This window comes from Bidens hawaiensis, unplaced genomic scaffold, assembly GCF_021521415.1.
Source record: "Bidens hawaiensis isolate Kalapana, Puna unplaced genomic scaffold, B.hawaiensis_p1.1 tig00056739_1, whole genome shotgun sequence".
Lineage (NCBI taxonomy): Eukaryota > Viridiplantae > Streptophyta > Magnoliopsida > Asterales > Asteraceae > Bidens > Bidens hawaiensis.
This window is the reverse complement of record NW_027500212.1, coordinates 5993-78081: the sequence shown is the minus strand read 5'-3', so window position 1 is coordinate 78081 and position 72089 is coordinate 5993. Positions and strand designations below refer to the sequence as shown.

General features: G+C 36.9%; 2 protein-coding genes and 1 pseudogene across 4 annotated transcripts in view; 2 read left to right on the top strand and 1 right to left on the bottom strand.

Moving 5' to 3' along the window:
* Nucleotides 1–13659, top strand: part of LOC143601558 (uncharacterized) — an 18171-nt gene extending 4512 nt beyond the window's left edge. Inside the window, exons 2-8 of the mRNA XM_077078944.1 lie at nt 8469–8618; nt 10155–10331; nt 10448–10536; nt 12456–12520; nt 12694–12796; nt 12943–13062; nt 13419–13659. Coding sequence (XP_076935059.1) covers nt 8492–8618; nt 10155–10331; nt 10448–10536; nt 12456–12520; nt 12694–12796; nt 12943–13062; nt 13419–13541 — 804 coding nt within the window. The 5' untranslated portion in view covers nt 8469–8491 and the 3' untranslated portion in view covers nt 13542–13659. The remainder of the gene's footprint in view (nt 1–8468; nt 8619–10154; nt 10332–10447; nt 10537–12455; nt 12521–12693; nt 12797–12942; nt 13063–13418) is intronic.
* An 18603-nt stretch (nt 13660–32262) lies between these two features.
* On the top strand, nt 32263–38213 carry LOC143601561 (uncharacterized). The gene is made up of 5 exons (XM_077078945.1): nt 32263–32594; nt 33397–33502; nt 34669–34792; nt 35297–36220; nt 37641–38213. Exons 1-5 carry the CDS (start codon nt 32399–32401, stop codon nt 38031–38033), a joined length of 1743 nt encoding a protein of 580 aa, XP_076935060.1. The 5' UTR covers nt 32263–32398; the 3' UTR covers nt 38034–38213.
* Nucleotides 38214–41032: 2819 nt separating this feature from the next.
* Nucleotides 41033–44991, bottom strand: LOC143601559 (receptor-like protein kinase FERONIA pseudogene; annotated as a pseudogene). 2 transcript variants are annotated; one of them, XR_013147677.1, is made up of 2 exons: nt 44904–44991; nt 41033–43832 (listed from the first exon to the last, which is right to left on the bottom strand). The product of XR_013147677.1 is annotated as a receptor-like protein kinase FERONIA pseudogene, transcript variant X1 (transcript). The 2 variants fall into 2 exon arrangements; XR_013147678.1 differs by lacking the exon at nt 44904–44991 and adding an exon at nt 44738–44854.
* Between the last annotated feature and the right edge of the window lie 27098 nt (nt 44992–72089).

The following is a 72089-nucleotide window of genomic DNA, read 5'->3' as shown; positions in this document are numbered from 1 at the left end:
GCTTAATGACCACCTTTTTGCTGGGTCTGCGTTTTTTGTTGCCTCCTAAGAGCTTCGTAATGATTATATAAAGGTACGTGATGCCCTTGCGGAGGCCAAGCAAGAGGCTAAGATTTCTGCTTGGAATCTTTCTGATGCCCGAGAGAAAGCTGAGAAACTCCAAGCAGAACTTAGCGAGAACCGGGCAAGTTCCAACGCTGCTTTTGTGAAGCGCGGGCTTGAGCTGCAAGCTGCGCGGGAGAAACTGCAAGTGGCAGAGGCAGATGCGGCCAAGTACGCGCGTCGAGCGCGTGACCTGGAGTTGGCAGTGGAGGCGCATGACCAAACTATTGCGCAGGTTAATATTGAAAAATCTTTATTGGAGAGTGAGGTTGCGCGCCTGAAGAAAGAGCTCGATGCTGCGTGAGCGGAAAAGAATGAAGCCTTGGCGGCAGCAGCGTCTGACAAAGAAGAGCTAAAACAAGCCAAGGAAGCTGTTAAGTTGTTAAACTCTCAAATCCCTGCTCTTGAGACGTCTGTTTCTTCCCTCGCGCAGGACCGTCAATGGCTGATTTCACAGGGTGTGACTCGTTGTGCTTATGCCATGAAATACTCATACGAGTTTCAGACCCTTGTGATGGACTGTAATGCGGCGTCGCGCTTGGTGGGTCGGGCTGAGGGGTTTAAGGATGGTTATGAATATGGCATGCTAAAGAAGAATCCATCCGACTACCCTTATCAGCTCGACGCTGTCTGCGCTGACATGGCTGAGGTGGGGGAGAAGTACTTGAATACTCCAATTCCCATCCTTGAGCAGGTATTTTAACCTTAATGAGTTTACTTGACTTATTTTCATAATCTTTTGTACTTATACTGTTCCTTGTGACTTGCAGATAGCCGCGCTTGCTGACCAGCCCGATCTTGGCGCTTTAAAGAAATTACTTGATGAATGTGAAGGGACTGGTGGCAATGATGATGGCGCGGGCAACGCTACCTCTGCCAGCGGCTCTGGCGTGGCCAAAGGACCTACCCCTGACGCTATCATGACAGAAAACGACTATATTCAAGACGAACAGCTTGATTATGGTAAGTTTGGAGATGACGAGGAGCGGGCTGCGCCAGATGCTGAGGGAGGAAATAATGATGAGGAAGATGAAGAGGCTGATATTAACATAGAGACTTGAAAAACCCTTCTTGTTTTTTTTTTTTTTTTGTGTTTGTAGTTTTTACCTCATCATTTGTAAATTTGTAAACTTCTATGTTTCGGAATGAAATTTTGTTTTTCCCTTATTCGCATCTTGCGCATTCCCAATTCATCTCTTTATATTGCATGTGTGTGCTTGTTGAATATAAGGTATGCTTACACATTGAAACTTGAACAAGGTTGTAAGGAAATTATTTTTACTTAATCCTTAACAGTTGTCATATTTCAAGTTATTTTGCGATATTCTGAATATGCTGACACGTGCCTTGGCATTTCATTATTCCTCTTTTTGCGCGACGTTATCGTGCATTTATTATAGGGAATTATGAATGAGTTTTTTAGCCTTTACGTGTCAGTATGTGTTACTCTGCCTATATCCATTATAATCCCATGCGCGGCCCCGACCTGAGACCTTAACAACTATGCTTTGGCATGTGCTTTGCCTTAGTTGTGCTTAGGTATTTTTATGGTCCAGCTGCGCAATACGTAGGATGGATGCTATGAGTAATTTGAGCTAAGGCTCATATTATTGGGCTAAGGCCCTGACGTTTTAGAGTTAAAACTCGTTAACGTGTCTGAGCTTGAAGCTCGCGCATGTATGTTTTACTTCGTTTTATTTTTAGTTTGATGTCAATACAATGTTGTCATATTGCTCAAAATTAATAAAGGGAAGTGTGAAACATGTATGCAAAAGGTAATAGAACGCATATTAAGAAAAAATAGAGCGTATCATTATTCATAATGGCTTAAAAAGCCTTGATTACAAACTTGACAACTTTTACATGAAACATTTTCTAAGTTGTGCTGCATTCCATGTGCGCGGGATCTTCTTTCCATTTAAATCTTTTAAAGCGTATGCGCCTTTTCCCAATTCTTCCGAGACTTGATAAGGTCCCTCCCAGTTGGGAGACATCTTTCCCGGGGGTATTGCGCGACTAGCTTCATTGTTCCGAATGACAAAATCATTCTTCTTGAAGTGGCATTCTTTCACGCGCTGATTGTAGTATTTTTCTAGCTTTTTCTTGTATTTGGCTTCACTGATGATAGCCGCCTCTCTGCGTCCCTCAAGTAAATTGAGATCCAACCTCCTTTCTTGCTCGTTATCCGTCTTACTCATCATGAGCACTCTATAGGATGGGCATCCAATCTCTGCTGGAATCATAGCCTCCGTTCCATAGGTTAGGCTGAACGGGGACTCGCCATTGCTGGTTTTGCTTAATGTCCTGTGCGCCCACAGGACATTAGGTAACTCCTCGACCCATGCATGGGACTCTCCCTCCAACCTTTTCTTCAGCCCATTCATCAAGCTTTGGTTTGCGCGTTCCACTTGGCCATTCCCTTGAGGGTTGTATACTGAAGTGAAGACCTGATTGATGTGCAATTCCTTGAACCAACTGGATATCTTCCTGTCAGTGAATTGTTTGCCATTGTCGCTCACGATTTCCATGGGCAGGCCAAAACGGCATACGATGTGGCTCCAAATAAATTGCTTCATTGCCTCGGCTGTGATTTTTGCCAGTGGCTCGGCTTCAACCCATTTTGTGAAATAGTCTACTGCCACTACCAAAAACTTTACTCGCCCTAGCGCTTGTGGTAAGGGACCCACAATATCGATTGCCCACTTATGGAAAGGCCATGCAGAGGTCACCGGAATCAAGTTGTTCTTTGGCCGCTTGGTATTTGGGGCATAGCTCTGACACGCTTTGCATTTTTGGATCTCTTTTAACGCGTCCAAGTACATGCATGGCCAATAGTAACCTGCGTTCATTGCCTTGGCGGTCACCATGCGCGGGCCAACATGTATTCCACAGATTCCTTCGTGTATCTCTCTGATCACATAGCTTGCTTCCTCAGCGTCTAGGCATTTCATGAGTGGTCCAAGATAAGAGCGTCGATATAACGTACCATCGAGCATTTCGTAGTTCTGCGACTTGTGTCTTATCTTCCTCGCCTGTGCGCGATCGTCTGGTACCTTTCCCTCCTTCAAGAATTCCATTATTGGAGTTATCCATGATGAAGGTGTTGTATGAATTACAAGAACAGACTTCGCTCCCACTGACGGGTTGCTCATTACTTCCACCCTGACATCTTTGCCAAAATGATCGAAGCTGGTTGATGCCATCTTGCTTAGCGCGTCGGCAGACTTATTTTCACTGCGCGGAATGTGTATGATTCTGAAAAAGTCAAATTGTTCGGTGAGTTTCTTCGCCTGCTCTAGATACAGAGGCATGGTGTTCTCCTTGGCATCATAAAGGCCATTGACTTGTGCTGCTACCAGGTATGAATCTACATGAGCCTCTAGCTTTTTAACTCCGAACTTGTGCGCGATGCGCAAACCAGCCAGCATGGCTTCATACTCAGCTTCATTGTTGGTGCTCTTGAAATCCAACCTGATTGCGTAAGTATACTCATGATTTTCTGGATCCACCAGTTTGAGGCCTGCGCCGGACCCTTCGTTGTTTGAAGCTCCATCAGTGAATAATCTCCAAACGTTTTCTTCATTATTGGCTTGCGGAGGGTCTACTTCGCGCTGAGCCTCTTCGACTTTTCCTTCTGGGATTTCTGCGATGAAATCAGCTAAGACTTGTCCCTTGATTGCTGGACGAGGCTTATAGGTGATCGTGTGCTCCCCTAATTCCAGCGCCCATTTTGTCAGCCTTCCTGAGAGCGCGGGACGTCGCAAGGCTTGCTGGATGTTGTAATTAGTCAGGACTTCAATAGGATGACCATTGAAATATCAGTGAAGCTTGCGCGACACATGAGTTAGTGATAAAACTAACTTTTCTATGATGGTGTAGCGCGTCTCAGGATCTGTCAGCACCCGACTTACATAATAAATTGGTGTTTGGATTCCCTTGCGATCCACCAATAATACTGCGCCAATGGCGCGCTCTCCTGCTGACAGGTACAACGTTAAAGTTTCACCAGGTAGTGGAGCTGTGAGCGCAGGCAGATTTATCAGACATTCTTTTATCTCACTGAAAGCTTGCTCGGCCTCAGGCGTCCACTTGAATTGGCTTTTCTTTAAGCAATTTTTCAATGTGTTAATGAATGGGGTAGATTTGCTTGCATGGTTTGCTAGGAACCTGTTAATTGATACCAATCTACCATTCAACTTTTGAACTTCCTTCATGGTGGATGGTGAGGGCATGCCGAGGATAGCCTCCACCTTCTCTGGGTTCACCTTGAAACCATCCTTGGTGACCATTACGCCGAGAAATTTCCCTTCTTCCACGCCGAATGTGCATTTGCTCGGGTTGAGCTTCATGTTTACTTCCTTTAGGCACCGAAGGGTTTCTTCGATGTCTTTGAGCATTTGTTTTTCCTCCCTGCTTTTAATCACCAAATCATCCACGTAGACTTCTAAGTTTTTTCCAATCTGCTCGTTGAAAATTGCATCCATGAGTCTTTGGTAAGTGGCTCCTGCATTCTTCAAACCAAAGGGCATTTTTGTGTAACAGAAAACACCCTTGTCAGTTCTGAAAGCAGTCTTGTCTTCATCCTGTGGTGCCATTTAAATTTGGTGATAGCCCTTATAGGCATCCAGGAAACATTTGAGCTTAAATGGCACCACAGAGTCCACCTTCATGTCAATGTTTGGGAGGGGGTAACAATCTTTTGGACACACCTTGTTGAGGTCCTTGAAATCAATGCACATTCTCCATGACCCATTGATCTTCTTTACCATCACAGGATTGGCTACCCATGTTTGATATCGTATTGGGCGAATGATATTCGCGCGCAGTAGATCTTCTACTTGCTCATTCATGGCCTTTGTCTTCTCGTCTCCCATGACTCTTTTCTTTTGAGCAATTGGCTCCACGGACTTGAATGTGTTGAGAGAGTGCTGCGCCAGGTCTCGCGGAACCCCAGTCATATCAGAATGTTGCCACGCGAAGACTGACATATACGTTGTGAGCAATCTTTTCATTCTCACTCTTGTGTCATCTGATATCGTAGCTCCGATTGTGATTGTTTGTTCTGGGAATTTTGGGTTGAGAATCCATTCCTCTTGCGCGTTGTTTGCCACTGGAAGCTTCATTCTCCCCTCTCTAGGTATACTTATTACTGCGCATAAATGATCTCGGTACACAAATGTTACTCCTGTTGGTGTTGGGAACCCCAACGCGCCATGCGCTGGTGACGGTATGGCGTTGAATTGGGCAATCGTTCCTCTACCCAAGATCATACTATGGCATGAAGTGGTGGGCAAGACCAGGAAGTTGACAATTTCAGCTCGCTTGTGCTTCTCATCCCCCATAGTTAGTTCGAATTGTATCTGACCTAGGGGGTGAATAATTTCGTTTGAGACACCCGAGATTGGTGCACTCACAACTTCGAGCCTTGCTTGGTCTGCTGGATCCAACTTCCTGAAACATTGCTCATACATGATGTCTGACTCACTACCGGTGTCCACCAGGACTCTTGACACCTCATAATGGGCGATGTGTGCAGTGATGACTAGAGGACTGCTGATAGACGGGCCTCCTCTGATTCTTGGAAAAATTACTTGTTGCTCGCGCCAATCCCCTTGGATTTGCGCGCAGATTCCTCGATCCTTGCCCTTGCCTTCTTCCTTCAGCTACACAGATTCTTTTGAATTTTTTACTGGCTGAGGCTCCGTCTGGCTGTTCGTTCTCTGGTCTTGGATTTTTTACTAGGTGAGCCAACTTGCCTGATTTCACATCTTTTTCGATCGCATCATTCAAATGATGGCATGCATCGGTGTTGTGCCCTGTGGATTTGTGAAACTCACAATATTTGCCACTGTTCGGTGGTCCCTTATGGAGTAATGGCCTGGGGTTTTTAAACTGGACATTCTCTGTACTTAACACTTGCGAAGGCGTTTTGGTGAGGGGAGTCCATATTCTTGGTAGAGGTCTGTTAGGCTCTCTGCCGCCTTCCTTCTTGTCACCTTCTCCGCGATTAAGAATGTCTTTTTGGGTTTGGGGTGAACTTTGTTGCGCTTGCTTTTCTGCAGGAGAATAATTGGTTTGTTGCAACCTGGACCATACGGAGTTTTGTTTGCCCCTCCTTTCATTGTTGCGTGGTGCTTCTGTTTGATGCCCTTTATCTCTTGCTCTGTCTTGGGCAATTTGTTTTTCATTTCGCGCGAAGACTCGCGATGCTTCCAAAAGCTTAACCCAAGTAGTTTGCATGCCTTCTCTGCTCACGAGAGCTCTGCGGAGTTGATCACTGCGCGCACCTTGTATAAAGGCCACGCGCAAGAGTTGTTCAGTGATGCCTCCAATTGCAAGAGATTCCTGATTGAAACGAGTTATGTAGTCTTCAATGGTTTCATCATTCCTGCGTACGCAGTGCATGATGTCATCGGGGTCGCGCGTGTGTCTGCGCTGCTGTACAAAGTGAGCCTGGAACTTTTCCGATAGCTCTTCGAACCCATCGATTTGTCCTGTCGGCAAGCTTTCGAACCAGACACGCGCTGCACCCGTGAGGCAGCGAGCAAACATGTGACACCATGTTGGCATCGTCCAGCTTTCTAAGTTTCCAGTGTTATAAAAACCTTGTAAGAAATCATCTGGATCTGTTGTACCATCGTACTTTCCTAAACCACTTGGCATCTTGGTTTTGTGTTGAATGGGAGCCTTCGCAATGCGCTCAGCGAATTTTGAATGTTTTACCAAGATGGCTTGCCTATATGGTGTGGTTACGTCCACTTGCCCTTTCGCTTGTGGGTTGTATGGTGTGTATAAATCCATATCAGCTTTGGCTCCAGGTGCTATGTGCATGTGTGCGCGAAGCTGTGAACCTCCTGCATGAGTATCTCGCGTCTTCTTCATGTTGTGCACCTCTTCCTCATCACTAATACCAGCTTGTTCGGTGTGAACAGAATGACCGTCTTCCAGCGCGCGCGTCTTTTTTGTTGTTCCCTGCATGGTTTGTTTATCAAATGCGAGCCTTTGTGTTAAATCGGCTAACTTTTTGTGTTTTACCAACTCATTGTATTTGTCCATTAAACGCCGTTGTTCGTTTATGAGCCATTCTTTAGGGTCATTGGTTTCAACTTCCGGGCCCATTGGTCCTTTTTGTTTTGTACCAGTCAGATTTTGGAACGTGAGATCGTCTGGGGGAGTTTCAGTTTGACAATGAGGTGTTGTGTTGAAGGGATGGTTATTGGTGGTGCGCGCAGTGTCACGCGGCGCCCTAAGAACCTGATGTCCCTCATTAACATCCTCAAGCTCATTATCCTCCAGAACTTGATCGTTGTTTCGAACACCGGAAACCATGGTAAAGATTTTCAGAGAGAAAATTGATGAAATAGTGGTTTTGTTGCCGTTGTAACAGGTGATGGCGCCAATGAAGAAGCGTGTATCGACTTACTTGTATACGATCAACGTTCCTCGGGTACGAGTGTGCTATATCACCGATGGTTTCCCGAGATACGAGTTCTTCCACCTACGAAACGAACAGCACCGTGAGCTTACCCTTCAGAAAGGGACAGAGGGGTCCTCTTTGGGGTAACCCTCCGGTGTGAGAATCAGATATTGTAGAAAAGGATAATCAGGATGTGAAAATGAGTAAAGGACTTAGAATATATTTTCTTGCCTGCCCCCAACTGTGGAGGCGGCCTAGTATTTATAGTGCTAGGGTTTCCAATGATTTGGCTCAGACCCAATTAGGGCCTTTTTAGCCTCCCCCTATTGCTTCGCGCCACATGTATTTAGGACACCTGGTGCTCTTTCATTGATTATTCTCTGACCAAGGTATTTCACCTGACCCATGTGCCATCACGTGGTAGCACATGGGCTTTGCTGAGTTGTCCACCTTTCATTGGCAGCTGTCAACCTCAGCACATTCTTTATTCCTTAAAAGATACCTTCTGGAAGGTTGTCTGATGAGCACAATCACGGTTGTCCTTATCCTGATTTGGATTAGATTATTGTCTCATATGCGCCTATCCTGGGGATGCGCGGGGTCTTCTCTTATTCTCACACTGAGTGTGCGCGCTGTGTGCATATGCGATATGCGCCACGCACAGGTGTTTCGTGCGCTTGCGCATAGGTTTCGGCTTTGTGTCTTCGTGACATCTTGATTTCAAGCTTCTTATCCGTACTTTATGGGTTAACCCGCCCCGCTCGATGTTGGGGCGGGTGCATACCCCTTCAAAACTGAACGGGTTTCAAAAACTAAAAACTGAAGTTTTTTAAGTTCGATTTTTACCCAAAATCAATCCATACCGAACAATACACACCTCAGCATCATATCTTTTAGTACAAGTCATGACTGTGTTATTGTTGTACTGTGTTGACGTTTTGGTCAACAGGGTTTGTGTGGGACCGTCAATGAATGGTGATTAACTCCAAAGGCAGAATGTATACCCAAAGGGTGGAACCAAAGCTGGCTCTGATTCAAGTGGAGCTGCCACTTGAGGCTTTTTCTTTGGGCTTTGAGCCCAACAAGAATTCTTACATGGGTATGGTTTACTTTTATTTGACTGTTTATTACATTTAAACAGTCCAAATTTTGGACACTATATGCGCTTAGACGGCTCATATAGGTGTAAAATTTTGTTCTTTTATGATGGAGGGTGTTAGATTTTTGAACCCTATACGGCTCGTATAAGGATTATATGACCCGTATAGACTGGAAAAATTGTCATCTGTACATTAGTTAGTCATGTGAGGGCTCTACGACTCGTGTAGGCGTGTAGCCCATATACGAACCGTATAGAGTGTTAACACACCATGGGGTGGTGTTTGAATATAACGACCCTACAAGAATCCATATGTTTTGATACGTTTGCTTGCTTATTATACAAACCGGTAAAACCGATCATAATTGAAATAAATAACTGGACTGAAATAATGGAATCGGTAGAGAAGCCAATGGTTTTGGTATGAGTTTTTTTATAACAAACTTTTATGTTTCGGTTATGGTTATTTGCGTATAAATAACCAAATAAATCAACCCATGGCCGCTCAGAGTGGTTGTTTACGAGGGTAAATAACTTTTTTGATATTTTTAAAATATAAAATTACCGTGTCATTGAAAAGGAGGAAAGCATAGAGCGGAATATTTTCTTGATGGGCTATATGGAAATTGAGTGTGATGTGGTGCTGATGTGACATTTATACCAAATTGGCCTCTCAACTTTAAAAATGTTTGGATTTACTTAATAAAGTTTAATATATAACTTTTTTCCTTTCTAATTCATAACTATGGTCTAAAATGAAAAAAAAATATTATATATCACGTACAAGACAACAAGGTTGAATACTTAGCACAATGTATTTTATAGCGCTTTAGTTACATATTACTAGTCGTGTCATAATCTTGAAAGTGTAAATTTATAGCCGTTGTAGTTTGTATGTACCGGTGCTATGATTTAACGTAATTTGTTTGAAACAGCAAGTCCTAAACTAAACATTTTTGGCCATCCGGGATAAATTTTGGATCCGCCACTGAATAAACCAAACAAACCTTAAAACCAACCTTTATAATTTCTTTAATAATATCATAAATGCCGAAAAAGTAGTGTTATAAATTTTTATATTAAAATATGAATGTTAGTTTATTTTCCAAATTCAAAAGATTGTTGTTATTTTATTTGACCAAGATATATTAAAAGCCTGCGGTTAGCCAACGGTTAATCGAATTAACCTAACCATCATTCTAATAACCGAATTTACGAACCGTTTATAATAGAAACCGATCATTTATAAAAATCTAAAAACCAAAACTTCGGTTATAACGGCCCTAACCAAACCGACCCATGCTCACCCGAGGTGGCAATTCGACATATTTACCATATAAGAGTTTGTTTGGATTATCTTGACATATTTCATATTTCTAAGGTGGAGTACTTTTTTAGAAAATAATTTAGCTTAAATAGTAAATTAAAATAAAATGACTAGTTTGTTTTGTATTCAAATGTATAAAAAGTTAAAAACATGCAACAATTTGTAGGCAGAAAGTTTGTTGTTGCATTCACCTGGTTTTGTTCTTCTAGTGGTACGTGCTCTGGGTATGGCCGAGCTCAAGGTCTCATTGGCTAAGCCAGCTTTACGGTTTGATGGAGTCTCGGTCTGGGAATGGTCAGGCTCGGCCTTGGATGAGGGGGACGAGGCTGCTAAATGGTTTACCGAGTACCTCGGGAAACCTAGCCGCTTGGTGCGTTTTAATGAAGGTACAAATGTACATTCCATCACATGTTTACACTAAGCTTTTTTCATTAATATTGTATATTGTACAAGCATACATACAATACAAGATATATTAATTTGTTACGCTTTTTATGTATAGAGTCGGAGACTAGACCCGTTGACCCTCACTATGCTACCGGATTCAATGTGAAATTTCCGGATGGTTTTCCCTTCCTTTTAATCTCCGAGGTCAGTCCGTTTTTAGACTCTTTGACATGTGTAATTATTAGACTAGAGTATGTTAACATGACATATTTATAATTGGAAAATTGGTTTTAAATAATCCCAACTATGCCTCATTGGCAAATAACAGTCCTAACTTAACACTTGGCCGGTGACGGTCCCAACTAAAGGTGTATTTGTTTCCAACGGTCCGCGACTAACGAAATGTTAACTCCGCTAGTCTTATGCTTATGTGGCACGTATAGCTGTCAAAAATTGATTATATGGCAGCTTACGTGTCATTTGTCTTTTTATATTATATATAATATTATATCATACATTAAAAATTTATTTAACCCAACCTCCAGTTAGAAAAAATTAACAGTCCCGGCCTCTCATCACCCCCTTCTGCCACCACAACTTCATCTCCGGCAAGCCACTATCACCACCTTCGCTATAAAGCATATTGAGTTTATTCATTAAACCTAGCCCAAAATTTGGATTAACCTTACACCAGGTTTAGTTTCTTAAACCCAAAGCGAGTCTGCTAACGATTCATTGGAAAAGATGTAGAAGTATTTCAGAACATTGAAGCCTATACGTTCGCATTTCACATAAATACTGCAAGTAATCGAAGCTCTCCGGATCTATAAAACCTAATTTAGATCTCAGATCTATGATAGAAACCTGCAACTCGATTTTCCGGTGACGTAGATTCGAAAATACGGTGATTAATTGCAGATTTTAAGAGGGGGAAAAGCGGTTATGGTTCCGCCCCGCGTCTGGTGGCTCCACGGTGATGACAGTGATGGTCGGAGGAGTCAGATAGGCGACAACCACCTTAGGTTTCCCATCAGTTCGAAGTGGCCGAAAAATTAATAAATGGTGGTGGTGGGTTGAAGATGGAGATGATGGTGGCTGTGTGTTGGAATTTTTTTTCGAAATGGTGTATATTTACAAAAAAAAGGAAAACGGGGAAAGTAAAAAAAAAAGGTAAACGGTGTATCATTTCCTGCCACCAGAGGATTAGGAACAATGCGGATTAGGATCCTCCATTGGCAGGCGAGGTTCAATCATTGGGGCCTATTCCTTCCACGCCAATGGAGGATTAAGAGCAGCAACTTACAAACCCCGTTTGTGTTCCGTTATAAAACTTAGCCGACGCCTAAACTTAGCCAACTTGTCCTCGAAGCTGCCATTTGGCGACACCGAACACGTTTCACCTGCCATGTGGCGAGGCGACTGTCACCTTGGAGGATGTTAACGTTTTATGGGGTTACCCATAGAGGGCGAGGCGTTAGCTGGGTTCGAGGAATCGTCCGACTACAACGAACGGAGGCACATGTGCTATACTTATTTGGGTTTTAATACAAAAGAATCTGATTATAAAAATCAATTTGACTAAGTTTAGGCGTCGGCTAAGTTTTATAACGGAACACAAACGGGGTTTGTAAGTTGCTGCTCTTAATCCTCTGGTGGCAGGAAAGGATACACCGTTTACCTTTTTTTTTTTTTTACTTTGCCCGTTTTCCTTTTTTTTTAAATATACACCATTTTGAAAAAAAATTCCTGTATGTTGAAGATGGGTACAGGAGATGAAGTTGTGGTTAATTTTTTTAAATATATTTATAAATACTTAAAAAAAGATACACATGCCACGTAAGCCACAATTTTTGACAGCTATGCGTGCCACATAAGCATAAGACTAACGGAGTTAAAATCCCGTTAGTCGCAGACCGTTGAAAACAAATACATCTTTAGATGGGACCGTCACCAACCAAGTGTTAAGTTGGGACTGTTATTTGCCAATGAGGCATAGTTTGGATTATTTAAAACCAATTTTCCGTTAACATTTGGCTGTTATAGTTTGTGACACGCTACGAATAATTTAGTCTAATAGGAATTGGTTGTAAACTTGATTTATGAATCTCTTTCGAGTCCTGCAGGCTTCTTTGGATGCGGTGAACAAACAACTAAAGGAACCAGTAAAGATTAACCGATTTAGACCCAAGTACGTGTTTTACACATTAACTTAGAGGTCGCAGTTTTGACTAATGTACCCAAATTTTTTTTCCATTTTTGTTGTATTTTTATCTCTAACGAGTCAAACAGATATAAAGACACGCAAAGCGTTTTCAAATGCTTAAAACTGTGTAAATTGATGAAAGCTTTTGGACTATGCAGCTTCTTAGTGAATGGTTGTGAATCATTTGCTGAAGACCTTTGGAAACAAATTAAAATTAACGAGTCGACTTTTCAAGGTGTGATGCTTTGTCCGCGGTGTAAGGTATTGCAATCATACTTTTGTTACATAACTAGTCTAGTTAAGTAGTTAGCAAGGTATTAGTAGGGCCCGTCGGGTTCTCGTCATCACTAAACATAATAAAAAAAAAACGTGTCGCATTAATAGTATTCCTTTTTTTTTCTTTTTAGGTACCCACCATCAATCAAGAGGACGCGACACGAGGAAGTGAACCAACCGAAACCATGATGAAGTTCCGGTCTTCTGAAGCCTTGGAAGTCGACACATCGACCACCAAATATAAGGGACAGGTCAGTAACCTAACATCTTCGGGTTCCATATCGCGCACGAACATGAACACGAACCCGTCTATGGCTAACACCCAAACATGCTTATTATTGAGAAACTACACAAAACTCAATTACAATCTCTAATACCCAAAACACTGTATTTATAATTTAACATGTCACGTTAGACTACGACCAGGATTGCTATATAATTATCTCTTAACCAACCTAACTCGTATAGGATACTATTACTTGGACATGATAATTATCACTAACAATTAAATCTAAACACATTTTTTTTTGAATTATCCGCTCTAAAGATCATAACGAAATTCCTAACACGCGTGTGACAAATAACTTATTTTATGTGTGTTTTGTAGCCTTATCTTGGGCAGATGTTGGTGTGTGAGGATAATAAGACTAACAAGGGGAAGATTGTGAGTGTTGGAGATGTTATTGAAGTTGAAAGAGTATTTCCTTCATATGCAAATGTTGCAGTTTAAGGTTTAAACCTTAAACTTACTTTAATGCTTGTGGCTTTACAACTAATCAATAATATGTAAAGTCTACTAGTTGTAGTTGTCATTTGAGTTGGAAACATGAGATTGTTACAATCTTAAGATTATTGGATTTTTAAGTTCAGTTTAATCTTGATAAACAAATAATCATGAATAAGTTTTTAAATATATTAGTTATCATTATTGATGAATAATTAGCTACACTAAATTAATATTATATTATAGGCATGTTAAAAGAACAGTTGTAATGTCAGTTAAGTATTTATATAAAATTGTTCTGTGTGAGCTTTTTTTAAGACAATAGTTTTTAGATTATATGTATTTTTCACTTATATTATGAATATACTTTGAATATTTATTTATGTAAACTAAAAACATATTTTACATCCAACAATGTTACATAAACAAAAAAAAGGTCTTTACATATAAAAAAATAGTGGTTAGTGATGATAAGTATTTTCATGTAGGAACAAACATTTTTCAACAAATACCGGTACCTTATCATACCAAATCAATACCGACTGAATAACATCGGTACCAATGATGGTATTCATTTTTGTAGTATTCGGTATGAGTCGATTTTGGTATATTTCAATTCCAATTTCGAACCAGTACCGTGTCACCATAATCGGTACAATATATAATCATTGTTTTTGCTCAAATTTGGTTTTGATATATTGGTACCAGAACAGAACCATAGAACATCGGTACTGACACTAGTATTCATTTTTATGGTATTCTGTTTCAGTATGTCTCAGTTTTACTATGTTTTTCACTACCAACTCCGAACCAAAACCGTACCACCATAACTAGTACGCTGTTCAGTTTGTATTTTTACTCACTTCCGATTTTGGTATTTTTGATACCGTACTAGTAGCGATCTTTTCCCTATTTCCATGGCTGATTCTCAACGATACGTTAATATTTAATGTTTTTAGACTCTCTAGTTGTAATCGGTAGAGAAAACAAGTCTTTTGATGACCCGATGATAACAGGTTTTTTGTTGATGCATCGCATGAGAATCATAGTGGTTAATCTTAGGGGTGTGCATGAAACCGAAAAAACCGATTCGAAACCGGAAAAACTGAAAAAACTAAACTGAGTTAGAAACCGACGGTTCGGTTTTGAGTTTTATTAAAAACCGCAATGTTGGTTTTGGTGCGGTTTTGTGTTTTGAGAATACCCGAAAAAACCGAACCGAAACAACCAAAAAACTGAAAAAAAACCCGTAATAACCAAACCGAACCAAACCGTAATCATTAAAACCGAACTGGCCTATAACTATTTGTTTATTTCTTTATGTGATTAATGATAATACAACAAATAATATTGCTTTATTAAAAGTGCATCATTTATGTCGAATTACTCTTTGGTTGAATATTATATATATATATATATATATATATATATATATATATATATATATATATATATTTGAACGGTGACTTTCATAGTGGTTGAATAATCAGCCATAGCTCTCGGAGAGAGCCCCAACCGCCCCACTCGGGCCAAGACTATGTTGTCTTAACCGGGCCCACGCTTGGCTTCCGAGTTTGGCTAGGCGTTCCACGAGAAAATTTCGAGCCCCCTGCCACTTGACAGGAGTTGTCCGCCCACAAGAGCAAGCTCTCTGGGAAGGGACACTCTAATAGAAAACTCGTGTCGCCATCAAGATTCGAACTTGAGAGGCCAACCGGTATCAAGCTCTTACCCATCATTTGGCTGGCCACTTGAGCTAGCCCAAGTGGTTATTGAATTTATGACATTTTTATTTATAATTTTGAATGTAGGCATCTTTTTTAGCTCTTAATATTCTATACACAAGTAATCAATATTTTGTTAATCATTATTCTTTTTTAAAATACGAAGCCCAATTCAATATCTTGGGTCAAACTTTTTTGGCCCAAAATACGTGTAGAAAAAACGAATTCAAAACAGAATTGAACCTGAAAACCGAAAACCATAAAAACCGAAAACAAACTATTTTGAAAAATTGAAAAACCAAAAGTTTAGTTTTCGGTCCGGTTTTAGCCCAAAACCACACCGAACCGCACTATGCAAACCCCTAACCCTAGTTAATTTTTTTTGTAAGTAAGATATTTTAAGTAATAATTTGGGTACACAAATAAAGGCAACGGGCCATGTGAAATTGGGTTGAAGGTCTGGCCCATCTCTGTAAAGAAGAATGTGTGGTCTGATTCACGGTGTGCGTCATGTGCCTTCATCCTCATCAACACTTATATATCTTTCATGTACACGTGATAAGTGTCACATTTTTATATTTTTATTTTTTTTGTATATACAAGCCACTAACTCACTAAATTAGAGTTGTATGAAACCGAAAAACTTATTTAAAACCGAAACCATTGAACCAAAATAAAAATTAACAGTTTGGTTTTAGGTTTTTTTGAAACCGAACCGTACATATATATTTTATTGTTTATTTTAAAGTTTAAATAGTTTATAATAGTTTAATATACAATTTAACCAATCAATTTAGCTCATGTATAATAACTAATTAATTATTTTTGGCCAACGTTTTCTTTTAGGGTCAAATTTTCAAGCGCAAAAGACAAAACCGACACGAAACAAACCAGAAACCAAATAATCTATAACCGGCATCTCAGATTTCGGTTCGATTTTAGCTCAAAATCGAACTGAACCGAACAATACACACCACTAGCTAGCTTAACTAATATTTTTATATAGGGTATAACCAACGAATAATAAAAAAAAGATTATCATTTAACAATTATTATTGAAATTTATGACACACACCCAATAATAAACAATGATAAGAACACACAATTTAGTATGTGAATTAGGGTTATGAAAAATATATGTAACTCACAGGGTTTAAATATCTGTTAAGGATCTAATCAAATTTATGTGTTGTACTTGTCATGTGTATATGGTCGTCCAAGATGTGACATGAGGAGACATGTTTGTCGAATGAAGTTAGCTAGATAAGATGAACAATTTAAGAGGTAGAAAATGATGGGTAAATTACCATACCCTCACATTCGAGGTATTCAGAGTTTGAGTGCTAAATTGCTAATCACGTCTTTCGATGGGTTGACATGTTTAATCGTAGAACCATGACATGACTCACATGTTTGTTTGTTTGTTTAAGAGACTTACTTCTAACACGAGCGCAATCAAAATCGTGAAACCAGGACACAACCCACTAATCTGAACGCATCAAATGGGGTTACTAATTGTAAACGAGTTGTAATCAAGTTGTAAATGTGTTAAACGAGATGACAACATAATAAATGGATCAAAGAAGTCATAAACAAGTCAACAAACTGGCAAATTTAATTAATCACAAGTCAATCCACGCATATCCCATTTACTTAAGCAAGTTTTTATTTATATTGTTTCAAGATTCTTTACAAGATTATGGACGTAATAATAATCATCTAATTGTTCATGATGGATAGACAACGTTGCTTCTCCGTTATTGCAGTATTGTCCTTGGTACTAAAAATAAAGGTTAAGGGTGTCACAAAAAACATATTGCCAATATGGATTATTATGGACAAGAAGCTATTGCTTGGATTATTAAAACTCATTTTCTATATCGAAAGAGTAATATAAGTTTACTTATAATCAGTGTCAAAGCTTAGACAAGAATGCCGAGGAGGGGGGAGCTAAATTTACACTATTGCACGAAAAAACATGGGGTGGGCGGGGCCATCCCTTGCCCTCACTATGCTTCGCCCATGCTTATAATAGTTTATACATTTAAACGCATAATTTCCGTACCAAAATTATACGTGATTATAATATATTGATTGCTATTATGACTAGATAAAATTAAGGGAAAATTCCCAAAATAGTCCACAATAGGAGAGAGAAGACGAAAATATCAAAAAGTATTTTAATTACCAAACTAATCGGGAACGTGAGATTGAGAATCGTGACGTGAGTTTTGCTAACGACTCACAAATTAACACGTGTAAAGGTAACGTGAATTTTACAACGAAATCTGTCTGAGCCGATAGTTTTCTAGCCAAAAGCATATTCTGAAAAACCATGGTTTTCGAAAGAAAGTTAGCGGCTCCGTGAGTTTTCAAAAGTAATCGGTCTTGCGTTTTTTTGAATTTTGTCGCCTCCGACGCATTTGAGGTGAATTTCATCGTTTTTTGCATAAAAAGAATAGTTGTCAGAAAAGATAAATTTTGTTACAAAATATTTAATTTCGATGGTTTTTAGTTGAAAGTTATCTTTTTTTGCATAAAAAGAATAGTTGTCAGAAAAAGATTAATTTTGATATTAAACTCATGTTTTTTTGCATTGAAATGAGTGTTGTCAGATCCGATAAGTTTTGATATTTAATTCATCTTTTTCGATGGTTTTAATATGAAACTTATCTTTTTCGTGACAATTGGGCCACGTTGTAAGATCCGATGACTTTTTTTACAAATATTTTGAATCCGATGGTTTTTTGTATAATAATATCTTTTCCGTGAGAATTAGGCCCAAGTTGTCACAAACTCTCTAAGAAACCCCGGCTAATCATCTTCAAGCAGGGTACGGAACTGAACGATGTAGGCCTTCTTCCCAACCCGTGACACTATGTTGCCATCATAAAACGAACCTACAAACTGGAACCCATATCAACAACTTCAATCCTATCACCTCTCTTAAATTTCATTGTATTACAAGAAATTTTGTTGAAATGGAACAACATATAAAGGAATGCATAACATAACAAGCTTAAAATACACATTATTCGGATTTATAAAAAAATTTTATGAAAATTAACGGAGGAGATAAAATTCATATGTAAATTATCGTTTTTTTTTTTAAATTTGTACATTTATCGTTTTTTTAACTTTCTTGAAGTTCATCGGACAAGACAATCTTCACTGCAAAAAAATCCTTTTTTCCAACTTTTTCAAAATTTCACGAAGTAGACAAAATTCACCCGAAATGCGTCGGAGGCGACGGAATTCAAAAAAACGCGAATTTCGGTGTTTTTTGAGAACTCACGGGGCCGCTAACTTTCTTTCGAAAACCATGGTTTTTCAGAAGATGCTTTTGGCTTGAAAACTATCGGCTCAGACAGATTTGGTTGTAACTTTCACGTCACCTTTACACGTGTCAATCTGTGACTGGTTAAGAAAACTCACGTCACTATTCTCAATCTCACGTTCTCGATTAGTTTGGTAATTAAAATCACTTTTGAACTAATTTGGTCTTCTCTCTCCTATTTTGGACTATTTTGGGAATTATCCCTAAAATTAAACTTATCCAAACTTTACATTACATGCAATCATAGGTGATAATCATAAGTTTGAAGATTTTTATATAGGTTGAGTTATCTTTATCTGTCATTGATGGTGTGGGATTCAAAGGGCTATAATGTGACGAAGTGTACCCCAATAATAGGAACAACATGGGATGCCTCACCTCGTCCCACCCTCACGTGCTTCCATATTCGATAAGAAAAATAAAAACAAATAACGATTGTGATGGTCAAATGTGTATACAAATCTCTCTTAATAATAAATTCATATTCGTGTATCTTTAGTCTTTACAGTTTCGGGGCGTCTGTATTGGTTTCACAAATATAAATAATAAATAAAATGATAACCAGACAAAAACCCAAACTTCGATTTTTGAATTTTTAAATTGTTCAGTTTCGGTTTTTTCAGATTTTGTTTATGTCATTTTGAGCTTGAAAATTCTAGATAGAAAAGAAGTTGAACAAAAAATAATCTATAAATAGTTTTTAAATTATAATCGATTATTATACATCTTTTACAAATATTTGAGTTACATAATTATTAATTCTAATAATTTACTTAAAATAAAAGAATATAAAAAACTAGAAATTTGGTTTGGTTTTTATAAAACCAAAAGCGTTAATTTTTGTTTAGTTTGATTTTTACGATTTCGATTCGTTTTCTTTTTATGATTTATAGCACACCTAGGGTGCAAACGAGCCGAGCCCGAGTTCGATCAAGCTCGAGCTCGGCTCATTTAACTTACATAGAGCTTGAGCTCGAGCTCGGCTCGTTTCGAGCTCTATTTCCAAAGCTCGAGCTCGGCTCGTGAGTAGATTTTTTAAACTCGGGCTCAGCTCGTTTACCTTTTATAAGTTATTTATTAAATAATATAGTTATTTTTATATTGTTTTATAACATAATATATATATATTAATAGCTATTAAATATGTATTTTAAAAAAATATATAAATGGCAGGCTCGTTAAGGCTCGAGAGCTGGCTCGAGCTCGATAAGTGAAGCTCGGGCTCGGGCTTATTTAGTAAACGAGCTTACTTTTAGGCTTGAGCTCGGGCTCGGGCTCGATTAAGCTCATCTCGTTCGAGCTTTTTAACGAGCCGATCTCGAGTAGCTCTGCACCTCTACGAGAGAGCACGGGTCCATCCACTATGTTGCAAAATAAAATATTTTAATGAAATAATATTATATTTATGTGAGTTTCACGAAAATAGGAAATAATATGGCATAACACCATGAATTTCATGAAATCATATATGATATTGTTAATACTTAGAGGGGGCGGGGCACTACGTGAGGAGGCTCCCATCACGCGTGATGGCTAAGTGAACACCGCCGCCGATCGTTTGTCACGCGTGATAGGGTATGTTTGCGTGATAGCCATCACGCAAGTGATGGGTGTTTATCGAGAAGAGGCATCCGTTAAGAATGGGAGGGAGCCATTGGGAGGGAGCAAGTGATGGGTGATAGCCACCACACCACCACCCCTAATAAAAATCCATATCACGTGATGAATTTGAGGTTGATGATGTGGCACACCATCATTGGAGGTGATGTGTGAGGAGCTTTGCACCACCCCCTCCCCATTAGATATTAAGTGGATGGTAAAAGGCTGAGATTTGTATTAGGGATAAGAAAGACCTTGTGAGTTTAAAAAAAAAATTAAAAGAATTTTCTATTTGTTTGATATAGATATTTTCGACAAACATTGATCTATTAAAGTTCTTGAGCTTGTTTAAAATTAACGTATCTATGATTTAAAAAAAAATATTATTAGTAACTCGATTAGTATCTATGTGGAGGCTATGTATACAACTTTTTGTTAACGTTGTTGGAATGATTCACTCGAGTATTTGGAGTAGTTTAAAACACCGTTAAAAAGAATTATAAAACACATGGATGTTGATTATTTTTGTAGCACATGAAATGATTCAAACATAATAAAGTTAATATAAGTACAATCAAATATATAGCTGCTAAACTATAATTAGTATCAAGTCAATTGTATGTAAAATCTCTTGTTGACCTTAATTTTTTTTCCTATTTCTTTTGTATCAATGGACCACATATATTCTACATCAAACTTATTTCACATTTTATGTTTAAGATCATTTAATAAGTTTACTTGTAAAAAACATTCTCTAGCCATATGTGTCATTGTGTCCCTCACGTCCACATTTATAACACTTTTACTACTTGATCTTGATTTATTGTTGTTACTTTGATCTTCCTCATAAGATGACCAACTCTCCTTGCTTGTTTCGTGATTGTTGTTTTGATAGTCTTGTTTCTTAGATCGGTCGTCATAACTCCTTTGGCTTATGTTGTTTGACCAATACCTTCCTTTGCCTCTACATAAGAGGCTTTTGCAGTTTCGGTCTTTAAAGGACTGAAGATTCATACTCGACTCATCTGCTTTGCTAACACTTCTAAACTCGATGGCAGGTTTCCTAACTCTATAAGTGACTGTTGGTTCATCTATCCTTGAACCATCGCTACAAAGCTACGAAACTTTGGTTTTAGACCATGGATAATGATTCATTTCAATATTGAATCACTAACCCTAGCTTACTCGTCTAACTCACCAATCTTCCAACACATCTTGACCTTATGAAAGTGTCGTGGAATTGTCAAATGTCGTTGAGTCATCAGGAACAACTCGTTCTCCAAAAATTGCAATTTAGCATTGTCGAGTTAGGCTAAAATATCACAAACTATGTTAGAAATTTCCGTCTCTCGAAATTACTCTAGCATGTCTACCACTGTTGTAACACCCCAACCCGGAACAGGCTAACGTGTTACTATTACAGATATCAAATCAACGCCACAATCCAAAATACAACAAAAATTAATGCAACCTACGTCATATTATTAAACAAAATGAATTAACTTTTAGAAGCTTGAACTTCATTTTTTTATCTCTCATCACTAAATTCCCAGAATCCCGATTACCTGAAAACAAAATAAGAAAAACAAAACAAGAAAACACGGCTGAGCCAAAAATTGCCCAGTAACGGAAAGAACAATAGTATAGGTAAGGACAGACGTAAGAGAATAAATATACGAACTTCAATTCAAACTCGAAACCAACCCTTTTTACCTAAACATATACTTAATAAAATTCGGATGTATGATCCGACACTTGGCCAGAACATGGTCAAACGCATGCGGAAATATATCAGAACTATAACAAAAACACCCAGAGCCAGAAACATATAACTTGTAACATATAATGTGTGACGTGTAACATATAACGTGTAACATTTAACTGAACTATAATTAAATGCGAAACATAATCCGATACACGATCGGGACGTAATATGAATATACTCAAATTTAATCAAATGCATATACACATATCAAAACGGACCAGAAATATAGCGAAACAAAATATAATTACTAAAATACACGACGATGATGTTAAAATAAATAGGTCGTGTAATACGGAAGCACCCAGAGCCTAAACAGAGGGGTACACAGCTAGCTAGTCCATGCACCAAAGAGACGGTGTGGGTGGCGTGCACACATTGTTCCATCTCAAACAGAAGTCAGGAGTCAGGAGTCAGGAGTCGGAGCTAAGATCGATCTATACGCCTCTAAGTGGCCAAGGTACTACATGAGTACTTTCAGAGACGCCGTGAACTTTGATTACGCACTGTCACGATAAGTGCCATGTCGTTGACGCCCCAACGACAAGTCAGAAATGCTCGGGTAACAGAGTACTAAAACTAAAAACATATAACTAAAATATATTATATAAAATAACTGAACTCAAAATATAACCGACACGTAACGAAAATCCGTACTACAAAGTAACGGAATAGATTCAATACTATTAGTAAACGAGAACAAAAGCCGCACTTCGAAGTAACGGAATATAATTAATACTATTAGAGAAAGAAACCAGAAACCGTACTACCAAGTAACAGAATATAATTAATACTAAGAGTAACAAAAACAGAAACCGTACTATGAAGTAACAAGAAACAGAATCCGTACTACGAAGTAACTGAATGTATATATAATACTAAGAGTAAACGATAACAGATTCCGTACTACCAAGTAACAGAATATAATTAATACTAAGAGAAAACAAAAACAGAAACCGTACTATGAAGTAACAAGAAACAGAATCCGTACTACGAAGTAACGGAATGTATATATAATACTAAGAGTAAACGATAACAGATTCCGTACTACCAAGTAACAGAATATAATTAATACTAAGAGAAAACAAAAACAGAAACCGTACTATGAAGTAACAAGAAACAGAATCCGTACTACGAAGTAACGGAATGTATATATAATACTAAGAGTAAACGATAACAGATTCCGTACTACCAAGTAACAGAATATAATTAATACTAAGAGAAAACAAAAACAGAAACCGTACCTTAGTTAGAAAGACAAAACAACTCAATTTGTCTTTAACAGCAAAGAGAACCTACAATTTAATTACGGTTCACATAAACCATACATAACTAAATTCAGTTGTATGATTGGGTGACTATTAGGTTTCCGACAACATGGACTTTCTTTCCTTTTTGTTTATTTATTATAGTTATTAAATAATAAACTTTTATGGTTATACAAAGACTATCAAATTGATCATGAACATAGAGTTTCCTCATACTTTTTATATTTAAATATTATATTTTATTTATGAAGCATTTAGTCCTACGTCAAGAGCTTGACTTTTAAACACTTAACATATTTTGTATATTCTTATAAGCAAGCATGCCGTGAAGCACGGAAACTGACAAAACTCTTGAATGACAAAAACATTTTCTTCAACAAAATCGAATTCCAATTTAACATCTTAGTCGCCGGAAACTAATCGATCAAAATTTTAAGAACCATATTCAACCAAACGAACGATTTATCAAAGAGTAGGCTGTTACCTTCAAGGTGGGGGATTCACGGTGGCGGTACATAGCGGCTTAATGCGGAAACACAGAGAGCGGAGGCGAACGGTGGTGTGTGACTACCCGCGGAGTCAGCGAGAACTCGAGGTGGCTGCGGTGCCCACGTTTCTCCGGCGAGTTGTAGGGATTACGGTGGTGGTGTTGACGGCAGGGAAAGATTAAGATTTATTGGATTTTTAATCAATGAACATTCCTTGGAATTGTTATCGTATGTATCTATATTAACGAATTTGAAACAAAATCAAATCCCGATATAGCCGTATGGTTTGTTGAGATAGCCTTACGTAAGTCGGCTGTGAAGAGATGCAGATCATGTGTTCTTCAAACTGGTTTTCACGAAAAGGCAATAATGGTCCCTCTACTTTGTTTCATAATTTATTTCCACATTTACTTAGCAAACATTTTACTTTAGTGTTTGTTTTAAGTAACCTTTTACTTTTGGTTATTATTACTCATGTGTATGTTAAAATAGTATTTATGTTAAAAAGTTTAGCTTATATTTCATTAACGTTCTACCCATTTACGAGATACTAACACTTTTAATTAATGATGTACTTGGAGGTGATAAGACTAGTTCAAAAATTATATCTTGAAATTTTAGGATTAGGTGTGCTTATTATCTATCTATTTATTTAAATTGTTTATTTATATGAGTTTGCAACGATATACTACAATAATAATATTCAAATTCTACTTAATGGTATCTTTACTCAAATCATAAGTGATAATATATATATATGTATATATATATATATATATCGTTAACAAGTTAACCCACGTATATATATTATCTTACCTCTAATACCATTTGATTACATATCAAATTTGAGTTCCCAACGAAATTCTAAATTCAATACAATTTCCATTAAACCATAATCATTTAAATAATCATCTTATTTTATTATCATAAAATTTAGCTATTATAATTATTATCTGAAAATTCGGATATTACAATTCTTCCTTCCTTAAAATAAATTTCGTCCTCGAAATTTGATATATATAATTAATGAAAATAAATTTTAGATGTAACAAATACATAACAGAATTTAATTTTTCACTGTTTCGAACATCGAAAAATTAAACACACCAAACCATAAGAGTTTTGGTAGAATAGATGAAACTGGGATTTAGAGGTATTTGGAAGCGATGGCTTATTGGAGACAAATAACTGACAATGTAACAAATAAAATTGAATAACTAATGGCTAGAGAAGGATACCTAGTCGTGAGAATAATACTGAATTATTAAGTATATATCCTATGAATGTCTGAGTATTACAGTTCTACCCTTCTAAAAAAAATTTCGACCTCGAAATTAATAATTAAGCTAAAATAATTAAGCATAAATGAAATAACATAAAAAAAACAAATTCAAAATGAAACTTTAGACTTCACGGATTAGGAGAAACATAATGATTTTTTTTTTTTTTTTTTTTTTTGAAAACGGAAAATTTATTTTAATACATTTAAGATGACTAATAAAAAAAATGGTAAATAAAGACATTAGCATGCACTCAATAGCTAAATCTAAAAACAATTAACTGACGCATAAGTTGAACAAGTAGTAGCCAATCAGACACTTTGAAAAACCCAAGACTTAAATATAAAAATTCAAACACACGTCTTGAATGTTAATATAAATTTCTTAACTCGTATATAGTTAATTAAATAAATAACAAAAGGCACGTAACACTAGCACAGAATAGTGAAAACTTAGGATGTCATATTAGAGTATTAGAGAAACATTTATCGGCACAATGGGATTTTAGTAGCACACATACGTACCTGTAAATTCACGATTACGTTCGCGACCATAATCGTCAATTTACCTTACGACCGCGTCCTAACTGTCCTTCCATTATGCATCTTAAAACAAGGTTAACCTTTTTTTTTTTTTTTAAAAAAAAAAAAAATAGACGTGATGAAAAACTAATTAAGAAACGATGTCCAAATTCTTATGCGTGCTTACTAATACTAAGTGTCGCATCTATTCAAAAGTATAAGTGTTTCGGAAACGTCTGATGTCATATGTAATAGCAAAGTCTGAATGGAGCATAGAGGAGTAACTCAAATCATGATCTCATCAACTGTGTTGAACATTGTCTTCGGAAGTCATTGTTTTCTTTGGTAGAGAGTAAGCGAAAACAGCGGTAGAAGCACTTAACTTATTATAAACGAGAAAGTCATTAAGTGAAATAAATGTCAACGTACGGTCAATATTAGAGCGATCTTGTACTCTTAAATTTAAAAATCACAAAATCATGAGCAAGAAAATAGAAAAGTAACACTACCCCGACGTCTACCCATATTACCTCACATGTTTAAGTTTTAAGATAAATGTTTTCTACGGTAAAGTTTTAAAGTTAATGTTTTCTACAGGAAAGAGCCTTAGCTCTGATACCATAACTGTAACACCCCAACCCGGAACAGGCTAACGTGTTACTATTACAGATATCAAATCAACGCCACAATCCAAAATACAACAAAAATTAATGCAACCTACGTCATATTATTAAACAAAATGAATTAACTTTTAGAAGCTTGAACTTCATTTTTTTATCTCTCATCACTAAATTCCCAGAATCCCGATTACCTGAAAACAAAATAAGAAAAACAAAACAAGAAAACACGGCTGAGCCAAAAATTGCCCAGTAACGGAAAGAACAATAGTATAGGTAAGGACAGACGTAAGAGAATAAATATACGAACTTCAATTCAAACTCGAAACCAACCCTTTTTACCTAAACATATACTTAATAAAATTCGAATGTATGATCCGACACTTGGCCAGAACATGGTCAAACGCATGCGGAAATATATCAGAACTATAACAAAAACACCCAGAGCCAGAAACATATAACTTGTAACATATAATGTGTGACGTGTAACATATAACGTGTAACATTTAACTGAACTATAATTAAATGCGAAACATAATCCGATACACGATCGGGACGTAATATGAATATACTCAAATTTAATCAAATGCATATACACATATCAAAACGGACCAGAAATATAGCGAAACAAAATATAATTACTAAAATACACGACGATGATGTTAAAATAAATAGGTCGTGTAATACGGAAGCACCCAGAGCCTAAACAGAGGGGTACACAGCTAGCTAGTCCATGCACCAAAGAGACGGTGTGGGTGGCGTGCACACATTGTTCCATCTCAAACAGAAGTCAGGAGTCAGGAGTCAGGAGTCGGAGCTAAGATCGATCTATACGCCTCTAAGTGGCCAAGGTACTACATGAGTACTTTCAGAGACGCCGTGAACTTTGATTACGCACTGTCACGATAAGTGCCATGTCGTTGACGCCCCAACGACAAGTCAGAAATGCTCGGGTAACAGAGTACTAAAACTAAAAACATATAACTAAAATATATTATATAAAATAACTGAACTCAAAATATAACCGACACGTAACGAAAATCCGTACTACAAAGTAACGGAATAGATTCAATACTATTAGTAAACGAGAACAAAAGCCGCACTTCGAAGTAACGGAATATAATTAATACTATTAGAGAAAGAAACCAGAAACCGTACTACCAAGTAACAGAATATAATTAATACTAAGAGTAACAAAAACAGAAACCGTACTATGAAGTAACAAGAAACAGAATCCGTACTACGAAGTAACTGAATGTATATATAATACTAAGAGTAAACGATAACAGATTCCGTACTACCAAGTAACAGAATATAATTAATACTAAGAGAAAACAAAAACAGAAACCGTACTATGAAGTAACAAGAAACAGAATCCGTACTACGAAGTAACGGAATGTATATATAATACTAAGAGTAAACGATAACAGATTCCGTACTACCAAGTAACAGAATATAATTAATACTAAGAGAAAACAAAAACAGAAACCGTACTATGAAGTAACAAGAAACAGAATCCGTACTACGAAGTAACGGAATGTATATATAATACTAAGAGTAAACGATAACAGATTCCGTACTACCAAGTAACAGAATATAATTAATACTAAGAGAAAACAAAAACAGAAACCGTACCTTAGTTAGAAAGACAAAACAACTCAATTTGTCTTTAACAGCAAAGAGAACCTACAATTTAATTACGGTTCACATAAACCATACATAACTAAATTCAGTTGTATGATTGGGTGACTATTAGGTTTCCGACAACATGGACTTTCTTTCCTTTTTGTTTATTTATTATAGTTATTAAATAATAAACTTTTATGGTTATACAAAGACTATCAAATTGATCATGAACATAGAGTTTCCTCATACTTTTTATATTTAAATATTATATTTTATTTATGAAGCATTTAGTCCTACGTCAAGAGCTTGACTTTTAAACACTTACCATATTTTGTATATTCTTATAAGCAAGCATGCCGTGAAGCACGGAAACTGACAAAACTCTTGAATGACAAAAACATTTTCTTCAACAAAATCGAATTCCAATTTAACATCTTAGTCGCCGGAAACTAATCGATCAAAATTTTAAGAACCATATTCAACCAAACGAACGATTTATCAAAGAGTAGGCTGTTACCTTCAAGGTGGGGGATTCACGGTGGCGGTACATAGCGGCTTAATGCGGAAACACAGAGAGCGGAGGCGAACGGTGGTGTGTGACTACCCGCGGAGTCAGCGAGAACTCGAGGTGGCTGCGGTGCCCACGTTTCTCCGGCGAGTTGTAGGGATTACGGTGGTGGTGTTGACGGCAGGGAAAGATTAAGATTTATTGGATTTTTAATCAATGAACATTCCTTGGAATTGTTATCGTATGTATCTATATTAACGAATTTGAAACAAAATCAAATCCCGATATAGCCGTATGGTTTGTTGAGATAGCCTTATGTAAGTCGGCTGTGAAGAGATGCAGATCATGTGTTCTTCAAACTGGTTTTCACGAAAAGGCAATAATGGTCCCTCTACTTTGTTTCATAATTTATTTCCACATTTACTTAGCAAACATTTTACTTTAGTGTTTGTTTTAAGTAACCTTTTACTTTTGGTTATTATTACTCATGTGTATGTTAAAATAGTATTTATGTTAAAAAGTTTAGCTTATATTTCATTAACGTTCTACCCATTTACGAGATACTAACACTTTTAATTAATGATGTACTTGGAGGTGATAAGACTAGTTCAAAAATTATATCTTGAAATTTTAGGATTAGGTGTGCTTATTATCTATCTATTTATTTAAATTGTTTATTTATATGAGTTTGCAACGATATACTACAATAATAATATTCAAATTCTATTTAATGGTATCTTTACTCAAATCATAAGTGATAATATATATATATGTATATATATATATATATCGTTAACAAGTTAACCCACGTATATATATTATCTTACCTCTAATACCATTTGATTACATATCAAATTTGAGTTCCCAACGAAATTCTAAATTCAATACAATTTCCATTAAACCATAATCATTTAAATAATCATCTTATTTTATTATCATAAAATTTAGCTATTATAATTATTATTTGAAAAATTCGGATATTACAACTGTGGTCTTCAAGATGAACCTCGCTTTCCCAACATTAATCCTCCACGTGTGTATGGTCCCGTTCACATCTTTTCTTTGTGGTGTTGTCTATGACTCATTAACAACCTCCCACAGGTCTTGTCTTTGCAAGTACACACATGCATGTAGACCATGTGTTGTAATTTTTGTTAACATGACTAACCTTAAGCTCGGACCCTGAACTTAAATCGTCGCAAGACATGCGATAAGCCCTAATTAAACCAACTAAACCTTGCTATCCAAGTTTCTAAGTAAACCTCTAGAAGATAAACTAACATTCAAATACAAACTTTAAAATAACAAAGTAACAAACTAACACTTATAATTAATTACATGTACATAATTATTATCTTTTATTATTCTAATTCTTCAACCAACATTAGCAAAGTCGGTTTTACCTCGCTAGAATCTTTGACCTTTTTTTAAGTAAATTTAATATGATCAATCACTTTAGTAGATTCATTAGAGTGTTACATCTCAATGAGAATGAGCTAAAGTGTCAAACCATCATATTCACATTAATTCCCATACTTTTACATCACATCTTCATAAAATTAATGAATCAAACATAGATGCTTTATTAGATGAAGGTATTATATTAAAAATGTGGATGCTAAGTAAACACTTAAACTTTTGAGTGAATTGCATTTTTCATCCTTTATGATTTGATCGAATTTCATGTGTTGCGTTTTAATTGTCCTTTATAGTTTAGTTTCTATACGTACAGTGTCCTTTATCTTTCCGTCAAGTACGAGCTATTAGAAGTAGCCATAATCATAAAAATATTCGTGCTTACTGATAAAAAATTCACATCTATTTTATGTCATCAATTTAGTCACAAACTATTCAAATGCATTTTTATAAATCATTTGCAAGTAAAAGCTATCAAATTTAATAATTTACAACTTAAAAACAGAAAAAAGTATATATATAAATTTCAATAAGATATAACAAAATTAATAATAAAACATTATTGACATTTTAGTTTTATTTATCTATGCTTTAATGACAATGGTCCCAAAATTTATTGACTTGAAGATCTAATATACATTGATGAAAATGACTTGCTTGTTTAACCCCTAAAAAGTGTGGCAAATTAAAAACAATTGGTTGCAAGTATTTCTAGAAGTGTGATGTTCTTGAAGGAACATGTATTCATGATTGGAAAAATGAAAGAAAGAACTGATATTTTAGAAAAAATTGGGGTCCATGTTAAGTACAATATAGGTCAACTATAAATGTTCTCATTTATGAGACCTACCTTCTTTTAAGTTTATGGATCATGTTTAAATTTCATTCAAACCAAACCAGTGAAATCTTTAACTTGATAGCTTCTAAAATGGACATTAATAGTCTGGTTTCATGTCATAACTAGCAATAAAGAGTAGCATGTATACAAGAATAATTGCATCAAATTAAGAAACAAGAACCCAAGAACAATGGATTTCATTTGTGTACAAATTGCTTTCTCCCAAGTGTGCCATTGGCTAGCTTTCTTACACCTATATATACACACGCGCGTGTGTACACACATTGTATTGGTGGGTAAGGTAATGAACTTTTACAGCTAAATTTAAAAGACAGATTGGATTTTAATAATTTGGATTCTAACTAACAGTCGATAATGTGACTAATGACACCCGTAACTTTATTTTCATTGTCTAATCTAACGAAAAAAATAACCCCACTTGCTATCTAATTTTTCATTTATGACATTTCAAAACAATATCCAACATTTTGAATTGTGTAAAATCAGTACTATATATGTTCATTAAAGGCATACAAGAGCTACATTTCCGTCAGACTGAGATTGTTATTATTAACAAAATTAAAAGTTATGAGTATTATAAGTCAGCATGGATCATTATCATTTTGATCTTTCATTAGGGGGCATGCAAGGTTAATTCCCTACTAGACTATTGCTCCCAACCACAATAATGAAAGTTAAACGTGCTAGTGATCATGAAAATGTATAATGAAAGTTAAACATGCCAGTTGAACGGTGAGTAATAACCGAATCGCTAACCGATCTGAAAATCGACGAAACCGCACCAAAATTAATTGATTATAGATTATTTTTGTACTATTGGTCAACTGAAATTAATCGAACCAATCATATTTTCATACACTTCTAGCTTTTATACATCTATTTCATGTTTTAGAGAATTCTCAACCCGTTCTCCATCTTTATCTCTATAATTACAATAAAAAAACACTACATTTCTCTCTTTTGTTCAATTAAATAATATTGTATTTTTTATACCTTTATCATTACAGTTTTCTCTCTTCTCTACTCACAACCAATCCAACAAATATAAAAAAATAATTTACAAAAAACAATGTTTCCCTAAATGTTACCCCAAAGTTACAAAAAATCACTACATTTCTCTCTTCACCCTATAATTTACACTCACAATCACTCACAACCTCACCCTATAATTTGCAAACTTCCCACACATAATTATAGAGAATGAGATGAGAATGCTCTTACCACCATTTTATATATTTACATCTATATCTCCATTTCATGCATATTTAATAAGTAAAAAATTTAGCCCAAATTTTATGTTGGTTATTACTTATTAACCAAAATGAATCAAACAAAGAAAACAATGTGACTTTTCCGACTAAAAGTGTTTTTTCCGACGACCTATAGTGTTAGGATTCCATTAGTTGTGAACTGTTGAGAACAAGCACATTAATATATAGTACCATCAGCAATTCAGCATTCAACTCGTTAGTTGAAACCGACAAAAATCAAAAGAAAGAGTTTGGGATTAAAGAAAGCTATCATTATGATTTATTAAAAAAAAATAAATAAAATGAAATGAAACTATCATTATTATTATATTTATCTTTTGGTTGTATAGATCTGAAATCATTTAATTTCCAAGATCCATTCCCATTAAACAAAAACAAAATGAGAGATGAGTCACATGGATGCATCAGTAAGTAAAAGAAGAACTAAACAACTAAACAACTAACTTAGTTCGTAAACTTCACTCTTCACCGTCAACTACATCTCTCTATACATCACATGAACTACTACTATTATTATTATTATTATTATTATTAGTTCTTTCAATTGACTGATCCATCAATTAATCAATCAATTGATCTATCTATCTATGATGATGAATCGGAGCTCATCAAAGGACTTACTCACCGGCACCGCTGGCCGTAACCACAGCAATATCAATATGAATATCATTAACGGCCGACGGTTAACGAAACCTAACGCCGTTGATCATTCTAACGGCGCCGGAAATCACACGGATCTCTTCTCGCGTAATCGGACTAGTCTTCCGGCAGACGAATCTGACCGTACGTTTACTCTAATAGTTTAGATTAATATTATTATTTATTTACACGTTACGACGTCGTTTATGATATTATATATTGTGGATCTCTTATCGCCTAATCGAACTAGTTTTTCCAGCCGATGAATCTGACCGTACGATTACTGTTTACTGTTTATAGCTTTATAATTTAATATTATTACATAGAACGACGTCGTTTATGCTATTATTTTGGCTTATTGCTTATATAATAATAATAATAATAATAATAATAATAATAATAATAATACGGATCTCTCTTAAGCGTAATCACTCCGGCGTAAATCTGACCGTACGATTACTGTTTATAGCTTTATAATTAGTTATTAATTTAATTAAATTAAATTTGATTAGCAATAGGTTTAATACCTGGACTAGATTAATAAGTTTTGAGTCGGAAACGACGTCGGTTATATAATAATAATAATAATAATAATAATAATAATAATAATATTAACAATAATAATAAGTTTAAAACTTAGATTTGATTAATTGATTGATGTGGATCACATATTGGTAGAATTTTGATAACGATAGTTGTTCGGTGGAACGACGTCGTATAGGCTGCTGCTATTTTGGCTTATTATTGTTTGTATATGTCTGTATTGTATGATGACAATAATATTATTATTATTATGCTTCTGCTTTGGATGTATGCTAGCCTTGTTGCTAGAGTTTCAGTTGTTATCTAATTGTTTAATTGTTAGTGAATATAATTGTTTAATTAGGTTTATGTATGAGATTGTGTGGACGTGTGATTAATTTAGGTTTATTTTGTTTTTATTTAGTGCAAGCGAGATTAGCGAGGCTTTCGGTTGGATCAGCGAAACCTGCTAAAAGCATATTAGATGATCTGCTCTCGTCTAATGAAGGCGGAAAGAATGATTACGATTGGTGAGTTTTCCGTAACTTATTTGAACTCTGAGCTTACCTGTAATTCAGATCCAGCATGCTTTTAATTAGTAGAATCAATGAATCATTTGTATAGTTGTGGCTGACAGAATTATTGAATTTTATATTTATCTTTTTAATAGGTTAGTTGAACTACTAGTAATGATTTAGGTTTGTGTTTATTGTTGTTCCAAGATGTTTGTTGATTATTAACTGATATCATTTAACTTTCAAGTTTTAGAGTATTATTGATTATTAAATGTTTGCAAGAATTTTCTTGTAAGATATGGTAACTGTTAGTAAGATAGATTGTAGGATATCTGTGAACGGAAATTGTTTTACAACCGTTTGCTTGAAAGTTCCATCTTCTATAGGTTGCTACCTTCTTTTAAGTGGAATTGGATTGTTTTTAGGCTTTGAGCCACCTCTTAATTGTTGTGCAACGAATGATTACGATTGGTAAGTTTGCTAGTAACTTTGTTTCAGATCCGGCATGTTTTCAGATAGCAGAATCATTTGTATAGTTATATCTGATGACAGAATGATTGAACTTTATATCTTTTTAATAGGTTAGTTGAACTGCACAGGGTGTCAGAGTGACATAGACTACTTAACTACTAGTTTTGATTTAGGTCTGTGTTGATTGTTGTTCCAAGATGTTTTTAAATTATTAACTGATATCATCTAACATTTCTAGTTTTAGAGTGTTGCTGATTATTAAATGTTTGCAAGAATTATATTGTAAGATATGATAACTCTGTTAGTAAGATAGATTGTGGGATATTTATGACTGATCATCATTTCACGATCGTTTGTTTAAAAGTTTACGCTCTCTATGCTACCTTCTAACTGTAAATATGACCTAATTTAAAGTAGAATTGGATGTTGCCTATTAATTGTTGGGCTAAGAATCAACTTTTTTGTATAACATTATTCAAATCACCTTGACACTCTTCTATTTCAAGTGATCTTCAATAACCGATACCAGTTGATGACACTGAAATGAATAATTGCTTTTACTTAGTAGATAACTGATAGGTGGATGCCACAAGTACACACTTGAGGACATACTAAAACTTGATTTTATTTATTTATTTATTTTTTCTCTAATCTTTGAAAATATCATGTTTGAACCGAGATTAATGATTCACCTCATTGACTGTTTACAGGCTTCTCACACCTCCAGGAACCCCTCTTGTATCTTCTATGGATGCAAAAGAACCTCAACCAAAACCTGTCGCTGCAAGAAGCAGGTCTTCAGTTAGATCAAGTTCTATAAGCAAGACATCTAGGGTTCGTGTTTGTTTTTCCTTTTCTTTTTTCTGATGTGCAATTACATTGTATGCTCATACAGCATGTTCTGCATCTGATCCTTAGGCCAACTGCATTAAAGAAACGAACTTTACACTTTTCTTTCCTGATTTTAGCAACCAAATTTAAATTGCAAAACTGAAACCAAACACACAACACTTTATTGCCTATATATCAACAAATGGCCTGTTGAACCACTAACGTTTGCTTAATTGCTCAAAGTTGTATATGCCACGTGGCATCTTATGTGCCATTCAGTAATTTTTTTAGAAAGTATAAATTATACTCAAGATCATCTAAAACTTGTTAATTTTTACTCATAAGCAACTTTTGCATCGCAAAAACTGTCAGCAATTTACATTTAATTTGTGGTCTGGTTGCTAAAATGGGTAATAAGTTGTAGCTTGATCTCTATTTTGCACCTAATTTAATTTTGTTTACTAAAATAAAGAAAGGACTGAACTTAATTTCATGTGTGAATTGCAGCTTTCTGTATCTCAATCTGAAAGCACTTATACTTCAAGACCAACAAGAAGCAGTTCGGTTACGCGTTCTTCAATCTCAACCAACCAGTATACAAATTACTCCAACCGAAACACCAACATTCTAAACACAAGCTCTGCTTCCGTTTCCTCTTACATAAGACCATCCACCCCAACTAACCGCTCATCCACGTCAGCTAGAGCATCCACCCCGTCTGCCACCCGTACAACACCGTCACGCGGGTCCACCCCTTCTAGAACCCGTCCAACTCCCACCGCTGATCGAATGACAAGACCTTCACAAACCACACGGCCTTCAACACCGAGTTCTAGCTCCCGGCCACAAACACCCGGATCCTTAAACTCACCCATGGTTCGACCCGCTTCCCGATCGTCCACCCCGACTCGTAGAACCCTAACACCATCTCTTTCCCAATCCGTCACGTCATCGGCTTCTAGTACACGTGGGCCGTCTTCAAATGCCCGAACCGGAGGGCCCGGGTCTAGACCGAGCTCGCCTAGTCCACGCGTACGCCCCCCACCTCAGCCTATCAACTTACCTGATTTCTCACACGAGACGCCACCTAATCTTAGAACGACTTTGCCCGATCGACCATTGTCGGCTGGCAGGTCCCGCCCGAGTGGGTCCACTACTGTGAAGGGGAATCTAGAACCTTCTAATACAAGTGCTAATATCACAAGAAGACATTCTTCACCTATTGTTTCTAGGGGACGGGTTGTTGACCCCACTGGACGGGACCGGGCCCACGGTAACGGGCATGTGTTGGAGAATGTAGAGCCTAGAAGAACTTCACATCTGCCTGAATCACTTACTAGAAAACCTGTGAAGTCTGTAAATCCCGAGAGTGGTACAGGATTCGGGAGGAATATATCGAAGAAGTCACTAGATATGGCAATTAAACATATGGTATGAAACTATGAGAACTCTTTTCTGTTTATATCTTAGTTTTATATTTTGATTTGGACTTTAGGATGTGAAACACTTCATAGTTAGGTTTGGTTATTTATGAGAAACTTGAAGTTACATATAGAAATTAGATTTTCATATATTGAAATTAAATCCCGTGGTTATTTATGAGAAACTTGAAGTTACATATAGAAGTTACATATAGAAATTAGATTTTCATATATTGAAGTTACATATAGAAATTAGATTTGGACTTTGGGCAAAAGTAAAATTGCACTAATTTTGACGTTATTTTACTAATCTCGTGAAAATAACGTTAAAAGTGGCGGAAGGTTAATCAAGCATCATGTGGTGGCATTGATAGCCGAAAGACAACGGTCCATGCACCAATCAGTCGGTGTCCCGATGATTGTGTGTTATGTGTCTTATGTCCAAGGCTTGATGCAAAACTACTATCGAGCCGGGGGTCTCACCGGAAGCAGCCTCTCTATCCCTATGGGGTTGAGGTAAGGCTGTCTACATCTTACCCTCCTCAGACCCTACCATAGCTTTGCTATTGGTGGGATATACTGAGTACGATGATGATGATGATGATATTGAAATTAAATGTTTCAGCAATATATATAAGTGTGCCCTCTTTGGTCGTTTTTATCTATTAATTTTTCAAATAACCAGGATTTATCGAACACTCAAGTATATACGTAAACGAGCCGAGCGGGCTCATCCAAGCTCGAGTTCGGTTCGTTTAACTTATAAGAGCATAGGATCGGCTCTTTTGAAGATCGTGCTCCACTCTTTTTTTTGTTAAATATTTATTTACTTTAATATATGGGTGTAAACGAGCTGAGTGGGCACATTTAAGCTCGAGTTTGGTTCGTTTTACTTATCAGAGCTCAGTATCGGGGCTTGTATAAAGCTTGTGCTTCGCTCGTTTTTATTTGTTAAGTGTTTAATTACTTTATATGTACACAATATAATTATTTTTATGTATATTTTTAATTTTATACATAATACATAATGTATAGTATGTAGTGGTTTATATATTTATTATATGAAAATAAAATTTTATAATTGTGGAAGTAATAATCTCATTTAGGCTTTTTTATTAAATGATATTTAAATTAGGCTCGGTCTTGTTTAAGCTCTGCTCGATTTGCGCTTTTAGCAGCGGCTGGATCTTGATCCATTCACGAGCGGTTTGGCTCGTTTACACCCATACTTAAACCTTTAAACCTCTTATTATCCTGTTCCGTCAACCTGAAAACACTATGCGCAACACCTTTTATTATAACTGGTTATCTTATTTTAATTATTCGATATCAAAATGCATATCCAAATCTATCTTTCTTGTCATTATTAACTATTGAAAAAAAATCATCTTTAAATATTCACGAACACGGTTTCATTGTTTTTCTTACAGGATATAAGAAACGGAAGCTCTCGCCCACTTTCAGGGTCAACACTCTTTCCTCAAAGCATTAGGTCCAGCACCACCAGGACCCAACCGGGACGCACCTCAAGTGCACCAGGGTCCATGGACGGTTCGACCAACAACGGTCTTGGGTCTGAAAACGGAAACTTTGGTAATGGGTATCTATGGAACCGAGGCCAACCCATAGAAGACCAAAGTCCACGCTCTTCTAAATTATCATCAGAAGTCGACATTTACGAAAGCTCAAGGTACGATGCAATTTTATTAAAAGAAGATTTAAAGAACACGAGCTGGTTGCATAGTGCAGATGATAAGATTGATGAAGGCCCGTTGTTTGATAACGGGTTTGAGTCACTCCCTGAACCGTTTGGACCGTTGTGACATTTGAAAAATGGTTTGTTTCGTTTATCGGTTTACTAAATTTGTGCTTAATATTCATTTAATTAGTAGTTAAAAAGGCCGTTTAGTATAAGAAAAGAAAAACAGAGAGAATGTGTTAACAAAAAAAAAACATTAAAAAGAGGGTGGTTTTGTTGTGTATTTTATACGCGTTTAAATATTTATGTCGAGTTTTATAGTTTGTTAGTAATGTGAACCTGTCATGAACTGTTTGTGTACTGTGTGAACTTTTGAGGTTCAAGTGCTTTGGTTATGTTCTGTTCGGTTCGGTTCAGTTTAGCCTGTTTTGACGAAAATTTTGGGCCAAACCGTTAACTAGGGAACGACAAGTCAAACCGGCCTAGTTAAATAGGTTGGGTGGACATGCTGGTTTTACGAGTTATTTTTATTAACCTTTCAAATCTTTAGTTTATTAAAGCTACTAACTTAACAAAGACAATTCATGTTTATACGTATACAAATTATTCATATTTAAATCTGTGCATCATATGGGAATGGATCTATGATGAAAATTGCATGTACGGTTTCGTAACGGTGATTCTTTGAATAGAGTGACGACTATAACGGGTGTCGGCTTAAGGGTAAGATTTATTAAGAACTACACGTGTATGCGACTAGAGCTAGATTCCTATGACCGAAGAGTTGTATAATCATGAGTTAAAAAAGGTTTGGTTCATTAAATTCCTAAACGGGTCACCGTATTATGTAAAATGAAATATACAATGATACAAAAGTGCAGTGACAAAAAGTCCCTTTATATAATAATTGCATTGTAGCGGGTGTAGTTTAGTGGTAAAAGTGTGTTTTGTTCGATTAATCCTCATGATACTCGATGGGTCTTTCGGTTTGATTCGTAGTCCGATAAAAAAAACTCTTATTTCTTTGATTAAATTCTTTGCATTTGAATGACAGTGGAAAATCAATAATCTTTTGTTTTGTATGATTATTCATACTGGTAGTATGGCTGCCTACGATATGTTAATGATGTTTATATAGTGTGTTAGTGATGTTTATTTAGTCGACGCCAATATTTAAAGAGGGTTCTAAAAGACGCGTGTCAATAGGTGAAAATTGGTCAAATAAAAAACCATACCGAATGAACCGTTGTTGATTGTTGAAATGGTAAGTGGAAACAGGAAAATAGAAGGAAAAAAAGGATATATATTGACTCATTTTTAACTCGTTTCATGGAAAAATAATCGTTTATATTGAATCAAAATCATTTAAATAATGCCCATTTACGTGTTTTATAAGGCCGGCTCTAGCATTATTTGACTTCCAATTTATGTGTCCTAACCTAAAATCATTTCGTGTGCCGATTTGACTTGGTTAGTATTCTATTATACCGAATCATGAGTTCAAAATAGGATTTTCAAACCGACCCGTATTTGGTGGTTTTCAAAAATTCATTAACCCGACCCACCAGTTATCGGTTAAAATTGGTTCGGTTAACGGTTATGGCAGTTAATTTGCACACCTCTAGTTCCATGTATATCACATCTTTTGGAGATTTGGATTTATTGAAACCTGTTTATTTAGAGATGTCCTTTGCCGATTTGTTAGGAGCACATTTTGAGATGTTGGCGATGAATTTGATCGGGAACCCAAAGGGTGCCTCTAGTACCCTAATATTCATTGGTCGAGATGAAGACGAAAAAAGAAAACAAAGTGAAGACAAAGACAAAGAATGATAGGAATAAATGAATAATCTTATACGCTTGTTTTAAAGTTCAAACACATGTTGAAGGACCAAACGATTGAACCGCAAATCAAGCATGGTGGTCCCAATCATACTTTGTCAATTTGCTCAATATGTTCAATTGTTATTTGATTGTTGTGTTGATCTCGAATAACCGTTTCCACATATGCATTACGTATGTCTTTTGGTTTTTCAATTCTCTTTGTAACTCTCAAGTCTCAATCAAGACTTCTTAACTCTTAAATATATATAACTTTTTATAATTCAACACATATGTAACGTTTATATCTTAAAGCCCTATGGTATCAAATCTACTGTTAAAAATTAACTCACAATGCGCTTGTAAGGGTTGACTAGTTAAAGCCTATATGGCGTTACGTTTTAACTAGGCATCGGTATGTCTACAACATGGCATTGCCATGATATATACTAACTTAAAAAAAATAACAAATTTAAGACAACATGCTTGACTGCGTCATCCTATAAATATGATTTTTTTTAAAAGATGACTTTCTTTTTTTGTGTTTAGGCCATCGAGCTCTCCAATTTGGAGAGCTCCGTTGCCCAACTCTGACCAGACTATGTTATCTAAACCGTAACCACGCTGGTTTCAGAGTTTGGCTTGGTGTTCCCCAGGGAAACCATACCGTTGGCTGCCAATTGACAGACATGCCGTCACAAGATCACAACTCTTTTGTCATAACGCATGATGGACTAAAACCTTGGGTTGGCTCAAAATTCGAACTGACAACCTCGTAAGGCCTAACTCAAATCCTTTATTGTCGATATTCAAGTGAGGATCAAACTTGAGTCTCGACTGGAAAACCTAATCCTTCTCGCCACTAGACCGCAAGTGGGATATAGGATGATCGCCACTAATATTAAAAGTTTGATTAACCTAACACAGATAATCAAAATTATATAAATAGTGATATATCAACAACCGGTGGATCTAAATATATAAAATGGAGTATGGACCACCACTAACATGGTGAGGGACATTTTCGGCAATCTAATTATTTAAACCACCGAATCTACAGCTAGTATTATTATTATACTTTACAACCTTAATCCAACTAGCAACAATTGGAAGTGTTTTGACTTATGTTACATGCCAACCATTAATATTAACATACACACATGTAAACATCTCATCTCATCTCATCTCATCTCGTCTCATCTCATCTCATCTCATAAACTTATAAATACAATTTATATTATATTAATTAGATATCATATCATATTATATCCCAAATGTGAAAAAAAATATTAAAAATAATAGAAACAAAAAGCCTTCAAGATGATCAAACTTATGAGTAAAAAGAAAAGAATAACATACCAATTTATAAACCATAAGACATTAAAAATTACCCGTCTCAACGGCCTTTCGGGTTCATAATTTGCGAGAAAACTGTGCTCGGGGTTAACCCGTCCGAATCCTCACTCGCGAGACTCCGGCCACCAATGCTCATGGACATCCCCGTGCTTCGAGAATCGGTCACATTCTCGTCATAGTCACCACCACTATCTGCAGCTTTACCCTTTAGTGGCAATTCCTTGAAACCACTACCACCGGATTCCAAATCCAACGCTCCTTTACCGCCACTATCCTCTGCACTCTCTTGAAGCTGCAAAGCAAACTCAAGGTTCCACAACACATCGCCCATTGATGGGCGATCGATACCCTGATCCGCAACACATTTCACAGCGGTCTCCGCTACTTTCTTAAAACACTCCGGTGAGATTTTACCTTTCAAAACTGGGTCAACGATTTGGTCAAGAATACCCTTTTTGTGACAGTGTTGAGCCCATTCGGCTAGACTCACTTGCTCTTTAGGTAGTGTCGGGTTCAAAGCGGGTCGGGCGCATAATATCTCAAAAAGCACCACCCCAAACGAGTAAACATCGGATTTATCGGTCAACTGTTGTCTTCTAAAGTATTCAGGATCTAAATACCCGAAACTACCCTTCACCACGGTGCTGACGTGGGTATGATCCAAAGCAGGCCCGGTTTTGGAGAGCCCGAAATCAGAAACTTTAGCGACCCATTTTTCATCTAGCAGAATGTTGGTTGTCTTGACATCACGGTGGATGATTGTGTGTTTCGCACCTGTGTGGAGGTAATGAAGCCCGCGGGCCGCCCCGATACAGATCTCGAGGCGTTGTTTCCATGGTAAAGGTTGATTTTGGGTTTTGTAAAGATGTTCACGAAGGGTTCCGTGAGCCATGTAATCATACACCAAAATCATCTCGTTATTGTCTTCACAGTAACCGATTAACGACACGAGGTGGTGGTGACGAAGCTTTGAAAGCATCTCGATTTCCGTTTGGAACTCATTTACACCTTGGTCGGATAACGGGTTGCCCCGTTTTATAGCGACTTTAGTGGCTCCACCATCTATTTCGCCTTTGTAAACTTTACCGAATCCACCCACACCGAGTAGTAGAGATTCATCAAAGTTATTGGTGGCGGATTTGATATCGGAAAACGAAAAGTGGCGGCATAAATTTGATGGTAGGGAAGAAGCATAGCTTCCAGTGGTGGCTGTCTTGGCGGTAGAGCCCGAAGAGTGTGAGTTCCCATATAAGGAGAGGGGGAGCCAGCCCGACGGGCCATCACTCGAGCTCGGATCCTTTCGTTGCTTCCTTTTACGAGTCAAAAAGCAAACAAGCAAACCGATAATAAGAACAGCTGCAATACCGCCACCAATACCTCCACCGATCACCCCAGTTTTGCTTGACTTACTTGACTTTCTTATTAATACCCTACTAGGGTCAATGATTGGCTGTACTGGTACTGGTTGCGGGAGTGACCCTGCAAGATTACCGTCACTCGCATTTATTTTGAATATCTCAACACCGTTCAAGATTGCATCATAATATTGTGGTTTCATTGCAGTGTTTGGATGCAATTCTAGCCATAGATCTTGTCTTGGAGTCTTGCCAGAAAAAAAGACAACATAATCTTTAATCACGGGAACCTCTTTCTTCGTTGCCCAAAGCATCACATCAGCTTCGGTCTCTGCAGTTTGATTATTGATAAAAACTTCAAACACCCGTTGGTTAGGCTTGGTTATATATGGAGCAACTTCACAGAAATGGAGCCTAACCAGATACGAAAAGCCTGTGTCAACATCAAAGTACCAACTTAAATTGTAACCCAAGTTGACTTGCTGGGTCGGGCCCATTGACCGGGCTGTTTTGTACACGTCAACCGGTGCCACGTAATCGGGCATGCCCGAAGGGTAACTGATTGTGATGTTTGGATCAGTAAGCACAGAAACCCCGGCAGACGCCCCAAATATATAAGGTATATCACCTATCCACTGTCTATAAAGCCCGGTATCACCCGATGCTGAAATAGTCTGACCACCAACGTTTAACCGATAAACGTTTTCAAGAACCGTGGAGTTGTCGATATCAAAACTCGTGCCAAAGCCTACCAGCATGGTGTTTCCATTAGACGCGTAAATATCGGGATGTGAAACGATTTCAATCCCGTTTACAAATGCATATGAGCCGGGAGTTCCCGGAGCAGGAGTGAATGTTAGATTCAAACTCCCGGAATCAACATTAAAAGAATATTCCTTCACGATGTAATCATAGTTCAGATTCTTAGCGGTTTCATATGCACTGAAGTTTTTTAAAAGAGTATATGATCCAGACACAACAGAGAAGACACCTTTGGAGGTATCATTAATATTAGCATAAACTGCTGGATAGAAGTAAAGACGAACAAATTTTCTTCCGGGACCTACAGGGAAACTGTAGGTGAATTCAGATGTGAAAATACGAGCTGTCATGTAAGGAACTGTTGGAACATCAGGTTTTTGAACGGTTGCATCAGCAGATACGGAATTTTCAGAAGGTGCGAATTTTGTCTGTCCATCACCGGTCCACTTTCTACCATCTTGATCAGATAAATCAGCACTTGTACCACAGTCTAGAAATATTCTATCGGTAGGGGCGTAATTAGCAGCTAGAATTGAATGAATTGTGCAGACAAATAGCAGAAAACAAAGAAAGAAATCGAGCTGGTGATGCTTATAAGGGTTTCTCATTATAATTCCACAAATTCAAACCTGCAACAGAAGAAATGACCAATAAAACTCAAATCAACTCTTGATTATCAAAAATCTAAAGCGATACGTATATGAGCATACAGAAAACACAACTGATAATAACTGAAAGTGATATATACACAAAAAATCAAACCAACTCTTGATTATCACAAATCTAAAGCGACACGTATATGAGCATAGAGAAAACACAACTGATAATAACTGAAAGTGATATATACACAAAAAATCAAATCAACTTTAAATAGTATGAACAGTTGACAAATTCAACAGGTGATACATGATAGCGTTTGTCATTATACTATTATAGTTTCACAAATTCAAACCTAAAACATTTAAAAATGACAAAAAAAAATCAAATCAACTCTTGATTATCAAAAAATCAAAGCGCTACGTATATGAACATACCAAAAACAAAATTAATATTAACTTAAAGGGATATCTACACAAAAAATCAAATCAACTTAAAATACAATGACCAGTTAATAGATTCAAACCAAACGTATTCTCTGTATCAATTCTCCATTATCGGAAAATAATACGCCGCTATACAAACACACAGGAAACACAAATTAGGTTTTACCTATTAACTAAACGTGACATCCACACAAAACATCAAATCAAATCAACTTTAAATACAATGAACAGTTACTAAACGCGTAATACTCAACAGTAATCGCAAAAGCTAGCATAGTCTATAACAGTTAACAGTACACCAAATAACCTACAGTTTCATTATTCGCCGATTTTAGTCAATTTACAACAGATTTTAACTCAATAACATACACAAAGCTAATTATCAACACTATTCGCAACAAATTAGCAAAATCTATAACGATGCTCAACTCAACAACAAACACAAAGCTAATTATCAACAGTAATCGCAAATTAACAGTATACCGAACAACCTAGGGTTTCAATATTCGCCGATTATAGTGAATCGATAGCAGATTTGAACTCAGTAACATACACGAAGCTTATACGCATACAGTTAAACAGATCTACAAAGTGTTACCTGTGAAACGAAGTATTGAACAGTAAATAACAAGTTATTCAATAATAAAATAGTGTTACCTGAAGAAGAAGAAGAAGAAGAAGTATTGTTAGGTTTAATCCATTGATTGATACGAATGAATTGGTTGTATGATGATCAGAGAGAGAGTAATAGTATATTATTATTAGTAGTATAATATTAGCTGGCTGGCCGGTTTATACATATATTATTATTATTATTATTATTATTATTATTATTATTATTATTATTATATGTTGGTGAGAACGTGGTTGATGTAATGGTAGATTGGTAAAAGAGGCGGAGATATTACTTCTCAAATTACGAGACTGCCCTTTTTATGTTTAGACACTAGTCTTGTATCCGTGACTCGAAACTTGACCTGGGAAATTGCTAAGCCGAAAACAAAATTATTCGTATTTTTGGAACCCGAACTTGAATCATTCTAATTCAGTTCAAGTCAAGCCCGAAAACCCTTTTTTCGTTTTGTAATTTGATGTGTTACGGGTTATAATTGATTTTGTAGAATACGTATTCTTTTGACTTTTAGTGCGTGTTTATTTAGTGTTCCATTACAGATTCGTTCGAATCTTTAATTGAGATTCTATCGATTTCAAGTTTTATGGTTATTTTACTTGTAAGTTCTATTTGATTATTTATTCTACTGGTATTTATGAAATTTACGTTATTTAATTTCTCTTAAATAACAAATATACAGGGATTTGTTCGATCGGTTTTTGTTCAATTCTAAAGGTTGTTGTTTTGCTCGTATTAATCTTTATTCTCGATTTTGAAATTGATGTATTGATAAAGAAGTGAAGAGACCTAATGGCATCATTGTTTGATCGTATTCATTGGGGTGATGGTGTATAACTATTAATTGCATCTGTATAATTTACTTTACACGTATGGTTGTAGGTCAAATACTCAAAATCCGACTAACCCAAAACCGGAAGGACTGGGATAAATTAAGGTCGAGTTTCTGCTCTATATTAAAATTCTAAAACCCAAGAAATCCGACGAGATACCCAAAATCCGATCAAATTTGTGTCACTGAAACGTCTACAAGTAACAAAGGATCGTCAGGTTCACATTCACTTTGATAGTGTTATGTTCACCTCATAATTTAGACAATGTTATGACATTTACAGAAAACCGTTCACCTAAAAAAATTACATCATCAACGTAAAATACGTGTAAAATTATTTGGTGTTATGAGTTTGAAAATAAGGTTTTCTTTGACATGGTAATAATATCAGTGGTTGACTTAAAGACGATTCATGAGTGTGAATAATAATACTTTCTATGATTATCAACGAATATTTTAGTTACATTTGGCATTAGGTAAAAATGATGTGATATAATGGTCAACATCATATAAATACAATTAATGGGCTTGTATATAAATATCAGCTTACCATATAAGTTACCTTCCACGTATGGTTGTTCATAGTGTTAAATCAAACCGAGTCAAATTAACCATAAATAAATTTAGACATAAAATATGATAAACTAGGTTATAGATCCATACATTATACAAGTTGGATAACAAAAACAATATGATTCACAATTTCTAAATGACTATTATAAAAACAATATAATTCATATTACACAGGTTAAATAATAAAAGAAATGTTAACTAGAGTACTAATAATTACTTTACAATTTTGATCTAGAGTAAGGGTGTATTTGGGATTCCTTATTTTCCCCTCCTTATGACTTATAAAAATTGGATAAGTCATTTTTATGTTTATAAAGTGTTTGGGAACACATAAGGCCTTTTAGGTTTCTTCTTATCATCAAGGCTAAAAGATGTGTTTTCAATAAGTTAGGATTTTGTAACTTATCTCCTTATAAGTTTAAAATAGCCATTCCACCCTTCCATTCCACCCAAACACTTTTAAAAGCAACTTATTCACTTATACAAGCATGTCCTTTTTGGTCATTTACATCACCAAGTTAAACCAAACACCTTTTAAAATACAACGTATTGACTTATGTTAATCCAAACACTTTTTTGAAAACTCCTTATTAGAAAGTCATAAGTCCTTTTTTACTTATCACAAAAAGGCCTTTTCAACTTAAATAAGAAATCCCAAACACACCCTAATTATGCTATAAAAATGAAGCAAAGTAATAATAATTATTTTAGTTCAAAAATTATAAAGTAATAAAAATTACTATAGTATTAATATAATAACTCTAATTATTTATATATTTAGCACTAAATCTGTTTATATATTATCATAACACTATTTTATTCATAAATATTATGTATAGGTAGAAAATAAATTAAGACGTGTATCAATATTTAAAATGAATCAGGTAGACTGTGTTATTTATTCCTAAATAAAATATTAAAATATAAAACCAATAGATAAAAGTCAAATAAACATAGGAAAACAGAAGAAAACACTTCAATTCCGGTAAGACAAATAAGGGGTCAAATTGAATAACGCGTGAAAACGAAGGGCAACAATTCGACAGATCATAAATGCACTAAACAAATATTCGTTTTAGTCTCTTTAATATTATACCATTTTGACCCCTAATGCTCTATGAATATTTGTAGGCCCGTAAACAAACAAAAAGAACATGGATATTGGATGGGGGCGTGTTCGTGTTTGTTTATTTGATTTTAACCAAAAATGATGATACAATCGAACGAATTTTTGTATTCATGTTCATTCGTTTAAAACACAATACAAAAGGGTGTTTAATCCATAATCATTTTAAAAAGTAGTGATTACATCTAAATTCGCTAAACGGGCCTTGCAACGACTGGTGGGCTTTTGTATTCACTTAACAGGGCTATCAGGGACTCGTGGGGTGATTAAGGAGGCCAACCCCTAATTCTAGTCTGCTTTGCTCGTTGGGGTTTACATTTGTTCGTTTGGGATTTCATTTGTTCGTTTGAAAAGTGTCGCTTATGTATCCACTAATTAGGCCTTGCAACGACCGGTGGTCTTTTGTATTCACTCAATGGTGCTATCAAAGACTCGTGAGATTATTAAGGAGGTGAGTCTCTCATTGCCGTATACTTTTATTCGTTGTGGCTTCCATTTGTTCGATTGGACTTCCATTTGTTCGTTTGAAAAGTGTCGTTTATATTTTCAATAAGCAGGACTAGCAACGACTAGTGATCTTATGTTTTCACTGATTGGGACATCAAAGACTCGTGGGGTGATTAACAAGGCGATTGAATCATTCTAGCTTACTTTACTCGTTGTAGTTTCCATTTGTCCGTTTGAAATATGTCGCTTATGTTTTCCCTAAACGACGCTAGAAATGACTGTTGGTCTTTTGTTTTAAATAAACAGCGCTATCAGAGACCTGTGGTATGATAAAGAAGGTGATTCCATCATTATAATCTACTTTTACTCGTTGGGGTTTCTATTTGTTCGGTTGGGTTTCCATTTGTTCGTTTGAAAAGTTTCCCTTTTGGATTCACTAAACGGGCATTGCAGCGACTGGTGGCCTTTTGTATTCACTCAACAGGGCTATTAGAGACTCGTGGGGTAAACCATTAATAAGAACAATCACAAAATTCATAAATCATAATAAAACAACCGAATTACATTGTGTTTCTTTGTAATCATCGTATTCTTCATGCTAAATGCAACAAAATTATGAATCTTTCTATATAATAAAAGAGTGGGATGTTCACCAAATAGCTTTAAAATGCCACATGGCATTCTAAATCATTTTCCACATGGCATTTTAAAATTCAATTCTCTTTTATTTTTTAACCAAATAATTAATCGTGATTTTTCTATTTATTCCTTTTATACTACTAAACACCTAATTAATCTCAACAAACCCTGATTTTTTTTGACGGGTTCATCAACTTCCTAAATAATATTTATTCAACTATTCGACAAGTATATTATTTAATAATCGATAACTTTTAACAAATATTTTGATTTCTATAATCTATGAGGATTACCAAAAGAGAATTCAAGAAAAGAATAGTTCCAGAAACAGGTACGACAATTGTGAACTACATATGTTAAAAACCTTTACAACTTTATTTTCATATATATTTATTAACTAGATGAATTTAATTTTAGTATTTTGTTTAGGATATGCATGGGTGTCTAATCATTTCAGTGTTTCAAAATTCTTTATTGATGAAGAAAATTGAGAGGATAAATGCCAATTAACAAAGGTTTGCTATTTACCTGTTTTTGTACTCTTTATAAGGTGGATTAAAAAAGGGTGGTGTTTCTTCCTCAAGTCAAAAATCCATATCATTATAGTTATTTGTCGTATTATTGATGACCATTCTAAATGAACTTATGATGGCAGGTTCAGGAGGTCATTAAGAGGGATGTGTTTTTCATAAAGATTGTAAGGTTTCTATTTCAGTGATTCCATTAACTCGTATTTTTTAATTGACTTTTTGACAAAATTGTAGTATCATTTAACATTGCTTTTAGTTAGAATCGATGTTCAGTAATTATTCGATATGTAGGTTTTTCATCATGCATTCTGGACCATAATAAGTAGGTTTTTCATAATACATTCTCTCCATATTTTCAAAATCTCTGGCAGATTGTATGTTATTTTTCGGTTTATTAATCATGTTTCCGGTGGCATTTTATATTTGTATTCTTTTGCTTGCTTAACACTTGATTTTTATGTTTATATTTGCATCCTTTAGCTGCACCTGCACAACAGTTTTTAGTAAAGGAACACATAATAAAATGTTTTCTGATGCATTAAAAGATATATATAGTAAAATGTGATTATGATGCATTAGAAGATAAATATAATAAAATATTATAGATCTTTACTGTCAAATTAACAGATTTTAACATGTTTATAAATTCCATAGTAGGTGCAAGATTACAGCTAAGCATTGTATTTTAATAAAGTATTTTAGTACAATTATTGTGTTTAAGCAATGCATTTTGATGTTATATAAAGTTTTGTATTTTCAACACGTACTTCTAACATCACTAATACATAAGTAGCTTAATATAGTTTTTTATATGTTTGAAAATTTGAAGTGTCTTACAAAAGTTTTTTGGTTCAACCAAGTGCGGACCGGGCCATGAAGTCTTACAAAAGTCTTGATATAGTTTTGTATTTGATCTGTTGTGATTCATGATTAGGTTCGTAATTTGTATTTAGATTATGAGACGGGTGATGTCGTTTCTGTTGTAGGTGGGGTTATCACATGGTGTTGCGGCTACACATGGAATCAAGATTGCAAACAAGCATTAAAGTGCTAGAAAGCATATTGTTTTAAGTTTCTTTATTAATCGGTAGATCACGGTGTGGGTTTATGAACATAAAGATTTTTAATTTATTTTACGTGGTATACAAAAACTTAATAATGAAGATGGACCAAAATGGCAATTATGCCCTTTTATTAAGTTTCACATTTGTATTACTTCTCATTAACTAAAGAAGGGTGTAATAGTCAATTTTATACCACATCTCACAAAAATTGAAGTAAAATCTTTTGTTTGAATTAGTTTTGAGCAAATTTCTTTGAACAAGTAATTAGCCTTAGTGAGTAGGTGAAAGGAAGATTATCAAACTCAGATGATTATCATGGTTTTTTTAAAGTGCATTAGCCATTAGGCATTACGGCACATAATATTATTCGAGCACTACTGCAATCGTTGTTAAACTTAGGCACCCTTTATATCATCATTAACATTTACTAATTAATTTTCAACACACTATATATACAACTTCTACACGGGCCAGTATCTTTATCACTGTCAGATTATCAGCCATTAGATTTACTTGCACCATCTATTTTGTTAAAAACTTATTTTTTTTTGAATTGATGCTGTAAATCCTAAAATAAAACAATTAATTTCTTTAGGTATTTATTTACTAATAGTTCATCCAAATCTTATGGAAGAATTCAGTGAGTTCATAAAAATCACATACAAATAAATGGTAAGCATTATCAAAACTGTAATTTGATTTGCCACATGAGAATCTAATTAGTATGACACTTGAAAATTCAAATTATCTATATGTTTTAGGATTTGTATGGTGTGCATTTTTAAAGTTTGTAAAAATTACCACATAAAAAGGCTTTTCAAATGTTTTGTTTTTGTGTTCAGGTAAGCGATTGATTTCCAGCTGCACTTGTGGTGATTATGTCTTTCTTGCTGGACTTAAGTAGTTAAGTAGGTTTTGGTTTATCGGAGGAATCTAATTTATATTATTAGTTTTATTTTAACTTTATTAATACACGGGTTCTAACCTAGTATGCTTATATATAGCTTATTAATATAACTATCAAATCAACGTGCTCTATTATGAAGAATGGACCTCACAAATGTGTTTCATTAAACCAAATAATTGTTAAATTGTTTATAAAGAAAAAACCTTGAAACACTAGCTTTATTATTGTGTTTTTCTTTAAATCGTTCATTCTTTGTTTTCGTCATGTTCAAATGGGTCATTCTTTATTATTTGCTATCATCTGTTAAACATAACATTTAGTTTCTTTACCATAAGCTACAACTAGAAATATTGATATTAATCATAGGTAGTCTCGTGCAACAAGACTCAAGCATAAACAAAATATTGTATTAAAATTAAAAAAAAAAATATATATATATATATATATGTTGAGCCCCATAGAGAACCCGATTCAAATGACGAAAGACGGCTTATATCATGACATTACTAGGATTTGACCAATTGACATTTTCCAGATTAATCGTGCGAATTGTCTTTGGTTAAAATAAATTATAAAACCAATTTCTACAGGAGAGATTTAGAGTCGAGAAAGTTGTGATCGGAAAGAGAAAACCAAATGCAAATCAAACATAGTCAAATCCTAAAAAAAAAGCCTCCTTAAATATATAGGGCTCAAGCTTTTAGTTTATGATTTATATCTTATCAAGTTTTATAATATGTATTCGATATATGTTAAATAATAAATTAGCTACTTAAAATCAATATAAAACGAATTTATAACGACACAATTTCATTAACAATCAAACTTGCAAGAGAATTAGCTGCACAAATTGTAACATTTTTTTAAAATAAAAAAATAAAAGTTAATGAGTAATAACAATACACGAACCAATCAAGCTTGAATTTTTAAGTCTACTTATATGATTCCAAATAAAAGTTAATGAGTAATAACTTAAAGGTTTTGTAAGTATATTTCAAACCGTGAAATCAAACTGGAACCAAACCGCATATAGCTTTAAATTTCAACAGTTTGGTTTTGGTTTTTGATTATCAATAACAGTTGGAAACGGTTTGGTTTACGGTTTGACTTATAAATCGTTAAAACCGGACTGTGAAAACCTCTAATGGTCAGCTTAACTATAAACTGGGTGTAAATTTTATTAATTTGCAGGATATGATGACAGACATGACAAAAAAATGGGGCCAAAGATGCAAGAACAAGAGCCATATAGGACATGCATAGTGCTCTCGGAATGTAGACACATGTACACACACAGGATGTAACTTTTATTATATATTATGTAATAATAAATAGAACATGCATAATTTCTTGTAAGGAAGTCTACCTTTAATAACAAGAACTCCGGTAGAAGATGTTTATTTGTTTACGTGTTTGTTACCCCAATATGATTAATCCTGTTATTATGATTAAGTTGCATCTAATTTGTGTTTGCGTATTTTAGGTTTGCAACTAAGAAACAAGAAAGATGGAAATATTATGTTGGGTGCTGATGGAATGTTGAATTACATGTGTACATATAATATATTTTCAAGTTACCGAAAAGAATATCTTCAAGGCCCGTAACTTGATAGAAAATTTTAAAATTAAGCACATAAATAACATAAATTAACTTACTATGTTTACTTTATCCTCTTCGTATGTAAAGTTAACTATTTTCTAAATCGTTAATCATACTAATTGTGATGCAATTTTATAAATGATAATATCTTTGAAACTTTTTTGTCACCCGATTCATAGGTTAAAATGGATTATTCGACGCGACAAATCTTTAAATACAAACATCATACTCTTTATAATAAGGTGTTTAGAAATTACTAAATGAAAACTAGAACATATATCTCTTAACACATTTGATTGAATTTATAGTTACATGTGAAATTGATTTTTATAAATTTTACACATTTTATTATATATTGTTATTAATATGTTTAAAAAAAGACATTTTGTCAACCCGTGTAACGCACGGGATATAAGCTAGTAATAATATAAATATAAACACTACCCCCTAATCTTATCCATCTTCTCCAACGTCTCCTCCTCTCTCTCACTACACAACACAACACAACACCCATCTCTCTCTCTCACACACACATTTTTTTGTTAAAAAGAAAGGAAAAAATATAATAATAAACCAAGGCTATAAAAGTTCACCGCTGGCATATCGAGTAGGTAACACATTTCTTGTCTAAGATTTTGTTTCAAAAGTTCGGTTTATTATAATGAATGTTTATGCTTTTATTGATTTTGTGTTCATGTTTCTATGATATATGTTTCTGTTATTATTATTTATTTTAATCAATTTTGTTCAACTTTTGTGCTAAAGATCCGAGTTATTAATTATCATAGGTTTGTGTATGTGTGTTTTTGTCATCACTCTTAGGGGTGTATACAAGCCGAGCTGCTTGTTAGCTACTCGGGCTCGGATTGATAAAAAAGCTCGAGATGACCCGTGCTTCTTTGAGTTGAAGGCGAGCCCAAGCCTTGTGCATTTTTAAGTTTTATCACTTTTGGACAACTTGAGCCAAACTTTGGCTCGCCTAAGGTACAAAATGAGCTCGAGACGAGGCTCCTTAAAGGTTACTTTCAAAATATATAGAAACAATTTATGTACATTAATCAATAAAGTAATAAAAAAGTCCAACTCGAGTTTGAAAAACATAACTTACGAGTCGGACACGAGCTTTAGAAAAATAGCTTGAGCTTAGGTAAACTTGGATTTGTCTTGACTCACTCACGCCTCTAAATTCATCATTAACTATTTGATAAAAAAGTTAGAAAAAAGATGTGTGCAGTGACTTTATCCGTAACATAAACATTTTACTAGATGAGTCAATTACAAAACTACCCTTTTGTCTTCTTCTAGTATGTACTATGCGCGTGATTCAATTATAAAACCACTTCAGTCATTCACTATAGACACCTGTTCCTATGGAAACTTGTAAGCTTGTTGATATTTTGTTATTATGACTGAAAGTTAGTTTAATATACAAAATGTTTATATCTGTTTATATCTTGTTTGTTTTTTCTTTCTTTATTTGTCAAATGTTTATGTTAACTAAGTAGTTTTATTTGTAACTTTTCATGTTTGAGTCAAACCCACATTTAAGCGGACCATTTTGTTACTGGTAATACTTTTAGAGATATAAAGGATGCTGGTTATAAATCCTGGTCATAATTTATTTTACAATTCTTTTGTAGACTAAGTCAACAACAAGCATGAGGTTCAAGAGGATTTTCCAAGCAAATATTGAATGGCGTCTTATTCAATATCATGAGTTCAAAGAAAGTTATTAGTACAACGTGTTCTTGAGCTTTAACTTGTAAGGTTTCTCTTTTCTTTACATCTTTGAGATATATATTTTTTATGTCATTACTTTTACATCAAATGATTTTTAAACTTTTTATAAACGTGATAAAAGCATTAAAATAAGTCCGGTTCACTCGTTGTGGTAACTGGTGTGCGTAAAAAAGGAAGACGATTTTAATCAGACTTATATCGAAACATAGATAGAAATATTCTAGGATCGACCCCTCAAAGCAAAACTGCTTACCATTCTTTTTGAGTTAAACAAAATTGTTAAATTTGGAGGCATAGTTCAAATTATTAAATTTATGGGAGTAACACTTAAAAAAAATAATTAAATTACTGGAAGGCGTTACTAAAATACAAACTTTAGACTGAGGGGTGTGAGGGCTTCAAAGGGGCGCTAGAGCCTCTCCGCTCGCGCCCCCAAGCGCTAATACCACACCAACAGGGGCGCTAGAGAGGCGCTATGGATAGCCGTGAGCATGGTAGCGGGAGAAGAGAGAGAGGAGGGCATAATTTTTGAGGGTTTTTCACCCGTTGGGGTGTTTGACCAGCCGAAAAAAAAAAATTCTATATAAACTATACTCAATTTCACCCATTTTTATACCAAAACTTCACACCATCACCCAAAATCAATTCATCTTCTCAACTTTTTTTTAAAAAAATGGTTGGAAATTGGTTCCCAAACCTTGATTCAGATTATCTTGACGACGATTCATTGAACACGTTTATGGGTTTCTCACCGCACCAACCGATGTTTTATTCGGAGCCGCAAGAATCATCCGGCTTTCAACCATCCAACACACAACCGTCTCCTAACTTTGTTGTTCCAGAGATACAAGAATCACAAGGTGAAGCTCCGGAACCAAAAAGACGCGTCCACCGGAAAAAACCAGTTGCAACGGACGGGTCGAAACCGGCTCCGGCTCCGACGACGAAACGGAAAACCACTCCGTGGTCATCGGATGAGAAGGAAGCCTTGTGTCGGGCTTGGATAGCCATTTCTGAGGATCGGCATTGCGGTAATTGTTTTAACGTTTTTATTTTAGATTTTTAATAAAAAGGTTAAATGGAAATCTAATTTATTTATTCATTTTGCAACCGACTACCAACAGAGAAAGATTTTTTGGACAAAGGTTAGGGAGACGTTCCACATGCTCGTTGGGAGTACAGAGCGGAACGCCGATATGATTTCGGGTCGGTGGTCCGAAATCAGAAAATTTGTCGGCTTGTTTACTAATCTTTTCAACAGGAACAACGGTCGTATGAGACCAAGTGGCAGTGATGATTTGGCGGTTTACAATTTCACGGTCGAAGAGTGGAAGCAGGAGTGTTTGCGGAGGTATGGGGTGGTGAAGACGTGGGACGATTTAAAGTTGTGGGACAGGTTGAAAAAGTGTTCCAAGTGGGTTGAGCTGGTGGCGCCGGACTTGGATGCGGAAGTAGGGCCGAAACGGACTAAAACTAATTCGTCTGGAGCGTATAGCACTTCAACCGGGTCGGATTGCCGCGTTAGATTCGACCTAAACATTGCGGAGGAGGAAACGTCTTCACCACCGAGGAGGCGACCTTTGGGAATGGACGCCAAGGGGAAAAAACCGGCTGAGGGGGAAGCCGTAAACATCGCCAATCTTGTTGAATCCCTCAATAAATTCAACAAAACCATGGAGGTGGTCTCTTATGACAAAAAGGAAAAAACTCGAATGAGAGATTTGGACTTTCTTACTAGAGACTTCAGTCACCTCCATCCGGTCGATCAAATGCTAGTGGAAAAGCAAAAGGAACGTATCCGTAAGAGGTTGATCGAAGAAGATCAAGCCGAAAAATAAGAAGAATGTTTCTTTTTAGTACTTTAATTTTTATTTTATTTTTTTTTGTTGGTTTTTTAATTTTTAGTTATTAATGTGTTTTTTTATTAATGTGGTGTTTTTTTTAATAATTTATGTGTTTTTTTAATAATATGTTGTTTGAATATATTTATAAAAAAAATAAAAAAAAAACTTCGCTGGAGCCCCTCCACACCAGGGGCTCCAACACCCCCTTATCCAGTTTCTCTCTCTGCCACACGTCACAATATTATTGGTTCTTGGCTCTGCTGGAGCCCCCACTGGAGCCCCCACACCCCCTTATTCTTACTAACAGAATAAAAGGGCAAAATGTCCATATCCCAAGATGTTTTGAATACGAGTAACCACATAAATAGGCATGTCCCACACCAGAACCTATTTGTGTGAAACATTTAGAACAACTATATATATAATAATATTAAACAATTCGTAAAACTGCAGACAAAATTCAATGATTTACAAAAGGAAAAAAAATCTTAAAGTAACTAATGTGAGGAGAGAGATTTCCTATATGACTCAAATCTTTTGGTTTGTTTCCATTTTGTGCGTAAGAAATTCATCGAGTCAAAGTATTTTCTATATGACTCATTTTTTTGGTTTGTTTCCATTTTAACCATAAGAAATTCATCGATTCGACGGGTTTTAACAACAAATGATAGATAATATGACACATTGCAAAAGTCTTGCAAACCCCGCCAAGTTTGAAGCAAAATCCATTCACACTGACCTTGTTAAAACCCAAGGTTGTCGAGTCCAAAGCAGTCGACGCTATCAGTTTTACATCAAATCTCGTAGACATAGTTAGTTTTTGCAAATGCGTTGATCTAGTCCGACACATTTCACCCCATATTTGCCTTTGACGAGGGGTTTGTCATTCAAGTGTTTATAATTAGTATCTAAGTGATATATTGATTGATTGATTAATGAATAATAATAATAATAATAATAATAAATAAATAAATAAATAAATAAAAACAATATCATCATAACAGCACAACAAAATTATCAATAACATGCACAGCTTCCTCTTTAGTCATGTAGGAGGTCAATAATGAAGCCCGATCATCATCATCCATCATGATCATCATTTATCAAATATTATTAGTATTATTATTAAGTGTTATTATTATTATTATTCATCAGTATATCATAAATATATAAATTAAAGCAAACAATAAATCGAAGAACATAAGTGATATTGATTGATACGAGTCATACAACAAAATAGAACGAATAAGTAAGTAAATTTAGACTGAAAATCTATAAAACCATTATTTAACCCACTTCTTTATAACCAACCTCCCTCATAAACAGCAGTTCCAGATCTCACTCACATATGACGAACGACATTCCAAATGACCCACAAACACACGACCCCAAGACATGAACATCCCCATGACAAACATAGTCGGCCGGAGCTGCACCACCGGCCGGAGGAGGAGGCTGATTGCCGGCCGGACCACGAGCATTGCCAACAACAACCTGAGGAACGGCGACCGGAGCTTCAACAGCCGGCGGAGGTGGGGTCTTTTCTTTCTATATTAGTTAATAATAAAAGGAGTAATTGTTACCCACTCACAATAGTAAATACTTTTACCAGTTTAATTATTTTTATGGATAGAGTATTATTAAAAAAAAAGGGTTTCAAATAGTGTAATAAATGGACATAAAAAACCAAAAGGGTTTCCAAGAGTTTAGTATTATTAATTAGATGTTTTTTTTGCATAAAGTAGTATTACTAGTTAGATTTTTTTTGTACATTGATTATTATCTAATGTATACACTTCACAACTTTGGAGCCATATGTACAACTTATGTTGCAATATGTACAAGCCATTTGATTCTGATTTATTTTGTGATACGTAGTGATGTATGACGTGCTGGTATTTTGTTTGCCCTTCTTAGCGCTGCAACACGTGCTTTATGCAAGGGGATATAGCCCTGCTTTGCTCAATCGATCTCACATGCCTTTATATTTTTATCGGTGATGTTTCACTGTCGACTTTTATGTTTTGTTGTATTTCCATGGTAATTTTCTATCCATGGATTCCGATTTTGGGTTAATCGAACCCATTTCCCACCGATTGTATCATGTTCGATTGTAATGAAAAGTATTAAAATTATATTAGAAACATGATTCTTTACAAAACATGGAGATCGTTGTTTTATACATTGAAAAAACACTAACCGGACCCCGGGCAGATTACGAGTAACCTGGGGGTTAGATAGATGTTTCCCACGAGGGGTGAGACCCAGAAAAGATGGTTCTTCTGATAACCTGCAAAACAGACACCGTGAGCTTGTCACTGAGAAGGGGGGGGGGGGGTTCCTCCTTGTGACCACCCTCCGGCGTGAGAATCAGACTAGATTGCTCTTTAAATATAAATGTATATTAAGAGATTGCTAGAGCAGATATCAGGTATAATATGATGATAATATGATGGTAATGTGATAAGATGAGATGATCATACCATTTGGGGTATTTATAGCCGAAGGTAGGTTTCCAATGAGGTGTGGCCGGCTGAATAGTATTCCTGTTCCACCAACTGGGGGAACAGCTTGCGTACTGCGCGTAAGGACGTCACGTCTCTGAGCATGGTGGGTCATGCGGATCCAGTTGGTTTCTGCGCAGACGTCTCTCTTCAAGGCGAGTCTTGTGGGTCCAACTGGGCTCTGCTGGGACCTACCTCTTCAAGTCCCCCCAGTCCAATGTTCTTCTCATGAGTGTTTAATAAAGTGAGGTGAACTTTTGGACTTAAGCAAAGGGTTTTGAAAAGGGTTTAGTTTTAAGGTTTTCCATGGGGATTCTTCCCGCGGAAGTCCTTGTCACTTGCAGAAATTCCCGACTTTCCTGCTTGATCTTTGGGTATGATGCGGGTAGGTCTGTAACCTCCGCGCAAGTCAGGAGCGTTGAGTCCCACTTGTGTGGATTCTCCATGAGGTTTTGGTAGTTTTGAACATAGTGATCAATTATGTTAAAACCACCAATTCCATCCTGGAGCTTCAAACAACGTAGTTCTCGACGTTCCCGCTATGCGGGGATGTTATTTCCGTTTCCGCAAGCATTGCCCAGAAGATCCTTCTTGGTTTCAATTCCCTGCGGAGCGCTAGGTATGTGAAGGGTTTTGCCTTGACACTGTACCCGCGCTCGTCTTATGGTTACTTCCAAGGTATTCCTGGCGTCCATTCCCTGCGGGTGCTAGGTATGTGAAGGGTTTTGCCTTAACACTGTACCCGCACCCGTCTTATGGTTACTTGGTTGCCGAGGTATTCTTGGCTTCAATTCCCTGCGGGTGCTAGGTATGTGAAGGGTTTTGCCTTAACAATGTACCCGCATCCGTCTTATAGTTACTTGGTTGCCGAGGTATTCTTGGCTCCAATTCCCTGTAGGTGCTAAGTATGTGAAGGGTTTTGCCTTAATACTGTACCCGCACCCGTCTTATGGTTACTTGGTTGCCAAGGTAAGGGGTATTTTCCCGCTTACTTTTGAATCTTTTTGAATTTTGAAATTCGAAGAGTTGGTGAAAGGATAAGAACAGTCCAAACCTCTGAAACGTCGTGCGACGGTTTCTTCTGACTGTGTCAGGACGTGCAGGAAGTTATGGTGACGTGACAGTACATGGTCATTCCAGACGCTTTTTCAGGCGCGTGGGCGCGATTTTTCGGGCGCGTGGCCGCGAAATTAATGGTACGCGTCCTTTCAACAGCTGTTGCCAGCTTGCTTTTCGCCACGTGTCATAGTTTCATTGCACCTTCGATTTCTCTCTCTTCCGCATTAAATTCATCGCATTAATTGCGATTAGTATATAAAGGGGGAGAGGGTTCTTTGTAATCCACACTTTCACTCTTCTCTTCATCTTCAAAACGATTTCCGGCGAATACTCATCTTTTCAGTCGAGCATTCCCTTGAAATCGTTTTCTTCTTTCATCTGCAAGATGTCTTCACGTGATCTCGAATCTACAGCCGATGACAAGAGTACTGCTGGCGAGTGCCAGTGTGCTCTGCCTGTCGATCTGTATCAGTATATCGTCAGGAAGTTCATGCTCGAGTCTCTCGAGCCTGAGTTTCCTGAACCCCATCAGACGGTGTATGATGCCCCCAGAGGCAAGATCGTGGTATATGCTGCATTCTTTGTCTATGGGAATCTTAGGTTCCCATTGACAAAGTTTGTTTACCGTGTCCTTGAGAGGCACGGTGTACACTTGACCGAGGTGCACCCGATGGCGATCGCGAAGATTCGCCACTTCGAGTGGGTGTGCCGGATTCTGGGCATTGAGCCCTATGTTGACCGCCTGATGACCTTCTACTCTTGGAGGTGCATCCAGGGGTGGTATACGCTGATAACCCGGATTAAGGGTTTGAAGATTTGCGCAACCGAGCGCAGTCTTCGCTCGTGGAAGCGGGAGTTCTTCTACATCTCCGCTCCCGCCATCCCCCTTGCCATGAAATTCAAGAATGGGCAAGCACTTCCCAGCCTTCACGCCTCCAACTACCAGGAGGCGGAATGGTTCTCGAAGATCTCCCGAGTCCAATCTCCGGTTTACCGGTTTGCGGAGTCCGGGATGGTGATGCTCGGGATGAGCCGGGTGTGGAAGGATGTAGATGCGCAAAAGATCTCAATCGTCCTTGAGTACGGTTCGAACTCTGTTCCTTACGGTATGCTCTGTTTCTTTTTGTTGATTTAGAATCTCTGTTCTAACTTCTTTCCTGTTTATTTCAGAGGGGAACGACTTGCAGTCGCTTATGTACCCGCGGGAGGCTGACAGTCCCGCTCGGATGGGTACTCGCGCTCTAGACGAGAACGAGTTGCCCATCCTAGAACAAACGGCGGATCGGTTCGTGGAGGTCTACCCGCTAGGCCACGAGATCCTTAGCGCCAGGCGGCCAGGTAAGGCGCTATTCGACCCTCGACCCCTCAATGTTGAAACCTCTGCTGGAATTCCTCTAATCGTATGTTCTGATGAGGAATCCGCAGATGGTCCTCCGTTGGTGCGAAAGAAGAAGGCTGCCGGCGGGAAGGGGAAGGAGAAGGTGGCCTCCACTGCCGATCCGGTGCCTCGGTCTGACTCAGAGGCCGAGAGCGAGGAGGTGGCGGGGAACCCCGGTGGTGATAAGACCACCGCTCCGGAGGCTGCGACTGTCACCTCCGGAGAGCCCCGGATGACGACGGTGAGCGGCGCAAAGAGGCCGGCTCCATCGGGTTCGTCCCCGCCTGTCCGCACTTTTAGGCTCAAGAAAACCCGTAAGTACAAACTTCCTTTCTTTAACTTCATAGCTTAATATCATTAACACTTATCTTCTTTGTGCAGGCGTGGATGTTGACGCATTCCAGGGTGGAGCGCAGAGGAGTACCCCTCCGCCCATGACGGTAGGCTTGGTCAGCCTACCTGAGGCGACGACCCAGGCGGCTGCGCCTGCGCCTGCTTCCGCTGGTTCGGTTGCTCACTCCGTTGAGCCGACTGTTCCAGCGGTAGCGGTGATGACATCACCGCCGGCTGTCAGTGCCATTTTTACCGCATCTTTCACTGAGCCGGCGGTTACCTTTGCTGCGGATTCCGCAGCGGCGACCGCAGCGGCTGTTACCATACCTCCTCCGTCATCGGCAACGACGGCCGATCCTTCAGGTATGCATGGGGCTTATCGCCAACATCTGCCTCCTTCCCATCTGCCTGACCTCTTGGATGGATTTCCCTTGGGTTCAGGTGATGGGTTTGGCGGCTATCGGCCTGTTATTGACCCTACAGGTGCGTAGGGTTCTTTTCGCCTATTTTATATATTTTTTATCATCTTTTCCTAACTGCTTTATGTTTTTTGCAGTGTCGGATTCCAATGAAGTGTATGTTCCACGATGGAACATTCGCCGAGGAACAACCCTTCGCACACCTGTGGAGTGCGTGGAGTGGGCTCGTCACGCTGCTCCCAGTGGTGCGTTGGGGGAAGCCATGGCTAGCTACCAGGAGGGTAGGCTAACCAATGAGCTTCGGGTTCTCCTGGCCCGGATGCAGCCGCGCGTCGAGCTGCTTTGTCGTGAAAACGACAAGTTAAAAGCAGCTCGCATTCAAGAAGTAGCTCAGGCGCGGGCTGTCCGGGAGGAGAATAGGAGGCTCTCCGCGGCTGCTGCGGAGAAGGAGAAGGCCTTCAAGGCTCTCGAGGTTGAAGTTCAGGCCCGGCTCGAGGCCCGTTCCAAGGCTGCCCAAGCTGTTAACGAACAGCTTCGGCTGGCTAAGGAAACTGCAAGGAACGCAACCGAGAGGGCCACCAAGGCTGAAGCTGTTGCTGAGCCTCTACGCATGGAGAATGAAGAGCTTAAAGCCAAATTAGAGGCTCTCCAGCAGGCTCATGATGCCTTGGCGATGGAAGACGCCAAAAAGCTCCAAGAGATCTTGGACCAGAGGGGGGTGCTTGACCATACTGAGCGGAAGCTAAAGGGCGTCGAAGAGGCTGCGGCTAAAGAAGTGTTGCTTGCCAACCTCAACAAGAGTGAAGCCGAACGCGCCCGTAACGAAGCTCAAGCTGCCCTCCATGAGGCTCTGGTTGCCAAGGAATGGCTTCTTCGAGAAGCGTTGTCTCAGGTATGCTTTTTATGTCTTTACGCTTTTCTTTGTAAATAGAAAAGGTTCTGATACTTGTATTTTTCTTTGTAGGTTGTGCATCGGGTCTTCACGGAGACGTCTTACGACGATGCTATGAGCGCAGCCCTCAACGCTTCTCACGAGGATGGGGAAAAGGCCGGCTTCCTGCTTGGTCTAGGGTTCGTTGAGAAAGGCATCCCGCCTTCCAACTTCCCTTTGTATAATGTTGATACTGAAGCTGTTTATGACCAAGCAGTGAATCAGTATGCCGCCTTCCCGCATCCGGTGGTGGAGAAGGTAAACGAAGTTGCTGCTGCTGATGATGGGCTAGCTATCCTTAAAGCTTTCCTTGAACTGCCACGCTCTACTGATGGTGCTGGTCCAAGTGGAAGTGGCCCTGAAGCTTGATCCTGAAGATCCCTTCCCACTGCTAGGATAGATTTAGCTTGTATAGATTTATATTCTTGTAGGCGGGTAGTTACCCGGCCATTCTTGTAATGAATATTATGAAATATAAATCTTTGTGCGGGTAAGACCGCTACTTTCACTGGATTCCTTGCTTTATTATAAACGTTATATGACTTGTATACTTTAGTTTAAATTAGCAATTTTCCAAGTGTTTAGAATAAGTTAACCTTTGAACGTGGTAGATAATAGGTTGAAGTTTTGCTTCCTCTTTCGTGATTGTGCGGGTAGGACCGTCACTTGCACTTAGTAGGATGGCTAAACTTTACCTACATCTGACCTGCGTGGAGGTTTTCCTCATCTTTTTGTTAGAAATTCTAAGTTTTGCCTTAACCGTTCGACGCGCGGTTGTCAATAGGTTCGGTTTCCTCTCATGATTTGTGCGGTTAGGACCGGCACTTTCATTTAGTTGACCAAAGTTTACCTATGACTGACCTGCGTGAAGGTTTGCCGTTTTTTGGGTTTATGCGGGTTTTGCCGCCTTCCCCACGCAACGACTTTCCACGTAATTATGCGGTGAAAACCGGCATATCCGTGTTGAATAAATTAACCGTTCGACGCGCGGTTGTTAATAGGTTAGTGTTCAGTTTCCTCTATCATGATTCATGCGGATAGACCGGCACTTTCATTTAGTGGGATGACTGAACTTTACCCTTCAACTGACCTGCGTGAAAGTTTGCCGTTTTTTGGGTTTATGGGATGACTGAACTTTACCCTTTAATATCGTACCGTCGGTTTTTTAAAATACCGGTTTAAATCTGCAAACATATTTTAAAACCAAGAAATTTTTGATATTTTTAGCGCCCGATGTTTTGAAAAATGACTTTAACCTAGCGAATAAAATTACAATGAGTAAACACAAGTAAACAATGATTTGTTAATCAACCAATTTTGTATCATGCAAATCCAATGTTGGTTTCTTTACATATTTTGTAATTGATTAATTTCATATATAAAGTACAATCTTCCTATTTGACCCAATCGTTATTCTGAGATGTTTGATTTACGTGTGATGTTTAATATATCTGTTTTAAATATTTTAGGGATTTTATTGACTTTGTGTTTTATTATCTTCATGAGTATCCATAAATTCAAATATCAAATGTGTTACGACTAAGCAAACACTTACACATTTTTAGGGAATACGATTACCCGCTTTAGTCTAAATAAACTAAATAAAGACATGATTTTCTTTAAACTGTGTACCTTTTAGAAACAAAGGCTTAAGCTAATGCCCCCTCCCCCCTCCACCCACCCCACCCTCCACAACCCGGAGGGGAACCATTAACACAAACCAACTTACATCAAAATAAATTTACTTCACATAGACCAATCTAAAAACTTACATTTCAACATATTTACTAACCAGAGAAAGTCCAACGACATATTTATTAACCAATTTGGATTCATGTCGGGGCGTTCCACCACATATTCAATACACATTATAAGAAGATTGATGAAAAAGTATAGGGAGAAGAAGCGTGACCTTCATATGGTGTTTATTGACCTAGAAAAGGCGTACGACAACGTGCCATGCCAAGTGCTTTGGAAGTGCCTACAGGGTAGAGGGGCCCCGAGGAAATATATAGAGATAATTATGGATATGCATACCAGGAGTGCAACAAGTGTCCGTGCGCCCGTGGGGGATACCGATTTCTTCCCCGTGGATGTAGGCCTTCACCAGGGTCAGCGTTGAGTTCGTTCTTTTTCAGTAGTCTTGGATGAGCTATCAAAGTCGATTCAAGAGACACTCTCGTGGTGCACGATGTTCACAGACGATATTGTGTTAGTTACCGAGAGTAAACAAGATCTAAATGTGAGGCTAAAGGAGTTGCGAACAACCTTAGAGAGGATAGGTTTAAGGATTAGTCGCTCTAAGACGGAGTACCTCCACTGTGATTTTAGTGGGGTAAATGACAATGAGGACTTTCAGATCAATATTGAAGGGCAAGTGGTTACGCAGGTAACGAAGTTCAAGTATCTAGGATCATTTGTTCAGAGCGATGGTGAATTAGACAGCGATGTGACCCATCGAGTTCAGGTAGGATGGTGTAGATGGAGAGTAGCCACAGGTATATTGTGCGACAAGAGATTCCCAACTAAACTAAAGGGAAAATTTTATAGGGTCGCAGTTAGACTTGCAATGTTCTATGGAACAAATTGTTGGGCCATCAAGAAGGCACAAGAGCGGAAAATGAAGGTAGCAGAAATGAGAATGTCACGCTGGATGTGTGGTCACACAAGGTTAGACCGAATAAGAAATAGTGTGTTTCGGGAGAGATTAGGGGTAGCTAACATATCCGACAAGTTAAGAGAGTGGAGATTGAGATGGTTTGGGCATGTGAAGAGAAGACAGACGACGAACCCTGTTAGATCCGTTGAAAACATTTCTATAGAGGGGATGAGGGGTAGAGGCCGACCTAATATGTTTAATGGTTTAAATAATTAGGAAAATCTGTAATCTAATACATGAAACTTGGGTTAATCAATTTAAAAAAAATATTTGAGTTTATCAAAAAAAAATAAAAAAAAAATATTAATAATAATAATAATGTTAATAAATATGCTTGTTTCATCATTCAAATAAGTCTATATTGGTCAATTGATATATAGCTTAAATGGTTGAGTTGTATAACCTAAAGAATTTAGTTTAAAATGTAGGAGGTTTTGGGTTTAAGTTTCACATATAACAGAATAATAGGAGATTTTAGGTTGGACCAAGAGGTTGTCTCACTTATGGCGGGTTTCTTTTCGATTGTGGCCTTCGGTACTCAGGGTATGGAGATGAGCGAGGTGGGCCGATGACCTGTTAGTAGGGCCGGCCTAGGGGGCTAGGTGGTCGTCGACCCCCGGCTTGACACACCACTAGGCCCGAAATATTTTTTTAAAAGAAACTATATGTGTTTTTATAAAAAAACGATATGTATATTTAATGTTTAAATTCACTTACATAACAACTAACTTGGTCTAGTTGCAAAGAGTTGTGACTCCCAACCAAAAGGTTGAGACATGTTTAAGCCTAATTTATACAAAAGTTTTTTACACAACCCAAATAATAACAAAGTAAGCTCATTTATAAATTAAATTGTTTAAACCCAATAAAATACTTTGTATACTTAAGCCCAAAATATTTTTCGCCTTCGACCCTTAATATTTTTTTAATTCTTAGAGCCGCCTGCTTGTTAGTGATCCAAATTACCCGGTTAAAATAGATAAGTCTATACATAAAAAAAATGAGTGAGCAGCTCAGTTCGATTTCAACTTGGTTTTATAGAAGGTAAGAGGTGAGTGTTTATTTAAACTTCAATATATTTTTGGTGATACTTATGTATTGATTAGGTACTCGGAATATATATATTTGGGCATTTCATTGTGATAGTTAAATATTTTCCTGATGTATATGCCAATAAATGATTCTTTTCATTTTCATGAATTTTTTTTATTTTATATATTTAGTTAAGTAGTGATGCTTAGTTTATCAATTTAGAGCATGCTTAGACCGTGCTCTATAATTATGTGAGTGGTTGTATAAATTTATTATATGATATGAGTGGTTGTAAGTAGAGGAGACAACATTTCAATTAAATGCTTAGTTAATCAATTTTAGTTCAATTAAATGGTCTTTAGAGCATGCTTAGCACATGCTCTAAAATAATGTGAGTGAGTTTTGTAAATTTATTGTATGATATGAGTGGTTGTAAGTAGAGGAGACAACATTTTATATGAGAATTTTAAATTTAAGGTTACATATTTTTCACACCTTATAATATTTTAATATTTTGTGAAAATGGTTATGAGTAGATAAGAGAAAAAGATAATAATAAATGTGTACAAAATATTAGTTAATTGAACATGAAAGATAAAATGTAGTGACTTTTAGTGTAATTATATGGATATAGATATAGATAACGAATGGGCTGGAAATGCCCCTTAGGTTATTGTATTATTCTGGTTGTGTGTTTAGCGAGTTAACATGTCCCGCTGTTGACACTAAACTTTAGTTAGGAGGAATGGCCAATTTAGTGTTTATAACATTCGGTGCTGATGTTTTGAACCGCCTTTTACATTTCTATAAACAAGTATTTGTATTTAAAAATAAATAAAATTATAGAAGATGATTTATGATTATTATACATTTACACTTTTTTTAAACCTCACTCTTTTTAATAAGTTATTAAATGTTCTGGTTCTTGAAGCTAGTGTTGCACCAAATTTTACAGTTGCGTGGCCCCTCTATAAGAGAAAACCTCTATATCCTAGACGCTAGACCTATAAGACAAACTCCGAGTAACCTAGTTTTTCATGAATCCCCTATATATATTATATGCTACTAAGTTCATGTGTAACTCTTAATGCTCATTAAAGGGTATTTTCCGCCACATTACTATCCCACTTTTAGTCAAACATATGTATAATAGATAATGACTCATGATGGTTTTAACTTATATATTTCAGTAATTCTATTCCCTATAAGGCTGAGGGGTGTGGGGGGCGCGAGAGGGGGCGTGAGTGGGGGCGCCAGCCAATAATATTGTGACGTGTGGCAGAGAGAGAAACTTGATAAGATGGGTGTTGGTAGTGGTGATAGCGCCCCGGGCCATGGTGTGGAGGGGCGCGAGAGGGGGCGCGAGCGGTTTATTTTTTTATTTTTTTATAAATGTATTAAAAAAACGTATTATTAAAAAAACAAGAAATTATTTAAAAAAACACACATTAATTAAAAAAACACATTAATATATAAAAAAAAATTAAAGTACTAAAGAAAAACATTATTCTTATTATTCGGCTTCGTCTTCTTCGATCAACCTCTTCCGGATACATTCCTTTTGTTTTTCCATCAGCATTTGGTCGACCGGATTTAGGTGGCTGAAGTCTCTTGCAAGGAAGTCCAAATCTCTCATTCTTTTTTTTTCCTTTTTGTCAATAGAGACCACCTCCATGGTTTTGTTGAATTTATTGAGGGATTCAACAAGATCGTTGATGTTTACGGCTTCCCCCTCAGCCGGTTTTTTCCCCTGGCGTCCCTTCCCAATGGCCGCCTCCTCGGCGGTGAAGACGTTTCCTCCCCCGCAACGTTTAGGTCGAATCCAACCCGGCAATCCGACCCGGCGGAAGTGCTGTACGCTCCAGACGAACTAGTTTTAGTCCGTTTCGGCCCTACTTCCGCATCAACGTCCGGCGCCACCAGCTCAACCCACTTAGAACACCTTCTCAACCTCTCCCACACCTTTACATCGTCCCACGTCTTCACCGTCCCATACCTCCGCAGGCACTCCTGCCTCCACTCTTCGACAGTGAAATTATAAACCGCCAAATCGTCACTGCCACTTGGTCTCATACGACCGGCGTTCCTGTTGAACAGATTAGTAAACAAGCCGACAAATTTTCTGATTTCGGTCCACCGACCCGAAATCATATCGGCGTTCCGCTCTGTACTCCCAACGAGCGAATAGAACGTCTCCCTAACCTTTGTCCAAAAGACCTTGCTCTTTTGGTAGTCCGCTGCAAAATGCATAAATAAATTTGTATGTCATTTAACTTTTTTATTTAACTTTTTTATTAAAAATCATTTTTAAAAACGTTAAAACAATTACCGCAACGCCGATCCTCAGAAGTGACTATCCAAGCCCGACACAGGGCTTCCTTCTCATCCGATGACCACGGAGTGATTTTCCGTTTCGTCCTTCCGGTCGAAGCCGAACCCGACCCGTCCGTTGCAAATTGTTTTTTCCGGTGGACGCGTCTTCTTTGTCCCGCAGCTTCACCTTCTGGTTCTTGTGTCTCCGGAACTACAAAGTTAGGAGACGGTTGTATAATGGATGGTTGAAAGCCGGATGGTTGTTGCGACCCCGAATAAAACATCGCTTGGTCCGGTGCCGACCATAAATCGTCGTAACTGTAATCTGATTCTAGGTTTGGGTACCAATTTCCAGCCATGTTTTTAAAAAAAGGTTTGGAAGATGGGGTGATTTTGGGTTTTGGGTGTGGTATGTGATATTGGTATGTGATATTGGTGTTGGTTTGGGTTTGATATAGGTTAATAGAGAGAAAAGATTGTATGTTATATTGTTGTGGGTTTGTGTTGGATATAGGTTAATATATAGAGAAATATTGTATGGAAAAATTTTTTTTTTTTTAATAAAAAACCGAGCCCAAACGGCTCTATTCACGCATCCCAAGCCTCATTCACGCCATTCTCAGCCGCTAGCCCATCCGCGCCTGCATCTTTTTCCGGGCTCGCGCCCCTCTCGCGCCCCTCTCGCGCCTCGGTGGTGTGGTGCTCGCGCCCCGGGGCGCGAACGGCTGTCCTCTTGCGCCCTTTCTAGCGCTCCACACCCCTCGGCCTAATATTCTAAAGGCTGGTTTATGAGCTTTATTAAAGGTCCTATGACCGTTACAGAATGGTTATAATGTGGCTTCTTAAGTTTTGTGAACCGTTTTGATGAAACAAATATCCTCCGAAGTGGTGACATATGACAGTCAAAGGTAAAGTTAAACTGACAGCACGCTACATCTGTTGTATGGAATGATTATTTGAATTGTTAAGTCACATCAAAATAGTATCAATGTTATGGCTTATTAAATGAAACTTTTTTTTAAGTTTGTTAGAATATTTTGTTATGACTATCCTTCTTGATAGTGAGTTATCACTGCACGTGGTGCTATAATGGTAAAAATTTTTGTTGAGAGGTTTTCAAATTACAAAATACAAAAAGTACAATTAAAGATACCAAAGTGACGTCGTTTTATATACCAATAGGCTCCAGAATAGACAAAACTCTACATGCTATGTATCTTCCTATGTTGTTATTATATTATATTATTATTATACTTTTTTTTTAATCTTTTTTAAAAATTAAATGTCTATATAGTTTTGTGGGGAATTCACAAAATGCTCATTGTTATTTTTTAAGATATTTCTAAAATGTCCATCATCATTTACACGGGCCGAATAAAAGGCAACCTCTAACGATTAATTTAGTCGACAACTTAGGAAAAGATGCGTGACATCAAAACTACAAGGGACAAGTAGTTTAAATAACAAAATGTAAGGAACAAGTAGATCTCGGGAAAAATTAGTATGAATGATTGTTTTAATTTATACAACATTTATACTTTTCTGAATATTATATTATTATAATATATTTACCCATGTTTTTCCTTTTATAGTTTTATAAAGCTTTACAAATTTCAAATACATCGTTGAGACATGTGTTTTTAATCTACTTCCAGACATAAATTTTATATAAAACCAAGAGGTCAAAAAAACTTTGATATAAATTTGACCCGCTCAATTTTGGATAAAAATTATGTTGGCATGTAGATAAAAAAACATGTCAACGGTTTATTCGGAATTTTAACAAAATATTATATTTTAAAAGTTATAAATGAAAAACTAACTGCGAGTAAAATTAAATATAACGATACAATATTTATAAAAGTATAAAAAAATCATAAAACCTCGTCCCCAGTATTTTTTACCTAAAATAATCGTTTTAACCAGTTTATAAAATAGCTGTTGGCTCTAAGAAATTTAATTAATTAGCCTGAGCATATTATGGTAGACATTTGAGTAATATTTTGAAAGTTAGGGACCGATCCTAACAATGAAACATTTCGAGATTTTTCTAAAAGTTTCGCCTTTCCAACAAAAAAAGTTTCTTACCTTTTTAAATGTAATATGTAATGATTAGAAGTATTAAACATATTAACATGCTTTATGTTTCTCTACGCACTAGTACACAAATCTAATGTTTTGAGGCGTTAAAAAAAGGTTTCTAAGGCGGTAGGTAAATAGCACTTTAAAATTCACATTTTCTTTTGAGTACTACCGTCTCTTAATCAGTTAGGTCTTTTAATCAGTAACCAGTTTTTAATGAAATTAGGTCAGTAAAAATACCAATTTTTAGATAGAGAAATGATCACTTTCTTTAACTCAACGTGATGTATCAATTTCCAAACCCCACTCATAGATGATATTTATATATAATTTGGATATTGAAGAAACACTAATCGGCCCCGGGCAAATTACGGATAACCTGGGGGTTAGATAGATGTTTCCCACGAGGGGTTAGACCCGGCAAAGATGGTTCTTCTGATAACCTGCAAAACAGACACCGTGAGCTCGTCACTGAGAAGGGGGGGGGGGGTTCCTCCTTGTGACCACCCTCCGGCGTGAGAATCAGACTAGATTGCTCTTGAATATAAATGTATATTAAGAGATTGCTAGAGCAGATATCAGGTATAATATGTAATACGAGATAGTATATGATGATCATACCATTTGGGGTATTTATAGCCGAATGTAGGTTTCCAAGAAGGTGTGGCCGGCTGAATAGTATTCCTGTTCTACCAACTGTGGCCTACGCACGTGCCCTGCTGGTAGTTGGTGGGTAGGCAGCGGCTGACAGTGACCAGGCCTGCTGTGTACTATTCCTTTTCCACCAACTGCCGGCTATGCACGTGGTATGACAGGAGTTGGTGAGTAGGCAGCGGCTAATAGTGACATACAGTACAAGAGCATGCTGCTCGCCATACTGTTGTCAATGAGCTGTCGTATCTTTGGTCAGATCTTTTGCCCATACCTCGTCAGGTACAGTACAGAAGATCTTCCCGTATCGTACGGACTGGCTTATTTGGGCGGGAGTATTCCCCCTCCCGCCTTTGTGCGGGATTGTTCCCGGCTTTGCTCATTCCTTCAGGTGACAACTGAATTATTGAGAGCTAAGTGCCTTGTGCGTGTAGCCTTGCTGCGCGGGTGGCCTTCCCTGATGGCTTGTATCCGAGGCTGCGAGGGACAGGCGGAGTCCTTCACCATTGGGAGGCATTTCCTGCGGGACCAGCTTGCGTACTGCGCGTA

What these genes read in the sequence shown, in the direction of transcription:
- LOC143601561 (XM_077078945.1), top strand. Translation starts at nt 32,399, where the DNA reads ATGATGATGAATCGGAGCTCATCAAAGGACTTACTCACCGGCACCGCT. An exon ending in TCCGGCAGACGAATCTGACC is followed by an intron (nt 32,595 to 33,396) that starts GTACGTTTACTC and finishes GTTTTTATTTAG; the next exon opens with TGCAAGCGAGATTAGCGAGG. An exon ending in CTATAAGCAAGACATCTAGG is followed by an intron (nt 34,793 to 35,296) that starts GTTCGTGTTTGT and finishes TGTGAATTGCAG; the next exon opens with CTTTCTGTATCTCAATCTGA.